Genomic DNA, 72,089 nt, shown 5'->3' on the forward strand with positions numbered 1-72,089 from the left:
GAGAGATAGAGAGATAAGAGAGAAATAGACAACAAAAATAAATTATAATAATTTCTCTCACAAAACGAGTGTAGTCAAGTCTCCTTGCACTTTTAAAGGATTTTCACTATAACCATATAAGATTACAATTTTCTCAAACACACAAGAGACTTCATTTGCTCAATCACAAAAGAAAGAGACTTTTACAATCTAAGATTAATCAAATAAAAGAGATTGTTGTTTACACTTAATATACAATTAGAGATATAAAAAGTTTAGATTCAGATGACTTTTGATTATAAGATATGAAAGTTTGTAACAACTTCTATAAGTGTCTGTACTCTATATAATATGACAAAGTATGGGCACTTGTAAAATGATAGAAATCTTTTTGTTTCTTCAACTCCTTTGGTCCTTATATAGGAGAATATCTGAGAGTCGTTGTTGAAGAGGTTCTAGCACATCAAATTAGTCCTTAAGAAGCTTGATCAGACATGTTGAGATGTTGCTTAAATTGAATAGTGTTGTTGAGTAGTCATTCAAAATTTCGTTGCTTCTAATAGAATGATTCATTACATTCTCATTGTTCTTGAATTCCTTTGTTTGTTTCTACACATGGTCAGAAGAAGACAAATTGTACTACTCTGAGTCTAATAGTGATATTCCTTATGACGACGACAAAAGTGGCTCAGAGTATTTAGCATTTGACGTTACATTTAGATGCTTCATCCTTTAGAGTCTTAAATACTTCAGATGCTTCATTCCTTCAGATCCTTCTAAAAACTCTCTTATGATTAGGATGTTGACTTTCTGACTGACCTTTCTTCATATCTTATTCCAAGTCTTATAAGCTTATCTTTTGCTTCAAATGCTTCTTTATGTGTTCAGAGTCTTTATGTTTCAAAACCATACTTGATTAAAGAATTGGAATTTAATTATGTGGTCTGCACACTTGAACATAGATCAACATATCTAATTGCTCTTTCATACCTTGTTATCATCCAAATTTTAGAGCTTGTGCAAAACTCATTTTGGTTCAACAAAAGTCACCATGACCAATTTTTTTTTACCCAAACTTAATGATTATTACACTATGTGTATCCATTCTTCACAAATTCCCCCTATAAATCTCAACACATCCTTTGCAAATTATCATTGCATCTCACATTTTTACCTTCTTCTACAATGTTTGATTGCTGGCCTTTCATACAAAGTTTCTTTTATTTTTATCTAGGGATAATATGAATGGTTAAAGGGCAATGTCCCACTTTGCAAATTGGCAAGCTCTGTCTTGGTGTAAGTTTGCTTTGTCTGGGTGTAAGGTTTCTTATCAAAGTCTCCATCTTTCACCTGATTTTGCTTTACCCTTCCTCCTTTGCCTTCCTAGGATGCGAGAGGAAACAAACTTTACCCTAGTCTTATTCCCCCTCCATCTACTTCCACCATAGATTTAGCTTTAAATATCTAATAATTTCTTGTAATAAGCATTTTGTTATTGTAATTTTGTGTAATAAACATTATGTTAATGAAATGTCTTGATCAATTAATAAAATGAGAATTAATAAAATATCTAATAATTTCTTTTATTAATAAACATTATATATATATATATATATATATATATATATATATATATATATATTGGCATTTTCAATCGTGTAATCTTAACACTGTTCTGAAATATTGGACAAAACATAGTTTCATATTATATACTCCAAAAATCTTTAAAAAGACGTTCGAAATTATATAATCCAAACAAAGAGTATAAGAAGTAGACAAGATGGAAAAAGTAAAAGCCTTATAAAACAACATGGATTCAAGCCTTGGTGGATGTGTTGACCACTATACAAATGTATGTTATGAGTTGTATGAAGATGAATATTGCATTCTTTCGTGAAGATGGAAATTACATATTCTTCTGTGTAGATGAACATTAAGTTCTTCCCTTCATTAATTTTATGCAAATATGTTTTAATAATAATAATTTATTTGTTTAGTAATAATTTGAAGCAAAATTACACAATTCTCTCTTTAATTTAATTTTAGATAACATTTTTGTCTTTTACATTATTGTTTGTCCCGACTTAATTCTTTATATTATAAAATGTCAACATAGTTATCATTTTTTTATCAAAAAAATTCATCAAAAACTACAAAAAAATAATCAAAAATTTATCAAACTTATAATCAAACTACAATCTTCATCATACAAACCAAGAAACCCAGATTTCATAAAAAAAATCTTACAGAAAATATAAGATATTGTCAATTAATAACATAAATAAAGGACTAGATCGGTACAAAAATAAAAGATAAAGGACTAAAGTGTAACTTGAAATTCAGTTAAGAGACGAATTGTGTAATCTTGCCTAATTTTTATAATAGTAGTTCAAAGTGTCATTGTCGGATGTGGCGGGAGATGGTTGTTAGAGTCGTGATCGACTCTGATTAGAATGGCAGTGTTGTAATGGCAATAAAGTGATGGTCAATGGTGATTAGAGATTGATAAAGTGTTGATGGTGGTGGTCAATGTGATGGTTCTCAAGGATTAGAGATAGTTGAAGTGGTGTTAGATAGTTGTCAAAGTGATGGTTGAATTAGTGGTTGACGGTGGTAAAAGTGGTTATTGATAGTGGTTATAGTAATGGATGGTGATCATATTTGTTTTGAGCAATGATATTTATACAACCAATATGTGACAACTTTTGTGACAACCCTCTTTTTCTCTCTTTTTATTGGTCAAAGACAATAGAGAGAGAAAAAGGAAGAGAGAGAATAAAAACATAATGTGAGTATGAGAGAAATGGTTGTATAAAAGTTGTCACAAAATGGTTGTACAAATATTATTTCTCATTTGTTTTAGAGATGATTAGTGTGATGATGGACAACCAACTGTGAAAAGCTGTTATTGTTAAACAAAAATAAGAATTATAAAACTTGTTTTATGATTTGAAATGAAATCAAACTAACTAAAAACACCAATTAACGTCAAATTGAACTCTCAAAACAAAAAATTAGAAACTTAGCGTAAGAATTAAAGCACCATTACAAATATCATTGTTTGTTTGGAGCTTGTTTAATGATAGACTTTCTAGTAAAAATAACTTGATTAGTAGAGAAGTACGTAATTTAGGAGTATCTTTGTATCTTACACGATGTCATTAGAATAAAACATCCAAACATCATTTTTTTTTACCAAATAATCTAATGACTAAAAATTAACCCTTTATATTGTAAATAAGAGGTAAGTCTAGAGTTTGAACTTGAATATCTTGCATGGTTACCCTATATATTACTTTGACCAAGAATATCACTCGCCCGGCCCCACTCTATTCTTTCTCTCTGCGCTATTTCGACCATCAACCAAACCAAAAATAGTGTCTTATTTCTTCTCTCGCTCTGCATTCTCTCTTCTTTAACTCTCTCCAACCAATCACAACACAAAACCCGAGATTACTGCAAACATTCTGTGAAACATTAATTGGCGCCAGAATTTCTCTTTCTCAATCTCTCCAATTCCCAAATCCTAGGGTTTTCATACACACCATTTTTTCAACTTCCAAATTCTCAAACTTCAAAACCCGTTATTCGACATCGATTTCCGTTACTTTCAATGGCGAATTCTCGCCCTTCTAAGCGCCACAAAATCAGCAGGTTCGTCAACGTTCTATCTCATCCATTCTGTTTTGTTTTCTTTTTAACTGTTTCACTGGTAACTTTTAGTTTTGTTCCTTGCCATTTCTGTGTTTCGGGGTTGGGATATGTTGTTTATTGTAATTTTATATCTAGCGGACACCAGATACGACACTGACACGTCGAGATTGGTAAGGATTTTAGAAAATGATATAATTGAATGTAATCCCTTGTTGGAAACTGATACGTGTCCGAACACACCTTCCAAGTGTCGATGTTTATGTTATAGAGGTATGAAGCACGGACATTCCTCGAATTAGGTGTGTCACTGTGTCCGACACCAAACGACACAGACACATATAATTACACTGAATTATGTGATTTTCTTAAATTATTAGCGGTGTCGGAGTGTCAGAGTCAGTGCCACCGTCACTGTCAGTGTCTGTATGGTGTCCGTCCGTGTCTGTCATGTTCGTGTCCGTATCCGTGCTTCATGGTTATAGAGGTAATTTTGTTCTCAAGTCATTGTATGTTAATGTAAGGATTGAATTTTAGCTTTCTTCCTTGTAAGTTATGTATTTGAGGTTGGTCTATGTCGTTTGTTGTAATTTTCCATGAAGCAAAGACACGAGACACAACACTAACACTGACACATATATAGTATCCCACATTTGAGAAATTCAAAAATTAGAGGAAAATGTGAATTTATTTGGGTATCCTTAAAAATCATGCTTCATATATTTTTATAAATGGTTTATATTTTTATTACTGTAGAAGTGAGTTTTCTTTTCTATCTTTGTTGTTGTGCTTTACTTTTCTGTACTTCATGCTCTACCCTATGGTGATTAACTAAATTAGAATTCATATTTCATGCTTAATATTTGAAATGAGGGATACGATCTAACCCCATATTTTTTTGTTTGAAAATGGTGAAAAGGTTGTGAATTGTGATTATGGAGTTGATGATTTGAGTTTTGTTTCAGGGGGGAGGATGATTATATGCCTGGAAACATTTTAGAGATTGAACTTCATAATTTCATGACATTTGATTACTTAAAATGTAAACCCGGGCCTCGATTGAATCTTGTAATTGGGCCAAATGGTTCTGGAAAGAGTTCTCTTGTATGTGCTATTGCTCTTGGCCTCTGTGGAGAGCCTCAGGTTGGTTTTTGTTTCCCACATTTGAACAGGTTTCGTTTTCTTTTTGCTAAGAAGCTTCTGAAGAATTTATTTTTGAACCATTTCATACGACTTTCTGCAGTTGCTTGGGCGAGCCACAAGTATTCAGGCATTTGTGAAGCGGGGAGAAGATTCTGGGCACATTAAGATTACCTTGAGGGGGGACCATAAAGAGGAGCAAATTACAATTATGCGTAAAATAAACACTAGCAACAAGTCGGAATGGGTTTTAAATGGTGGGTTTTTTGACACCAGATATACTCTTTTATTGAATGCTACTTTCAATTTGATAGCAATTGTTAAGTTTTTGGTTGATTTTAACTGTATTAGAAATGTTTAAAAGGTAAAATACAAAATGTAGTTTCTGCTTTTGATATTGATATTGCATTTTATCAGGTTGGTGTCACTTATTTTGGTGTAACTATAATAGTTCTAAAACAGGATGGTATATATCTGCATTACAACATAGACAGACATATTTCATTAGAACAATCATTCTGGGCTCTTATCATGAACGTTGGAAGTGTCTTTCTACCACAAACGAGTTCTTGTATGTTAGGGTTTATGGTTTATGAAGGTTTTGGTAAAAAATTAAGGATATGATATTTCTGAAACAGTTAGCAATTTTTTCTATCGCTTGGTGAATATAGCTATGATTGAGTGAAGCATGAACATCTTTAGGAGTTCTCTCTTGCCCTTAATTTATATTCTTCAAAAAATTTCCTTGTAATACATTAAATTTTGGATTTCCCCCTTATATGTCAATTTTATATACTGAACATTTATATGTATGTATGTATAATGACCAAGAGAAAAAAGTTGCATGTGCTAACTGCAAATAAAGTATAATATTACTACTGACAAATTTAAAACAGTATGATCAGTTATGTGATCTGCCAATGTATTAATTTCAGGAAATATTGTGCCCAAAAAGGATGTGGCTGAAACCATTCAGAGGTTTAACATCCAAGTAAATAATTTGACTCAAGTAAGTTTATGACCTGCAATCATTATACTTCATGGTATTTAGACTATAGTGTTACACACAGTTTTAATTTGCTTAGTTTAACTCTGGACTATTCTTTTATTTATTTATTTATTTATCGCGTTCTATTGAGGGGTAACCTTGGCCCAATTGGTAAAGTTGTTGTCGTGTGACTGAAAGGTCACGGGTTCAAGTCCTGGAAACAGCCTCTTGTGTAAAATCAAGGTAAGGCTGCGTACGATACACCAAATGGTGGGACCCCTTCTCGGACCCTGCGTATGCGGGAGCTTTAGTGCACCGGGTTGCCCTTTTATTTATCATGTTGTATTCTAGAACTTTCTGCTTCAGTAACTCAATGAACCACCTTCAGTTAGAAACAGTTATTAAGTCACATCAGTTTGAAAATCAGTAGAGCTCTATAAATGGCTCTAGCTTGGTTCAGTTAAATGAGGTTGAACATTCATTTTCATCAATGAAATTTCATTCAGTTTCTTTACTGTCAGAGTTCTTGAATTCACTACACCAACCTGTCAGACTTAAACAAGGTTGACCATTCATTTTCATAAATGACCTGTGGAATTTTTTCTCCTCCACTTTCTCCACTGCCACCTTCCACCATCATTACCCATATTGGCCCCACTTCCTTTTGTTCTCCACATATAAACTTCAGTGCCAAGCCTTCCATCCTAATCAGGTGTAAAATATCCATGTCCCTAAACAAATCTTTTTCTTTTAATAATTTTGTGTCGACATACCTAGACTGAATGGTATCTTTAATTTTTATGAATTTGCCACATCCTCATATCCACGTCACATTATGTTTTGGCCTTCACAGCTTCCTGTGATTTAGTTGTTTTATTTATTAGTTTTGAGGAATATTGATTGGTATAGGTATTATGTTTATTGTGATGTTCAAATCTATGATGGGCTAATACTTTGTTTTTCTTTCTATCCTTCTGAACTACTTCTTTGGGATCCTTGTCTTTTTGGTAGTTTTTACCGCAAGACAGGGTCTGTGAGTTTGCAAAGTTAACTCCTGTGCAACTTCTGGAAGAGACAGAAAAGGCTGTTGGTGATCCACAACTTCCAGAGCAACATCGTGCACTTATTGACAAAAGTCGTGCATTGAAGCATGTTGAGCTGGTAAGTTCACTCTTTACTAAGGAATGATAGAAATCTTCTAAATCTTAGCTGCTTGTAAACTTCATGATCAATTTGCTAATTCTGTCTCAGTCTCTGGAGAAAAATGAAGGAACTTTAAACCAGTTGAAGGAACGTAATGCTGAATTAGAGAAGGATGTTGAACGTGTTCGTCAAAGAGATGAACTTCTTGCCAAGGTTAACTATTGGGTTTTGTTGATCATAATCACATGCATTGTCTGAATGTTTTGTATATGCCGAGCAATGTAGACTCCTCTGTGGTGATGTCTATTTTTTTTCTTTCTGATATGCCTAGTTCATCCTTTATTTTTCTCATATAAGAGGTTTTCTGATTCTCCTGCATTGAAAGGTCACTGTCTTTAATGCACTTTTTAAAAGGAAAATATAAAAAATATGCTTGTATCTGTTTTGTAGGCCGAATCAATGAAAAAGAAATTGCCATGGTTGAGGTATGATATGAAGCAGGCTGAATATCGTGAAGCTAAGGAGCGTGAGAAGGCTGCAGCAAAGGAGCTTGAGAAGGCGGCAAAATTATTAAATGAACTTAAAGAACCTATTAAGTATGCTATCCTTTCTTACTTTGTTACATGTTTGTAATTGTTTGCATTTTGATCCTCTTAGAATTTGAATTGCTATATGAGAAGGTTGCTTATATTTTAGCAGGGGTAGAAGTTTGGGATGGGCACTTGACTTTTGATCAAATTCATAATAGGTTGTTCGATTAATAATTGTAGAGTTTTCAGCTGTTTTATATTTAAGTGAAGTCAAGGAACAAAAATATGTCTCACTCTATATCCAGGAAGAGGCTTAATATAAGCCTTAAAATGCAGGATTTGAATAAAATGAATTCATAATCCGATAAGGAATTTATAACCTGCAACACCACCACCATTGTATGGTAGCTTGTCAAATTTCTGCCACTGCCATCCGCGATGACCGCCATTTAACAACACATTGGTCATACCTTGAACGGAAAATCTTCCCTTGCCACTCTCATTAGTAACCACATAAATTGCGGAGATGCACCAACAATTATATTTCATGAGCATTTTTTACATGAACATATGCCACTGATTTAAAGGTGAACTGCATGTCCTAATACTACATGGGTCATCCATCACTCCACATTTTTTTTTTTGATTAATTAACATCTCTTTTGTTTATTGACCTCCTATTTCTTTGTTTTTAATCCTAATCCACTGGAGGTTAAATTCATACTTTTCATTCCTCGTATACTTTCTCAGATCATCTTTTATCTCCTTTCTATTGTTTATTTTGATGCCTTATCTGATAAAAACCGAGGGAAATGAAAGAATATTCAAAAGAATTCATAAAAAAAAAAAAACAGTATTAATCCAACATTAAGGTATTTCACAGGAGAAGTATCTAATTGGCTTTCTCAGTTAGTTTAATCAGTCACAGAATCACATACTGAATTCTATTACTTTCTATTTATTTTCAATAGAAAATATTGCTATTTCTGTTATTGTATTATTACCCCTTCAAATGTAGGGTGGTTGGTAAAGTGAATCCCTGTCTACCACCTTGAGTTTTCCTGCGAGTGTGAGAAATCTCGGAGGAGAAAGTGGCTTGGTGAGTACTTCAACAATTTGATCGGTGACTGGAATATGCTGGATAATTATACTTTTGTTACGATTTTATCTGAGGAAGAAAATTTCTAGCTCCATGTGCTTGGTTGTAGAATGCAAAACTCAATTATGAGAGGGAGATTGCACTAAGATTATCACAATATTGTACTGGAGTTTGAAATGGAATTAGTAGTTCTGTCAACAAAGGCTGAATCCACAATACTTCAGATGCAGAGTTGACCAATCTTCTGTATTGAACTGCAGTGCTAGATCTAGCAACTAGGATTTGTTAAACAGATCACCGTGAAACCATGTTGGAACCAAGTTAAACCTAAGAACCTGAAGTATACTTCCTATCCTGTGGATCAGCAATCTAATATGCATCAGAAAAGGCTGTGAGGGATACAGGACGGGAAGGGGAGGTAGGGTGTAGAAACCCAAATTGGTTTATGGACAAACTCAAATTCCAAATTGTATCATAATCTACTGTAGTTCTGTTTAGGTGGGAGGGTGGTCTGTTGAGAGTCCCAGATTAGATAGTGATATGATCTGAATAGTGTTTATAAGTGGTGGCTATCGCTCCCTTTGCATGTTGGTTTTGTAGGATTGAGTTAGGTTCAATCCAAATTCTAAGATTAAATCTTCAATTTTTTATTTTTTTTTATTTTTAAATCCATCATAAACCCCATATATTTTTTGTATAAAAATGATTATTGAAGGAATTGACGTAGAGGAAGACTGATGGTAGAATTGATTTGTTTAATTTTGAAAACACAGTGTCTTGATTGACTCAATAAAAACTTGAGCACCAAGTTCGTACATAGTCCATAATGCCTAACACTATTGGGGTTTGTGTGTGGTAATACGGATGGCTCTTTAATTGATCAACACAGACATTAGGCTGTGACAGGAACTTAAGATATTCAGTTTAACTTAACCACACAAAACCGACTTGTAGGATTAACACTGATCAAGCTTTACAAGCATTATCTTGGTCATATCTCTAATTAATGTGATATTTTCAACACATCACCAGATCACCTCAACCCTAGGACCAAACATCTGAAATGTGCACTATGTAGATAGATAACAGGGATGTCAACAATACTGCGCCAGTGCTTTTTTATTGCTGCAAAATAGATTGGTTGATTACTGTGATTTTTCCAAGACTATACTAAAATAGTGTTTATTTTATGTTTTGATACTATACTACACTACCAACGAAAAATCAGTTTTAGTGTTCTAGCGAGATTTTACAGTACAGTAGAATAGTAATATTTTTTATCATTTTAAATGGATTTATTTAATGCTGGTCTATTGAGTTATAATCAAATTAATCAAGTTATGGGCATGGTATTATTGTTATGAATATGATATTTAGCCGGGGATGGTGATGTCATAACAGAACCATATCTATATTATTACAAGAACATCAGCCTAAGCTTATTCCCTTGATGGAGTTGGCATCCTTGTTGTCCTTTACTGTATTATTGTTGCTATGTTATGAATATGTCTGTGTGGTAAACCCCTCCCTTTGGTATATATAAAAAAAAAGGCAGCTCGGTGCACTAAAGCTCCCGCAGAAGCAGGGTCTGGGAAGGGGTCCCACCCTTTTGGTATATATGATTTGATAAATTTATAATTTGTCATGCTTTAAACAGGAAACAAAAAGAGGAGAAAGCTGCATTAGATGCAAAGTGCAAAAAGGCTAACAACCGAATAAGTGACAATGCCAAGAAAAGAATGGATCTTATGGAGAAAGAGAATCGATTGGTAATTTTTCTCATCCATTACTTAACATACTTTATTTCTATAATTTTTTAGTGAGACCCGAAACCAGCGCCTTCATTATCAATCATGCATTTTCTTGACAGAAGTTGTATTTTGGCACTGAGTCCATCAAAGTAAATTAATAGCTATTCATGTTATTGTAGTTGTGCGTTTTTCTTGTAACTTTCTGATGTGATTTTAGTTCTTTGTATCAATTTATAGGAGGTGGAATTACAAGGGAAGTACAAAGAGATGGACGAGTTGAGGAAGCAGGAAGAAACTCGGCAACAGAAATTAAAAAAAGCTAGGGAGGAACTTGCAGCTGCTGAACTTGAACTTGAGAGTCTAAACCCTTGTGAACTTCCCAAGGATGAGATTGTAAGTGTTCAGTGGTTATATTATTTACACACACACACACGTGTGTGTGTGTGTGTGTGTCGGATGTATCAAATGAGAAGGCTTTTTATTCTGAGAGATGAGTGGGCATTTGAATTATACAATAATTGTTAATTTTGAGATTGAAACGATACGATAATTCTGAGGTCTATAATGACTACCTACCGGCAGCGATGAAGAAAGGTTTGGTTTTTTTTTTTTTGGTTACGAAGAAAGGTTTGGTTTGATAAAAAAGGTTTTTTTATTTTTAAATAAAAAATATTAGAGTTGATTCAACAACCAAGTCTTGTCCACGAACTGGAAGAGTAAAAATTGAAGAAAAAAAAAACTGCAGCAGTAACACACAAGAGAGAAGATGCAGGTTTTTTTGTGTGTGTTTTGATAATGATGAAATGAAAAGATTAATCCAAGGATCGCAATTTAACCCTCTCATCTCTCACAATAAAAAGCCCTCACTTGATACATCCCCTACATATAACACTCCCAAGCTAGTAAATCATTTGATATGTCAATGAGATACATCAAAATTAACGTCTTATAAACTTTTAAAAACGAGTTAATTTTGATGTATCTTATTGACATATCAAATAATTTCCGATTAATGTAAGATTTTGTAGATATGATCTTTGTTATAATATCTTTCAATCCAACGGTCAATTTTATAATACGATTATCCAGCAAAGACTTATCAGAGGCGTCATATTATTTTGACACCATGGTGTCAATTGATCCTGTCCCATATATACACACACACACACACACACACACACACACACACACACACACACACACACACACACACACACACACACACACATATATATATGGACATAACATACACACAATTAAGAGCACACTTTCTGTAAGTGCAATTAAGGGGCATGCTTGATTTGAGTTTTTTTTTTTAAATAAAAACATAAACTTGTTTGAGTAGTTTTATGAATGTTTATTCTCCAAATTTGTTCGTATTTTCTATTTTTAGAACAAGAAAACAAGAATAACTTACAATTTTAATTTTTATTATTGCTTTTCATCATCATATTCTGTCCACCACCATTGTTGTCGTCTCTACAGCTCCCCACAATGCCTTCCACCTCCGCCACCACTACAACTTGACAGCCTATATCGTCACCATCGCTGAATCGTGATAGTGTTAGAGATAGTCTATGTACTGGGCATGAGCCTAACTTCTATTAGCTTAGCGGTTGCTTCTGTCTTATGACAGCTGGCTTCTTTTGTTCCTAGTAGCTTCTGTTAGAAGCTTCTAGTTAGTTAAGAGTAAGTAGCTTGTGCCACAATCTTCTAGTTTGAATCTGTTACGCTCTGTATCTTATATAAATACAGTGGTAGTATCATTGCAATCATTCAACCAATTATTATGAATTCTGAATATTCAATTTTGTCTCAGTTTCGTTTACTTTCTTGTGCTCTGGATTTCAAACACGGTATCTAGAGCTTCTATTTCGATCTTGTGCCTGTTTCCATGGCCACTTCGAATCCATTTGTCAATTCTGATGGCAATTTTCCCTCTTCGCACTGCATGTTAAGTTTTATGATAAGAACTTCAAGCAGTGGAAGCAGCAAATCTATGGTCTCATGAGGACAGCTCCAATGCCAACTGCAGTTGTGTCAGTTCTATCTCAAATGGCACTTGGAAATTTGGCACGCTCAACATAGGTAGTTCCATCATGACCTTTTTAATTCTTTGAAAGCTTTCATAGCTTCGTCTCCCCAATGAAAGCTATTCTTTAATAACTGAGCGAGAGGCCTAGCAGTAATTTCATAATCTTTGACGAACTTTCGGTAATAACCTGTCAATCCCAAGAACTGTTTTAGCCTCTTGATGTCTTTTGGAATTGGCCACTCTTCCATTCATTTGGCCTTAAGTGGATCTCTTGAAATACCTTCTCCTGAACACTGTTCAGTAAGTTCCAGGTGCATTGACTGACTAGGAAAAATTGATCAGGTATAATAGAGACTAGATTCAATTATTGTAAAGCCAAGTATACTTAATTCCCATTATTCTCACTCGATATATCTGTGATATGTTTGTTACTAACTTTAGCCAATATTGTACTCAGCGGAAATTGTTTATATGATTTTTTTTTCTTACCAGCTTAGACTGAGAGAGGGAATTGTGGAGTTGGATTATTCTGCTAATCAAGCGAGACAGAATAAGTCACAAGCAGAAAGCGAAATAAAGCATAAAAAGTTCTCTTTGATGAAGTGTAAAGATAGGTAGAAGTTGGGCAAAACATGAGGTTTTCTTCAGATTGGTTACTTGTGTGAATATATTGTTTAATTCTCTATTGTAAAATTTGCAGGTTGATGGAAATGAATAATAAAAGTACCAAGTGTTTGCATGCATTGCGAAAATCTGGGGTTGAAAGAATTTTTGATGCTTATAAATGGGTCCAAGAGCATCGTGATGAATTCCACAAGGAGGTTTATGGCCCAGTTTTAGTTGAGGTATATATGTCAAAAGCATGGTTTTATAGCCTTTGGTCTTCTTACTTGGTCTGTTAAACTGTTGAGTGAATTTACAGGTGAATGTCTCAGATCAATCTCATGCTGGATATCTAGAGGGTCAAGTTGCTTGGTACACTTGGAAGGTAGTCCTGGATATTTTATTATGGTCTCTTTTGTTTTCGCCAAAGCAATTTTTGCTGAACTTTTCTCCATCTAATACCACGGAAATTCTGTCTACATTTTTGTAGATTTAGATATTTTGTAGTTTTTTTTAGCCCATGCTTCTCTTAAACTTGCTTTCTATTATTTTTTGTGGAGACCTTTGGGTCTGCTTGGTTCAATCAAGGGAAGAGGGACTTTAATGGTGGGGAGGGGAGGGGGAAGGGAGGTGAGAGATTTAATTAGACAATTTTTTTGCATGGTTGGGAGGTGTGAAGGGGAGATATTTTATTTGAGAGGAAGGTCTACTTTTTTGTTTATGCCCTTATTTTTTTATATTTCATTTTATGCAAGAATATTTTAGTCAATGCGTTTAAACATTATCAACCCCCCCTAATCCCCCTGTTGAGGGGAGCCAAAATTTAGTCATGTCATGAGGGAATTCACTCCCATCCTCACCATAAAATTGAACAAAACAAGCAATGTTTAAAATAATCCTTCAACTCCCTGTCAATTTCCCCCAGCCCGTCACTATGTTAATGTTTTATTTTTTCTCTCTTCCTTTGACTGTATCCTTTTTCCTATGCAAAAACTATGTATTTTCAGTCACATTGACAAAAATTGGTCGGTATAATGCTTTATTTTTATAACCCCACTTTATTTTGGTGTGGGGGTAGAATATTGTAATTATGCAGGTCTTATTGAAGAGGAGTCACTTCTCGCGCTTCACCATTTCCTGCATGGATATCAGTATCTCCTTATCCATACTGATTTATTCATTTTGTTCAAATGCAGTCTTTCATAACACAGGATCCCCGCGATCGGGACTTCTTGGTGAACAACCTACGGAACTACGATGTACCAGTTTTAAATTATACTGGTCATGATAGCCGAAGAGAGCCGCCTCCTGAAATATCTACCAATGTAAGTTTGGGGCAACAGTTTTGTTTAAGTTCCATCAGCATCAAACATTTCATCATTGTTGTATAATTCTTACCAGATGCGTGCTCTCGGTATCAACTCTCGTTTGGACCAAATTTTTGATGCTCCTGTTGCTGTCAAGGAGGTGTTGATTAGCCAATCTAATCTTGATCATTCAGTATGCCTCTCGTGCTTTGTCTGTAGATTTGTTATTTAAATGTATAGGTTCTTTGAAAAATGTTTCAAGCTAATATGTTTATGTGTTTGGATGAGGATTGATGTTATTTGTTATACAATCTTATTCCTTCCTTTTCTACATGTTTCAGTTTATTGGATCGAAAGAAACTGATCAGAAAGCTGATGGGGTCCCAAAATTGGGAATTACTAGTTTATGGACACCAGAAAATCACTATCATTGGTCTAAGTCTAGATATGGAAATCATGTCTCAGCAGTTGTTGAACAAGTGCAACGCCCTCAACTTCTAGTGAATAGTATGTCACTCTAAAAGCTTGGTCAACCAACATTTCGATCATGTGATTTAGTTTTAAATGCTGGTTCCTTATTCTCTCTCTCTCTCTCTCTCTCTCTCTCTCTACTTTTTGTTGTACTATTTAGATTTAAATGTGAGGGACATTGAGGATCTGAGCTCCGAGGAAAGGGAGCTTCATGAACAAATTGCTTCCTTGGAGGAAAGTCTTAAAAAGTTTCAAGACGAGGAAAGAAGCTTTGTGAATCAGGCTGCTAATCTTCGTAAGCAGTTGGTAGGTTACAGAAAATTTTGTATTTTAATTTCACTTGCTATATATCTGTCCTTGAGTTTTTTTTTTTCCCCAAGCGTTCATGTATTGTGTATAAAAGCTTTAATTTTAACCTAATCTGCGTTTGAAGAAATATGTTCCTACTAAAGTTTGAAATTTTGTTATTCTTTCTGATTTCCTTTAGGAGGACATTCGTTTAGAAGCACAAAATAAGCAAAAAGAGCGACAAGCAATTGTTAGGCGTATTGGTAAGTATAAGTGATATACTAAATTGAAAGATATGAAATAGTTAGATTACCATTTTGTTTTCATACTATAAAGCAAATACCTTGTTTTGACCTCTAGATCAAAAGAAAAGCAAACTGAAATCGATGGAGGAGCAAGATGATTTAGATACTGAGTTAGCAAAGCTTGTTGATCAGGCAACAAAGTGTAACATTCAACGATTCCATAATGCAATTAAAATTAAGGTGATTTATCTCTGTTCTTTTTACTTCTTCTTAATATCATGTTATTTGAAGCTCGAAGGGGCTGGCTAAGATGATCATAACAGAGCTTGTATATAGCTTGTTGTGGGTTCGAGTCCCCTTAGAGTGAGGGAAAAGTATAATTTCCTTGATATGTATTCACTGAACTCGGATGTGTTCCTTACATTGGATCAAGGCACCGTCTCTTCATCCTAAATTTTCATAATCATGTTTATTGCAGGTTTAAATTTTACATTATTTATTTGCATTTGGTTGGCATGATTATGGTTCAATATTTAAATGCACTCGCATTAATATGTTAATATATTTTTTTCAGGATTTTTTTTTTCTTTATTTGTTTTTGTTCCAAGAGGAATATGGTTTTTTATTGTTGATTTTTGGCCAATTGACAGGATCTTCTTGTTGAAGCCGCGGGTTACAGACGAAGTTTTGCTGAACAACGCATGACTTTCATTGAATTTGATGCAAAGGTAATCAAATAATAGTTATGCTGCTCATGCTGGCACATAATACATGCAACTGACTATTATTCGTCACCTTTATGCAGCTAGTTTTATAAACAATGTTTGAGCTTCTACGTTCTAATTTATAGGCTACCACTTTTCCGCCTAGGAATTAAAGTAAAGCAGTGAATTGCCATTCTACATTATGGATCGTTGGGTATTGTTTAATGAGTAAGGATCCGTTGACACCAGGTGTAATTCTAATGACTTACACCAAAGCTCAACTGTTAAAATAAATTAATCCATCGGATCCCATTTGTCAAATTCAATGAGGCACATACAACTCCTTCAATGATTTTGCCGTCAGCTAAACCTAATTGTTTCAACACAAAAATATAATTTATCAAAGTGCAGATCTGTTTGTATTCAATCCATTACTGCGGCCAGTACTTTGAATTTTAAATCATCTTTAAGAATAATATTCACCCACAATTGTCTAATTCGATCTTAATGATGTGATTTACTCTATGCATCGAAATCTAAATCAAAGTCGTGTCTAATATAAGATTTCAAATGGGCATGGACATTGAGATATGAAGAACTTCAAGCAAGAAAACATTCTATGATCACGGAAGAAGAAAGTAAACCATCAAATGAAACGAAAACATTTTATGAACATCCAAACAAGAAAATGTTTTCTGCAATTTTGGGAAGGGCCGAGAGAAGACGGCCGAGAGGGAATTATGTGTCTCGTTTTTGATTTCTTTTAATTTGACATATGTAAGCCGTTGGATTAAATTAATTTAACGGCTGAGATTTGGTGTAAGTCATTAGACTCACCTGATGTCAACGGATCCTAAGTCTTAATTAATAGTTCTAAAATGTGATAGGCTAAGCTTCTATACAAATTAATATCAAATTTTGGTATAAGTGTTTAGTTGTTCATGTGACTGGAAGTCATTAGCATGATTATCAAGTCGAGATTGAAACTGAATCAGATGACCTACTTTCCAAATCGTGAATCAAGTCTTATTATGAATCATATTACCAATAAAATATGACATTTTATGTAAAAACAAGTTACATAAACAAAATTATAAGCTAATAATATCATCTACAAACCTCAAAATTATTCAAGATTCAAGTAATGAATCAAATGACAAAAGAAAAGTGTCTGAATCATTAGAATTAATCGGTATTCGTCACAGTGAACCAGAATTCTAGATGAATACACACTAGAGTTTTCTCACTCCTTAGAATTTTTATTTCAAAGCAGTCTCCTATGTGTAAATTTTGCATCTAGCTTAACTGAGAAAATGATCTATCTATGTTTATAAGTTGTAACTAACTTTATCTGCTGCATCAAGCTGAAATTATTAGAGTACAGTAAAATGTTGTAGGAAGTTATGTAGTCAATCCTGGCTTTGGCTTATCTCATGTTGAATCTTGTGCCTGTGCTTGGTTTCTATGCTTATCTCTCTCTCTCTCTCTCTCTCTCTCTCTCTCTCTCTCATTTATATGTTTTGAATTTTCTTTAGATTGGAGAAGCGGAGGCCAGTCTGAAGCAGCATGAAAATTTTGCTCTGCAGGCATCATCACACTTTAATAACTGTGAGAAGCTATTTAAATGTTAATTTGTAGATTTTGTAAGATGCAACTTTGTTCCTAACTCTTGTTTTGCAGCTAAGAAAGAGGCTGAAGAATGTAGACAGAAGCTTACGGATTTATTAAATTATGCTAAGTCAATTGCCCGGCTTACACCCGACCTAGAGAAAGAATTTCTTGAGGTTTGTATTAGATATTCGTATACATTCCTTTTCTTGTTTTTAATATTATTGTTGCAATCACCAATCTCGTCTAGAAGGCTGCTTCTAGGTGAGATCATATTTTGTTGTTTGCTTTATGACTTTGAACTTGATATGTGGAAAGACTATATGAACACAAAAAGCATCTTTTTCTGCGTTCTTCATCTTCTATTATCAAAACACCTAAGAGGACCGTGGCAAAAATAAAATAAAAACATTATGATGGGGGAAATTATACATGTATTATAGCAAATACAATAACAATTTAACATCATTTTATCTTTTGCTATAAAAGTAGCTTATGTAAGCTTATGCATAAGCGCTTGTGCTTTAAATTTTAAGCTGCAAATAAGCTGTTTATCCAAACAGGCCCTAAATCACCACAAGCACTTAATTAAAACTTAGCTCACCATCCATAAGAACACCAAAACAGAACTGAGGGAGAAGAGCAACAAGTAGTCAAACACCAAACCAACAAATCCTACCCAACTAAAACCTAGCAAACCCGATGAAGGAAGAGCACCTTTGCTGCAGCACCACACAAGAGGAACAATGGAGAAGATGATAACCAGTGAAGGGGTGTCACACATAGAAACAATGGGCAAGTTTTTTTTGGTTGGGAAAAATGAAATGCTAAAAGTAGGATTGGAAGTGTTGAACACCTAATACTAATAGGCAAGGACGGAGCTAGGAATTACACTTAGGGGGGACCAAGTTTAGATGTAAAATTTAATAATGTAAAAAAATAAATGCATAACATTTACAAGAAATTATAAGATATATTTTATGTTGTGTCCTTCGTGGTTAGAGTTAAAATTATCATATTTGAGGTAAATTTTTCAGCAATGTCATCAATATAAACAATCATGTAGTTTATCATATTTCAACTTGTTGTTTTTCCCTGGTATCATAGTTTTCAATGCTGAAAAGCATGTTCTGTGGTTGTTTACATCAGAAGAGTCAACAAAAGTCACATCACTCTGTTAATCATGGCCTCTGTTGGTCCCCCTTCTAGCTCCGCCTCTGCATATAGGATGGAGAAAAAGTTGGTTATTATATTTTAACAATAGGATTGGAAGTGTTAGAACCTCATAGGATGGAGAAAAATGTTGGTCATTTGATTTTAACAATTGGATCGCTGGTTAACCTGCTTTTGGCATAGTGTGATCACACAATCGCACCAGATCACATTCCATATGGTTGGGACCGATAGGGCTCCCAAAATCATAGAATAGTGTGATCATTAAGATCGTGATTGTCTACCATGGTTTCTACAAATATAATATAAATGTAACTTGTAAGTCAATGGGAGCTCTAACAACATTTGGGTTTTTTCATTTAGATGCCTACTACAATTGAGGAGTTGGAAGCAGCTATCCAAGATACAACTTCTCAAGCCAATTCAATCCTTTTTGTCAATAATAACATATTGGAACAATATGAGGCTCGTCAGAGACAGGTGCTCTTCAATGTTGTAATTTTTGTTGGGTTATTTTCATGTGCCATCTATATTTACTGTGACTTTACAGATAGAAGATCTTGCGAAAAAACTTGATGCTGACAAGAAGGAATCTACAAGGTGTCTGGCTGAACTGGATAACATTAAGGTCAGATAACTGTTTCTTTACATAACCTGAATACTACAATGGATTGGTGAACCTATGCGGTTGATGGATTGACTACTGGAATTTTTTTTTTGATCCATCCTATGAAAAATGCTTGCCAGTTCTGTGATATAATCTTTAGAACTTGATGAAGATGGGAGGAGCCAGTATTCAAGTCCTGAGTTTTTAGCATGTAGCTAAAGTAGTTCGGTGCTATTTCAAACACCACCCTTTTTCGATGCATAGATAATATGTGATTTATAGTGCCTGATCTTCATGACCTCTTTTGTGTTTCTGGTTTTGGAAAAAAGCTCAAACCTTTGTTTTTTCTGCAGGGAAAATGGCTCCCTACATTGAGAAACCTCGTGGCCCAGATAAATGAAACTTTTAGTCAAAATTTTCAACAGATGGCTGTTGCTGGAGAAGTTTCACTAGGTTTGTCAGAATGTAATTGAAATTAATTTTATTTGGTTTCTTATGCTTCCATCCTCACCAATGTGTCTCCACTTCTCAGATGAGCATGATATGGACTTTGATCAATTTGGAATACATATAAAAGTCAAATTCAGGTGGGAGTTGTTCTGAAGCAGTTATTTTGTATATTCTGTTCTTAAGAATGGGATTTCACAGGGTGCCAAAATCCTAATAAAAGCAAAGGATACCTAAGGAATTTCCTTATATATATATATATATATATATATATATATATATATATATATATATATATATATATATATATATATATATATATATTCTCCCATACCGTATACTCCACCTTCACTTTTTATTTGTTTCTTACGGTATGTTTTTTGTTCTATCAGAGAAAGTGGACAGCTTGAAGTTCTCAGCGCCCATCATCAATCTGGAGGGGTACTACAGAGGATTATTTTCTTAGTGCATTGATCCTTGCCCCCGTCCCACATGCTAATTAACTTTTAAATTTGGTTTTCCAGGAACGATCAGTTTCAACTATTGTTTATCTTGTTTCACTTCAAGATCTTACAAACTGCCCATTTAGAGTTGTTGATGAGATCAATCAAGGTTCGTTAGTCTTTAGAGTAAATTCCTTTGGTTTAGCCGCAGACAGCACTTAAGAGATCTTCATTGACTCTTTTTTATCAGGAATGGATCCAATAAATGAAAGGAAGATGTTTCAGCAACTAGTGAGAGCAGCAAGCAAGCCAAATACACCACAGTGAGTGCTAATTAATATTACTTTTCAATTTGTTCGTTTAAAATTTAACAATAAAATCTGATGAATACATGTTACATACCTAATTCAGCGAGTCGAAAACTGTCTTTCATTTTTTTTAAGATTTTTGATAAACAAGGCTATTTATATAAACTGGCCGGTGTCACATTAGCTGGAAGAGAAACACTCAGTTAATGCATGCATAGTATTTATTTGAAATACTAGCAATATATGTGAGGCAAGTAAGCCCATAGCTTTGTTTGTCATTAGGAAATTAAGGTTGATCTTTGCAGGTTTACCAGTCACTAATGTGCCCTGTTCTGCCACATTTGATTGTTTCTAAAGTGTAAGTGACCATTAATCTTGTGCAGGTGTTTCTTACTTACCCCAAAGTTGTTACCAGATCTGCAATATAGTGAGGCATGCAGTATATTGAATGTAATGAATGGCCCTTGGATTGAGCAACCCTCAAAGGGTAATTTCTCATACCAAAAACTACATATATTCTCTTTTTTATTGTTGATATTGCTTACCATACATTTTCTTTCTGATAATCAGTGTGGACTGCTGGTGATCGATGGAGTATTATCACTGGACATGTTGGAGAGACAGTTTGTTAAAGTAAAACAAACACTATGGAGTTTATTCGCATTTTGTATAGTTTTGTGGAGAAAGAAAACAAAGTTTATAATTGAGTGAACTTGCTTTTGATTCATGGGAAATGCTAACAAGTGGTCCCCAGACACTCTTTAACCCTTTCGAAGATGTTGAATTGATCCATTGGTTGTAAATAATGCGGTAGAGGGTGTGGTAGACAAGCTTGACTGTCTAGGATCCGTATTCTTACTCTTTATACTATTGCTTATATTCAACGGTGAGATTTTGTTACCGCTTATTTAATTTCTTATTTACTCAATTATAGTAAAAAATTCAACAAACCAATACAAAAAAGATTAATGGAATGAAAAGAAGAAGAAAAAAATGCAATAGGTAATTTTGTGGTTCGGTTAAAAAATTATGAAATTTTGGGGTTACTACGAGTTTTTACTCGAGTTTTTAAAATGCCTTAATTATAAAAATGCCTTAATTATTATACTTGAGATTTTAGATTTTAAACTTTTTCTACTCTCGAGTTTTCATGCAAATATACACCAAACCATGTAAATTAAATGAGCTTATTGTTGAGGAGTCTAAAAAAATGCAAGTTTAACCGCCACCACTTTCTCATGTCTGGTGGTTAAACGCCACCACTTTCTCATGTCTGGTGGTTAAATAATGTCTTATTTTCATGCATTCGTATCACTTTTTGTAGATTTATTCTGTAAAAATTAGCAATGCTTAACAATTATGCTTTATAATTTTGCAAGAGTTTTGGAAAGTGTGTTCTTATCATATACAACTATATTTATTTATTTTATTTTTTTAATAGCCTCAACTGTAAGTTGTTGCTCTTATAAAACAATCTACTCCAAAATCAATTCCAACTGAAGCTTTATTTCGGAGCTTCAAAGACAAATTGAATCGCTTTTGAATTTTATTATTGTCTGACACAACAATTTCTTTTTATCTATTTCCTTTAATTGCCCATGTAGTTTGGTCATGCAAATCTTTAATATATTAAAGTATATTTTTCTAATTACACATTTAAAAGAAATTTTGATCCAACTAAACAACGAGTTAAATATGAATCACTTTTACATTATTGTATCTAAATATAAATTAATATTTATACAATCAAAATCGTTTCTCATTGTCACATTATCAAACATACACTTCGTACCGTTTGACCCGTTTTTATTTTTTATTTTTTTCAGCTTCTCTACATTTTAAGGAGAAGTTAGGCCAAACACAATATCAATAAAGTACCTTCTAAAAAAAGTATTTTTGTTCGAATGCATAAAATTGAATGAAATGAGCTCTGACCAAAAGTTGTTGAATGCTATTTCAAAAAACTACTTCTCGGCAATTTATTTCACAAGCAACTCACTTCAACTCACGCTGACGACCTTTTCTTTTATTTTTTAATATTATATTTCAATTTGCTTTTTTCTTCCATTTTATTTTATTTTATTTTTTTTCAACCGGTCTATTTAATTTTTTTTAAGGAGAGTCCATTTATTTTATTATCTTTTTTTAGGGCATTTTATTATCTTTTTATAACTTATATATTTAATTTCAATATCGTTTAATCATCACAACGTCACAAATATTTTTATTTCCTTTCTTCAACCTCGCAAATATACACACACACATTAGCGTTTGGGGGTAATATTTTGTGTCTGTCTACTAGTTTTTTTGTTAAGCTAATGCGTAAAATTTATTTTTAGTGTTGCATAATGCATATAATTATTTTTATAAAATTTTGATTTCAATTAAAAGTACAAGTATAGATGCCTAAAAAAATTATACTTGTATATATTTTGCACCTTTATATTGTAACAAACTATGCATATCTTTTTCTTATTTAATAAAATTAAACATATCTTTTTCAATGACAGAAACAATATAACAAATAGAATATCATATAATATAAATTCTTATCTTTTTGAATGACACTAAAAATATGGTATTCTTCTAACAAAATTTGTTATAGAGTATAATTGGAAAAAAAAACCAACTATTTTGATATTATTTATGTTATTATTTGAGTCTCCTTAAATTATTTCTCCTATTCAAATATTTAATAAGTCCTTTATATGATGATACGGATTTGTATTCATGTTACACAAAATAAACGTCATTGAATAAATATTGTATTTGTAAACAAAATATCTTATATATTTTAAACATTTTTTCCCTTCAAAAAATATTTTAAACATTTTTTCATTTATTATATTAATTCATAATAAATTCAAAATTTTGTGCTCGTGAGTTTAACTCAGTTGATAGGGACAATGCATAAATATATGCAAGGTCTGGGGTTCGAACCCCAAACATCACCAAAAAAATAATAAATTCAAAGTTTTGTACAATATTTTGTCAAACCACTTTTAACTTAAAAATAACTTTAAAACTAAAAAAAATAAAGAAACTAAACAACTTTAGCTTCTTTCTTAAAGAACTTTATTTTAACTTTATTTTAAAGTAGCTTTTAAACCGTAAAAAAGCCTGGTCAAATGATACCTTGGTATTGGAACTGAATATTCATACAGAATAGGACAACTGCACAACTTCTCTATGCAATTTTCAATCCATAAATATTGAATAGATTAGTTGAATTACTTTATTATTATGGTAAAAAGAGCACCGGATTGACCATTGAAATTATACATTTAAAGAATTACTTTACTATTATGGTAAAAAGAGCACCAGATTTACCCTTTTATTTCAATGCATATGCAGATGACACAATCATCCAATCATATATGATGTATATTAATATTGTATTGAGTACTTATATGATACTACTCTTGAAGCATGAGGAGAAAGTAGAAGAATAGATGTTAGAAACTAAACTTAGCACAAGTAACTTGCAATGCAAGCCATGAAATAAAAACAGATGCCAACTAAGCAAATAGTTAGAGACATCTCAGCAGTTAGTTAGAAGCTACTTTGTTATGATAGTTTTATAGCGGTTAGAGAAATAAGAAGAGATACATTCTCTATATATGTTGTAACAAAAAACACATTGTTCATTCAATGAAATACATTTTTCTTCTCATTTTTTTCCTTTTCTCTCATTCTTCAATTTTCTTCATAAATAAAATTACATCCAAATTCCAATAGCCAATCATATAACAATAGTATACTTATCATTGCTCTCTTTTGGTACTTGGACAAAATTAGAAAAGTAGGGGAATCAAGAACACATTCTACAACAGGGTACCCAAAGCTGACCTACAAACTTTTAACGTGGAAGTACTTTAAATATGGAAGTTTGTTTGGAGATTATATTTTGTATATCAGCGACACTTTATTTGAAGTAAATTATCACCTAGCAATAGAGGATAGGATTCACTCTCGCTTATCATGCATTAGGCATAGAATAGAACACCTCTTGTAATTGATTCAGTTGAGAATCAGTTACTGGTTACTTTTTCTTCAACTCATCTATATATAGTAAGTTCACACTTTAATACTTATTCATTCAATCATAATACAAAATTCAATATTTTGATATTCAATATTCTCTCTAAAAATAGTCTACGAACTTGATAGGTATAGAAATCTAATATGGTATGAGAAGTTCCATTGGTCCTTCGACCTTCGTGACTATTCCACTGGAAATTCTAGTTCAAATGACATTTACACCTACTCCGCTGACAATTTTGCCTACTCCGCTGATAGTTACGACTACTCTGGTAGCTGTTTCGCCTACTCCATTTACGGTTACAATGGCACAACCACCTCCTATAGGTCTCGTCTCATCTTATGTGATGCACAAACACTGCTTTTCTGTCATCTCTGAAAAACTTGATTCTCAGAACTATCTTCTCGTGACGCAACAAGGAGAGTTTGTAATCAAAGTGCATAAATTGCATCACTACTTGATCAATCTGGTACTCCATTTACTTGATCGATTCTGAGAATTATCTTCTCTTGACAATTCGAAGGTGAATCGTGTTTCCACTGTCATCACTCCAATCTACCATGACGAAAGAGATGCTTACACACATGATTGGTTGCAAGCACGCATAAACTCTATGGGACAAGGTTCACACATATTTTCAGCAGCGTGCTCATGCAAATTTGTGTCAGCTTCTCTCAGATTTATGAAGAAATTCAGTTTCTGCGTTCTTGCTTAAAATATATTTTGCTAACTACACATTAAGAAGAAAATTGTATCCAACTATCCAAAAACCACGAGTTAAATATGAATCACTTTTACATTAGTAAGCTTCACATATGTTTTCCTTTTACAAAAGCTTCTCTTGACATGTTTTCCATTTATGGAAGCTTCACATATGTTATCTTTGTCAAAACTAAGTTTGGGAAGATCTCCAACTCGATCAAGCTTAGATAATTTTGAAATGGTTTTCATACTTGTATGACTAACTTGTCTATGCCAGATCCATTTATCTTTATCTATGGATATGAAACATGATTTAGTTGGAAGTTCATCTAAGTATAACATGTACAAATTTTTTTTTGTCTTGATCCAATAAAGATGGTTTTTCCCAAGGATGTTTGTTTAATTTCACATACGCTAGGTTTAAAGATAACTTCAAAGCCACCATCACAAAGTTGATTGATGCTTAATAAGTTATGTTTTAAGCCTTCCACATATTAAACATCCTCAATCTTCGCAGAGTTATTATTACCATTAACACTCACACCTTTGATTTTGGCTTTATTATTGTTGTCAAAGGTTACTGATCGTCCATCTTTTTCTTCAAAAGATAAAAAGAAGTCTTTATCCTCTGTCACATGCCTTGAGCAACCACTGTCCAAGTACCAATGCTTTTTTTTGGTTGCCAAGAAGACAATATGACTTTTGATGATTTGATTTTCTACAGTCATAACATTTTATTTTGATGCTTTCTTTCTTTTTTCGTATGAAATCAGTTATCCTCATTATGACCATTATTTGTACAAAAAGTGCATTCCTCAACTCTAAAAAAAAGACACCATAATAAGTCCAAAAAATTGAAACTAGACACTAACTCCTGATTTCAAAGTAAAAGAGACCGGCCCACCAAAATCCAAACGACAAATTCAGAAGGCCCTTAATAGGTAAGCCATCAATCTACCCAAGTTGGAAATTTATTATAGCCGTAGAGTATCCGAAACTTTGAAGCATTCAATCACCAATATCATGGGAATTCAGGCAGTTGTTGGAACACTTAAATATATAAGATTACTATCAATGATTGGTTGAAACCGCACAACTATTTTCTCTTATGTTAAAGATTGGTTATGGAAGAAAATTAATTCCTGAAGTATCAAATGCCTTGCCAATGCGAGCCGCGAGGTCATGATCAAATCAGTTCTGCAAGCAATTCCATCATATGTTGTGAGAATTTTTATGCTACCTTCGAGAATTTTTATTCTACCATTGAGAAAATGTTGTGTTGAAACAAAATAGGCTTTGTACAATGCCTCTGAAGTTTTGATGATAACAAAGTATTGAAGAACAATTGGATATGCTAATATATGTTCAAGTGTGCAGGACCATAAATTAAAAGTTATCAAATTCTGAACATATATGAGAGCATCTGAAGCACAAGAGAAGCTAAAGACTTGGTAGAAGATATAAAGAAAGGTCCAAAGTGAAAATGCACTCAGAGTCTACTAAAGGTCAAACTCTGGATCATCAACATCTGAGTCCCCCAAACTCTAGAAGCATTATACTTGGAAGACCCAGAGTTCATATCAGCATTGTCTTCTTTTGAAGAAGGGCCGCTTTCAACATATCTGACCAAGTAGAGTTTGTCTTCTTTTGGATCACGTGCTAAGTCAAATTTAATGATAAAAGGAATGAAACAAATAATTTCAATTGAAGCAAAGGAATTTCAAATGTCTTTTCAACGACATTAACAAAATCAAGAAACAATACAATGCCCATGATTGAGCTTCTCAAAGACTCTAACTTATGTGCTGGCACCTCTCAAATATCTCTCAATTCCTTCTCTATATAAAGGAGATGAAAACTTGAAGAATTGAACAAGACTCTACACATTTTGAAAGTGCCCTTACTCTTCCAAAATCAAAGTGCATTTGAACTTAGAATTTATTACAAACTATATATCTTAGAAATTCTTAAGTCTTAGAGTATACTTTGTTTTGTAACTGTTTAAACCAAACAATCTTTTATTTGATTAATTTAGATTGTGAGAAGTCTCTTTCAGTTGTGATTGAACATTAGAAGTCTCTTGTTTGTGTGTTTGAGCATTTAGAAGTCTCATGCTTATGTGCTTGAGCATTTGTAATCTAAGTGATTACAATGAAAATCCCTTGGAAGTGCAAGGGGACTGAACTACTATCGGTTTGTGAGAGAAACCAATATAATTGATTTGTGTCTCTCTCTCTCTCACTATATATATGCATTATGAAAGTGATTGAGTTTAGTTTGATAATTAATTTGTTTCATTCTACACTTAAAAGTTGATTCTAGTTAATACATTTATATGTTCTCTTTTAATGGTTAATGGTTAACTGAAGGTCGTTGCCTTTAGCAACGGTTAATTGTGTTTACTAGGGTCAGTGGTGACAGTTTTTTTTTTGCTTTTTAATGGTTACAGGCAACGGTTTTAATGTGTTGCAATTGCCGTTATAAAATAAAAGCGTTGTTAAAGTATAAGGCAACGCCTTAGACTACAACGGTGGTAATAACCATTGTTGAAAGAGTAGACAACGCTTTTAACATTTTAAGCAACGCTTTCCAGCCGTTCTTAAAGACCGAAAATGTTGTAGTGGTATATATATGTATGGTGAGTCGTCAATAGTATAATTTGAATTTTGAATATATTAAAAAATTGTGAAAATGCTTTTTAATCTTACAATTCCCGTAGAATTCAAAATTCCAGATGAGGCTGATGCGTAGTTGATACCCGAGAATATTTGATGAGACCGCTCACTAAAGTATAGAGGTGGCATCCGTAAACCCAACCTTATAGCTACATAGAAAAAAAAAATTAAAAGTATATGTAACAAGTCGAGAAAAATCACCAAAATTTGCCAACGTGAATGTGTGGAGTAAAAAAGTACTTATGGTTTTTAATTTTTTTTGCATGTTTAGATCCAACAATTCCTAATGTGCTGATAACGTGAATGTGTGGAGTAATTTGAATAAATATCTATCACTACAACGAAAATGGATTTAACATCGGATAGAAACAACTTATGCTAAACCCTAATTTTGTTGTTGTGCATATTATATTATATTATGTATACCTTGCTATGTATTAATAAATTGTTTTTGCTCGTTAAATATTGTTTGTATTAAGAAATAAATATTGTGTGTAATTTAAACTCACCAATAAAGTCAGCAATTTTCTACCATTGCTAAACCTCCCTGTAGAACAGTTATTAAAATCTATGCCATAGGGAAATGTATTTGCCTTTGCTGATGTTTGTATAAGATTGTTGTTTCCAACATCTACTATTGAATCACCAAAAACAAACAAAGCTGGAACAAGTTTCTCTGTGAAATAAAAGCCAACCGAATGTGATACTTGTTTTATTATGAGTGATATTAACAAGAAAATTTTGAAGATCAACATTTTCTTGTACATTAAAATTGAATAAGATTATGAATGAGATATGCAAGAACCTTGAATATGTTGAATATTTTAAAATAATTTTTAACTTACAACCAAATGTCTTAAATAACTTTTTGCAGCTAGCAACTAAGTGTAAATGAAGTTTAAATAATTGTCTAACACGCAAACAACTCACACTAAAATTCCAAAAAGTGATCAGAAGTTGATGCAAGAAATATGGATCTAGAAATATTAGTTTTATATTTTGTTAAAACATGTGAGTAACAACGAAATTTTTGTGTCAATTTGGAAGCCATAACATATAATGCTACAAAGTGATCAAAACTCTCTGCATGAAATAAGAATGCTTATCTCAATTGGGAAGCAAAGATGGTCATTGCTAAAAAGGGGTCAGAATATTTGGTAAAATATACGGATCTTGAAAAGTTGGTTCAATATTTTGTTAAAATGTGAGTGTCAATCATCTTTGTTTTGGAAGCCATGATGAATAATGCTACTAAAGTGATTAGAATTTCTTTACGGTTTCTCTAGGTGAAATATGAATACTTGTCTCAATTGAGAAGCAATGATGGACAATACGCAATTAGTAGCCAAAGTTTAGACCCTAAATCTCCTTCTTAAATTCATTAAGCATAAAAAAGATTGAATCCTCACCTAAATATATTGACTATGGAATTGAAGAAATATTGATGGAGTAAGAGAGAAGATAGTGAGAAATATAGAAAGAGACAAAAAGGATGTGGAGAGATCTAGGAGAGCATTTGGAGCTAACTGAAAATTATGACCTAAACCAGGAAACATCTAACAATCTAAAGCCTTTATAAATCCAACTTTTCATCTCAAATGAACAAAAGCAAAGCAACACTTTTTCTTTTGCCCGGTCATCTCATTATTGGATGACCAAACAACCGGTCTTAACTCTTAACCATGCTATCTGGTCGGTGAGCTCAAAGACGTTGAAGAAATATTAACTGATAGGGTTAAAATTCTAAAAACTAACCTAATCCATTAATTTACTAACACATACCTATAAAAAGGATGACCAAAAAATCACAATGGTTGATATATACAAGGAAAAAGAAGGTCATGATATCTATAATATATATAAAAAAGAATACATGATTTTAAACCGACTTTTTCACTTCTAATATATTTTGAAGACAAAAATTTATATTATATTTGCTATATTGTTTTTCATTGAAAAAGATAATTATAGTTTGTTAAGTGCAAAATATCTATACATATATTATATTCAAAATCAAAATAATTTTAATCAAAATTTAAACTTCACAAAAACTATTATTCGTAATTTATACGTATTAGCGCAATAATAAGAGCGGACAAAAGACACATTGTTCATCTAAACGCTAGTATACATTATATAGTAAAATTTTCATTAGTTCAAAAAAGGTCAAGACTACTAGCTGTAAGTTTTTGTCTTTCCTGCTTTATGTTGACAGGTTTTTCAGCTGTTGCAGAGAGGGTGAGGCACAGGAACCCTTTGGTCCTTATTCCTTTTTGCCTTGCAGAAGAAGTTATTAGTAGAGGTCTGTTGGATTTGGTAGCTCAAGGGAAGATATCTTAGATGCAAGCTAGCAGGAACAACTTAACTCCCAATCCTTGTTTGTATGCCGATGACACCCTAATATTCTACAAAGGCACTAACGACAATGTCAAGAATGTCATGGAGCTTTTTGACCTTTATTGTAGCTATCCAGATCAAATTATCAATAATAGTAAGAGTACTTTCGACACTTGATCTCTCTCTTATTCTATATAATGTACCATAGCAGGCTTCACTTGATTCAAGCATGCTTCTCTTCCTTGTATAGACTTGGGGATTCCTTTGTTTAAAGGTAAGCCTAAAGTTCAACATTTTAATCACATTATTGATAAAATCAGTGTTAAATTATCTTTTTGGATAGGATACCTTCTAACTATCATATGGGAGAGTCCAACTTGTGAACTCAGTTGTATCTAATATGCTAGTGTATTCCTTTCACGTGTATGCTTGGCCTCTCTGATTAAGCAACTAAGGAGAATGTTTACTGATTTCATTTGGAGTGGGGATATCTCCAACAAAAAGATTTACATTGTGGCTTAGAGCCATATATGTAGACCCAGATATAAAGGTGGATTAGCTCTAAAAGATCATTTGGGGTCAATAAAGCTGTTCTTTTGCTTCTTTGTTGGAAGCTCATTACCTCCCTGATGAGCAGTGCATCCACCATAATTGCACTTACTTTGTGATGTCTTTTGCATTCTTTCTTTCGAGTAGCAGTCAGGCTTTTCCTGTCAGTCACTATTCCATCCATTTGTATTAACAGTAGATCTGATGCCATCTTCAATTATGTCCCACATTTCATCATCAACACTAATGATGTAGCTGTACATCTTGATTTTCTACCATGAAAATTGAGTAGCATCTCCATTGAAGAATGGAAGGTTTACTGAGAAACTGTGCTTATCATTTGTGGAGGTGTTGTAATCATAGTGAATAGTAGTATTATGGTTTTTGCCTGAACCAGTAGGACTAGAATCACTTTAAGAAGACATGTTTTTCTCTCTGGATCTTAACTGTGGCACAGTTAAGTGGATGAGCACAGTCCGTGCTCTGATACCAACTAAAGGTGAGAAAAACATAAGAAGGGGGGTTGAATTGGGTTGGCTTTTACAAAACTTTTCTAAGTGTTTTTGAACTGGTCATAGTCTGATGAGCTCAGAGTCGGTTTACAGCGGACATAACAAACACAAAGATATATATATATATATATATATATATATATATATATATATATATATATATATAGAGAGAGAGAGAGAGAGAGAGAGAGTAGACACAAAGACAATTTATACTGGTTCCTCCTACAAACCAGGAGTGGTCCAGTACTCTTGCACTTCCAAGAGATTTCACTATAACCACACTAGATTACAATTGCTCATGGACACTTCCAAATGCTCACGAACACAAGCAAGAGACGTCTAATGCTCAGTCACAACTAAAAGAGAGTTCCACTGCTCAAGCACACAAGCAAAAGATTTCTAATGGTTTACAAATAAATAAGATTTGTTCTTACATTTGATATACAATCAGAAGTGTAAACAATACAATTTAGAACAGACTCTAAGACTTAGAATTTCTAAGATACAAACTATGATAAGAAATTCTTAAGTGTTCTATGCGCTTTTTGATTTGACAGAGTAATGGAACAATTAATATAGCAGAGTTTTGTTATTGTTCTTCGAGTAATTATCTTCTTATATAGGCAAGGATTTGAGAGACGTTAGAGAAGAGTGCCACCACAATAAGAGTCATTGAGAAGCTTTCAAATCAAGGACGTTTGATCTTTTCCTGATATGGATAATGTTGTTTATTAGACATTTGAAATTCTTTTGCTAAAACTGGAACCTTCCGTTCATTCTCTTTGTCCTTGAAGTTCTTTGCTTGTTTCTACACGTGGTCAGAAGAAGACAAACAATACTATCAAACTTTGATAAAGATAGCTAGAACAGTGGACAAATCTGATGTGGTGTCTGGGTCCCTCAAGATCTTTTGCACTTCATAGTCTGGATGTCTTCAGAGTCTGATGGTCTTTAGAGTCTGATGAAGATCTTCAGCTTCTGAGTAGGATCCTTTGTTCCGATCCAAGGTGTTAACTTATGATTGACCTTTCTTCAGATCTTTTACTATAGTCTTTGAACTTCTTTTGTGCTTCTGATGCTCTTATACATGTTCATACCTTGTTAAATTTCAATCCATAGTCCTGCACACTTGAACATATATCAGCATATCCAATTGTTCTTTGATACTTTGTTATCATCAAAACCTTACAAGCATTGTACAAACCAATTTTGTTCCAACAAATTACTTTGGCATTCTTAAACCTTCAATGATTATCTTCATATAATACATTAGGGAGCATAACCATTGAAGAGAATTAGTGACGAAGACATTGGACCGACTATTTTGTTCAAAGGTTTTTAAATCAAAGTAATCACTAGAACTATATTCATATCGTGTAGTTACTCATATGAATCAGATCTAGTTGCTCTCTCTCTCTCTCTCTATATCTCCCTCCCTCCCTCCCTCCCCAACACCACTTTGTCATGTGAAAAACACCCTTATTGTTACAACTAATTAAACTAATCATAATCGCATTAGTTACTTCTAAACTAAACAATCCTTGTGTAAATGAACTCTTTTGTATAAATATTACTACTTAATGACATGCGCTAGTACACTTTCTAGTAATTTTGTCATCAATGACTCTTATGAAGGTCATGTCATTATGGCAAGATTGATTTGATTATAACAAAAAAAAATGCCTCGCAAGGTCATGTCATAGTGGAGACCTGGTTCTTTTAGGGAATAATGTTCACAAGAAAAGGGATTTCTAACGTGACCCTTTTAAAATCTATCCTTAACATAGTATAAACCTTTCTCAATTGTAAACTTAAAACACAACACACTTAGTAAAGATTATTATTCTTAAATAAATTTACTAACTGTATATGCATGTATAGTGAGATTTGTGTATACCTAAAGTAAAAATTATAGTTAACTTGATTGATAGATTTTTCAATATGCTTCTTTCTCCAGAATTTAACGTGGTTTACCCAATATGGACTAGACTAATCCTTATGACTGCAAGATTTTCAAATATGGTTCTTCTCAAGTGAAAATGATTTATTTTTCAATTAATTTAATAATAATTTCAAATTTTGTATACAAACAAATATATGCATCAAATAACATAAACACTTTACACTAAAAAAAGAAAAAAGAAATCAACTTTTAATTGACTATATTTGAATATACACTTTTGATGATCTAGATGTATTACAATGTTTTGCTTTGACAAGATTTGAATAAAACAATTTCATTACATTTATTTTTTCAATTTAAAATTTTAAATATATTTATTCTGATGATTTATATTTATTATTGTGTTTTGTTTTGACCAGATTAATGTCTTTTTTCTTATTTAAAGAAACGTTTTTCTATCATTTGCAAAGTTGAACATGTTAATAAATTCAAAATAGTATGTTTGTATTGGAACTTGTGCATTTTATAATAAAATATATAACTTTTTAATAAATAATTATTGATTTTCAATACAAAGTTGTTACTTTTAGTTGCTTTAACATATACAATATTGCACATATTAGACAAACCCTTAAAGAACTTTTGCCTGCCCTAGTTTTTTAGTGAGAGAAACACCACTTTCTCACTAAGTTTTCTTTCTCTTTCATTTATTGAGGAGAGGTGGTTTTGGTCATTTTTTGCCCTAGAATTAACCTTCTGCATCCTTTTTCCATTTCTTTTCAATTTAAATAAGAGATTTCCATATATAAAGTTTTTCTTTTATGTTCTTTTTTTCATGATTTCGTCGTCTGAGTGCGGCGTTTTGTTGTTCGTCGTCTTGTGCGGTGTTTTCTGATTTTGCGTCTTGTTGCGGTATTCCTTTTTTCCTATTGAAATATAACTTCAGTCAATCAATTACAGATTTAATCAATGATTAGGGTGTCAATGTTGCAGATCCAGAATCATGAGTATTCTTGTGATTTAGATTTTATCATATTATTTGTAAGCATTTGGTTGTTGTATGCTATTAACTTGTGTGGTGTGTTTACAGATTCATCCTTTACGTTTTTAGCGATATTCATGATGTTATTGTATCTGATGTATTTTATCAATTTGAGTGAATGAATATCGTTTTGCTTTTGTTAAAAAAACAAAAAAGACAAACCTTTAAAGAATTAAGGGCTAATAATGAATTAAATAGTTGGAATATTCAATATCGTTTTGCTATTCCAACTATTTAATTCATTATTAGTCCTTGCACTTTCATCACTTTTTGTTATTGCTGCCAACTGAGCTATGTTCACGGGGAATATTAGACAAATTATTGAAATTGATGAAATAAGCTAATTAAAATTATGTTATATTCTAAAATCTTCACAAATTAATAAAAATATATTTAAATTTAATTATATCATTGAGGAGTATATTTTTTCATATATATATTTACTTTGCAAGGGAAGATACTGTATATTTTTACATAAGATGGAAAGGAAAGATAAATTAAGGTTCTCTTAAAGGAGGAAATTGTAACTTACTCTAAAAATGATTCCTATTAATAAATAAATTCTTAAATATTTAATAATAACTAAAAAATACAACATGACCATCATTTTAAATTTACATGTTTAACGGCTAAACACTCTTACGGGGTATTTTTTAATTCCTTTTAGTAATGTTTTGTTTGCCTACTAACCATACGATTAACCGCTGTCATATTGCACAAATAATGGTGATTTAAACTTTAAAGGTGATTCACCATTATTAAGAATCCATATTGGTGATTTAAACTAAAAAAAATTATAATTATTGTTTATAATTTTGTTTGGGGAGTTTTTTTAGAATTATTCTCAATAAACATAATAAAATCATTGAAAAATAAAAAAAAAATAAAATAAATGGTTCATGGACCAATACTAAATTGCAGGGATTAATTTCAAAAAATGTTGAAGTGCAGGGGCAAACACCTAAACTTTGGAATAATTTAATTTTGAAAATTTTGTCTTTTAGTGTGCCACATGGCGTGGAATGATTGGTCCACGTGGCACACCGTTAGTTTTTGTTTTTGTTTTTAACTTGGACTTAACAGAAGGACCAAAGCCAAAATTTTACAAAGTGCAGGGACCAATGCCAAACAAAAGAAAAGTGCAGGGATCAATACCAAAATATAATGAAAATGCCGGGACCAATGACAAATTTAAGCCTTTATTTTAATGATTTAATGTATTGAAATGTTTTTTTTACCAGACTAATGTGTTTTTTACTCCCTCCGTTTCAAAATACATGTCCAATTTTTGCAATGTGCGCTATTCACTTGACTTATTTGACCATATTTTTTTTTTACTAAAGTATAAATACAAATATTAGCATGTAAGATATTGTTTGATTTGTCTCGACAAATATTTTCAAAATATTAAATTTTTATAATTTTTTACTTTGGATAATTAAAGATATCAACGGTCAAAATTGTGCATTGGCATATGTGAAGTGGTTGACTTGGACATGTATTTTGAAACGAAAGGAGTATTTTTTAAAGAAAAATTTGCCCTTACATTTAATGGATCAATTTAAAATTTTGAATATATTTATTGCGATAATTTAGATGTATTATTATGTTTTGTATTGACCAAATTAATGTCATATCCCTTATTTACGGAAAAAGTCGTCTTTACATTTAATGCATCAATTTAAAATAATTGACTTTATTTTTTTTTTTTATTTTTTTTTGTGGTGGTCGGGGTTCGAAGCCCAAACCTTGCATATATTATGTATTGTCCATATCAACTGAGCTAAACTCACAAGGAAAAATATAATATTTATTTGACGATTTAAATGTATTTTTGTATGATTTAAATGTATTGAAATGTTTTGTTTTGACTAGACTAATGTATTTTTTTTTTTGACAAATAATGTGTTTTTTCTTATTTAAAGAAAATGTTGCCTTTACATTTAATGCATAAACTTAAAATCTTGAATATATTTATTATGAAGATTTAGATGTATTAGTGTGATTTGTTTGACCATATTAATGTGTTTTTTCTTATTGGTTCATGTTAACCAATGCTCCGGGCATTAGTTAAGCAACTAAAGATGAAAAGAAAAGATAAAGTTAGCATTAATGTATTACTTAACTAGTGTCCCGAGACATTGGTTAACATGATTATTTCTTATTTAAAGAAATCCTTGTCTTTACATTTAATGTATTTCGATGTTTTATTTTGACCAAACTAATGTGTTTTTTCTTATTTAAAGAAAATGCTGCCTTTACATTTATTGCATCACCTTTTTTTGAAAAAATTTAATGCATCAACTTAAAATAGTTAATATGGTCAAGGTGCAATCTCACAATAGGCACATATAAGTAGATAAACACATCAAGAATACATTATGTTATATGCACAAGATGAATACTACAAGGAGTTATGTTGTCACAATAGTTCTTTTATTTGCTTTCTTCATTTGTGCATCAGGTTTGAAACTACTTAGTTAATTGCGTATATGATCTATCTTCATTGTGATGTTTAACTTCAAACATGTTAGTTTACACTTCAAATCTTTCATTTTTTTACATTCAATACTAATCTCATGTCTACATGTATTGGTTGAATATGTAGATACATGCTTGGCATTGGAAAGAAGAGAACTTTTTGGGATAAAATGTGATAATGATGCATATTGCCGGTCTGTCTCTGATTGTGATATTCATAAGGGAGAACAATCCCATTGTATTGATGGGAAGTGTTGGTGTTTTTTGCCACCATCTTCCGCTAATAAACATACATAGCTAGTTTAATGCCCTATATTGCAAGTATTAAATGTTGTTATGAAATTTTCATGTATGAAAAAAAATAACATGCATAAATTGCATATTTAGTGGTGTTGATGTTTATTCTGTAGCGATACTTCTTTTTATTTATAAGAACATTTATTGGATCTTGACGTTGTTCAAGGAACATCACATTGGTCTTTGAACAATTATATAAATTAGTTGGAAACCACATATATTAACGTGAAACCTTTACGGTATAGGGTTTAGTGGTGGAGCCACTCACAACACTGTGAGGGCTCCTTCCGGCACTATTTTTTTAATGCAATTCTACTGTATGTCCATACTAGTAACTTTACACATTTCCTTTCTTTCTATATAAATACGAACTCCACTCCTCTAGTTTAGGTAAATCTTAACGCTAATCATAGAACATGGGGTGTTTGCTTTTATTTGTTCCAACAACATTTTAGAGTACAATACTTGTTGGAACTTACAAAAACAAATACATATATCTAGCTTTATTAGTATCAATTAAAGATGATATATGTCTATACAAGTAACGTTTAGATAATTTTGGCTAGTTAAAAATTCTATTGGTCTGTTTACTAATAACACAACCCACGATAAAACATCTTACCTATTTAGTTGTTGCCCCTCACAATCATTTGTTGACAAGTATAAAAAAAATTAAATTGCATAATAGTGGATCATAATATTTTTTACAATTGCAATTTTATTTTATTTCAACTACCAATATAACATGATAATGTAAAAAATAATTGTTATTTCTCATTCTTCAAAAACATATATATATATATATATATATATATATATATATATATATATATATATATATGAGAGATATTCTATGTCTGTTGTTAACTCGAATTTTTGTCAGATTACTACGTTCGATGTCTCGCTGAGAGCTTTGCATATAGGGTTTTGCTAGGATACACCCACTAGTTTTTATTAAGGTGTGTTTTAGCAAAGATATAACTAAAAAGTTGTTAGAACACCTTAATGTGAATGTTGCTCAAACACTCCTTCTAAAAAATAGGTGGGTGTATGTTAGCAACTCCTATAGGCATTTGCTAGATTACACCCACTTATTTTTTAGAAGGTGTGTTTTAGCAAGTTATAACTAAAAAGTAGTTAAATGCACCCTAAGGTGTAGCTTGCTAAAACACTCCCACATAAAAACTAGTGGGTGTGTTCTAGCAAATCCCTTATATATATATATATATATATATATATATATATATATATATATATATATAATCTAAAGAGTAGTAAATAATATAGCTCAGTTGGTTGGACAATGCATTATTATATGTAGGGGCCGCGGTTCGAACCCCGGACACCCCACTTATTCACCTTATAAGGTGAATTCTAGCCACTAGGCTACCTGATTGAATTCTAGCCACTAGGCTACCTGACAAAAAAATTCTAGCCACTAGGCTACCTGACAAAAAAAAAAAATATTGTGATGTATACATATACTCTTAAGATTGGTAAAAAAAATACATATACTCTTAACAAATTATTATATTTTTGATGTTATATATATGCCGAACATTTCCCCCACACATTAAAATTCCTAGCTCCCCGTTGATTGGGTTTAGGAGTCCTCTCATTTAGAAAGTGTTCAACATTCAATTTTATATCCAGTGTGATACTTCTTACTAACACTTGGTATACCAACAATCTACCCATCAAATGTGAGTCCATCCATTCTTTATGGGTACTAGCGTCCAGACGGGCACTCCCGTTCCCGTCTGTCCGCTTTTTCTACCATGCTAATGTGTACAACTCATTAACATTATGTTTTTGTTAAATGTTGGTTTTTTTATATATATTTCTTGGAAAAAATTATCAGTATTAAAAGAAAGATCACACATGTAATTGATATAAAAAATCGAACTTGTTAAAAAATGTAAGATTATACATGTCCACTTTCAATACGTTGTCGCAATCCACTAATGAATTTTGATTAATACCGATATTTTCATCCCTCATTGAATCAAGTTTAGACCTTTGTCCCCGTCAAACAGATAAAAAGGCAAAAGCAAAAGATCCTCAACACTTGTTATGATTCATTTTGTCTGGATGGTTTCAACATCTTTTCTCTTTTGATTTAAATTTTACTGTTATTTTTTCCATTTGTCGACTTTAAATCGAGTCCAAAACCAAACCAACATACACTTCAAACTTGAAAAATTGTATAATCAGATGTCAACAAAATTTGAATAAAAATGCTTTGGAATTGAACAAATAAAAAGACAGAGAGAAAAAGAATGAAAACCTAATTGTAAATGCTCTCGTTCACCAAACATTATTGTTGTGACCATGAGCCAACGCAAAAGTCACAAAACGCGGCCAATCGTCCACTTCCATTGTGGCGTCGAGTGTTCTACCCCAACCACTGAATGTTATGTCCTTAGCATTAAAATGTCATTTACGGGCTCTCTATATCATCCTCTGTTCATCTTTGATAGTGAGATATACGTCAACCGCGAATAACGTACCCCTCCCTTCTCTGATTGACAACCATTTTATAAAACAAATAAAATATTTAAAGCATGCATGATATACATAAACAAACAATGAAAATAAAAATAATAAAATAAAGAGAAACATTTATGATATAATGGGTTGGTAAAATAGAATAAGTGAATAATATAATTGAAGTATACCTTCATGGCCTATGTGACTCCTCCAGCATATGACGGTCCTTGGAAAATATGAAGAGAATGAGGACCAAACTATGAGATACATCAGCATAACAAAAAAGGAAGAATTATTCCAAAAAAAAAAAAAAGAAGAAAGGAGGCCCCTATGGTGTTTCTCTCAGCGTTGTGGTCACCCCTTGCGCACCAATCTCTTGAAGATGTAGAGGAGATTAGAGTAAATTAATCTTGTGAACGTACAGAGAAGAGACATACCATTAAAAATGTCAAAATAATAAAGAAAACAAATGTGTTTAATAAACAATGTACAATGAAATTCCCTAACATATTCAATGCCTAATAATTATGTTTACCTATCATTATCTCCCCGATGTTCTTCTAAAAACTTTTCCTTCGAAGACCCATTCTCATAGCCCCCCTAGTGCAACACAGAAGTTAAAAGAGTAAATTTTTCATGAAAAAAATGCCAAACAAAAAAAGACTCATTACCTTAATCTCTTGTTGTAGATTTATGACAAATTTTGAGCAAACCCTTTGAGCAAGTGTCAATATGACATTTATATGTGATCAAGAACAGACAATTCCACTTGGAAGTAAACTATCATCCATAAAGAATTTTTTACAACTGAGTATCAGTTACCCTTTCTCTCAAATGAGTAAAAACAATTCTCAAATGTATCAACAAACAAAATATCAGTAACATGAAACAATGAAAATTTGGGATGTTGGTGTGAGGAAACATTGACAAAAAAGGACTTTTCCTTGCCATGGAGGGTGCGGTGCTTCACTTTCTTGTGCAGCAGGCCTAGAATCCACTTCTCCCAATCTCCCCTTTTTTACCCCGCAAGTTTTTTGTTATTCTTGTTTCAAATTCAGAATTGAATTGAGAGGAAACTGCTACACAGAAGTTATAACCTTGGCAATGAAATTTTACAGTAAACAATATTCTTGTTTGACGATTCAGAACATCCATGCCCTATTAAAAAAGATGCAATATTACCTTATTCCATATTCATATTGCAATTTGTAGGAGTATGGGATATTTTTTCCTTAATAACCGCCAGTGAGAATATTAGTGGGTACAATTCAGATTATTTTATTCTTTTTAATAAATATATCATAAAGTAAAGGGCATATTTTTTATAAGATAAAAGTATTAGCTATATTTACGTGAGTGTGATTAGTGGGCATGGGAGATTTTTTCCTTAATAACTGTCGGTGTGATTAAAGTGGGTAAAATGCAGTTTTGTTTTTTAATCTTTATATATATAAATGTTAGACAGTCTGCAAGTAGCCCTGAGTAACCCTAATCCCGCCTTTTTTTATTAGCTTAAAAAATCTTTATGAAAAAAACCTCTTCTGAGTATATATAAATGTTAGACAGTCTGCAAGTAGCCCTGAGTAACCCTAATCCCGCCTTTTTTTATTAGCTTAAAAAATCTTTATGAAAAAAACCTCTTCTGAGAATCGAACCCAAGATTATTAGCTTAAAAAATCTTTATGAAAAAAACCTCTTCTGAGAATCGAACCCAAGATTATTAGCTTAAAAAATCTTTATGAAAAAAACCTCTTCTGAGAATCGAACCCAAGACCAATAGCTTCTCCTCAACATTTTGACCACTAAGCCACTAACAATTTTTTTAATTTAATTTTGTTTCCATTAATTGATATCCAATATCCCACTATCACATTATCCGTAACTCACTAACCACTTATTAATATCTACCCACGCGGTTATTATTATCAACATCATAACTTACCACTAAACCACGTCCACTAACCTTAATGCATGACTGAACTTTTTGACAAATTGTCTACGTTATTAATCATTATTTTAATATAGCCACTTATAACATTTCTATAAGCAATATATATGTCTCATTTCAAATTAGGGAATATATATATATATATATATATATATATATATATATATATATATATATATATATATATATATATATATATATGTCTGGTTTCATTTTTTTTTGAAGGAATGTTTGATTTCATTTTTATTCTTTATTTTTTTTTATGGAGTATATACATCATACAGTCAATTAATGAATCGCTTTAGTTTTTTTAAAACACTATTGTATTCCATTAAATGTTTCTAATAATATAGTCAATTTGATAACTATACATGAAACTCTAAAAAACCATTCAAAAAAATATATACCCGTGCATCGCACGGGTTATAGTCTAGTTTTAATAAATGTCATTAAGTAAGGGCATTTTGGGATTTTTAAAAAAATGCTACACCAAAAAATAGTATTCCCATTATCTATAGGTATAGATGCTTCCCCTCAAATGGATGTCTTTTCATCCATATTTACCTGCACCGCTGCTGCTGACACTTAACAAAACAAGCCGCCTTAACACCTTGTCAGGAAGACTTTCAAGACAAGGATCCGGATCAACTATTGTTATGATATCAATGTTAGGTCATGCGGGGTTATGGGGAATCATCACATTGGGCCTTAAACTATGATACAAGCGAGTTGGACACCACACATTAACACGAAACCTTAAAGCATTAGAAGAGTTCAACTTAATCATATTTGGCTTTGACAATCATCCAAAACCAAATGTAGAACAAAATAAAAATGACAAAATAAATATCAGACGCAAATTTTTTGAGATCAAAATTCTTCTTCAATGTGAGTGAATAAAAAACACAAAACCTATTCCAATTAAACCTTTCTCTATCAACAATAATAATCGATATACAATATTCTTTTAATAAACACTAAAGATCAACAAAAATCATCAACTGTAGAAATAAAAAATAAACAACTCTTCCATAAGAATACATAAATGAAACAATCTAAATAAAGACTTAAAAAAATAGCTGAGTGATAAGAACAAAATAGTCAAACTATTATTTTTTTTATCCTTTCTCTAAGTTTCAGCCACGACACCTCTCTATTTTTCTTTCAAGCCTTTCTAATAAAAAACATACACATTCTTTCACATTTTGTTTGTTATTTGTTTTCTTTTTTAAATAATTGATGGGTCCAACTTAGGGAGTGACACCACACAATGAATTGTTGAAGAAAACCACAAAATCCTTCTTAAGTTGATGTTTTAGTGATAATAAACTTCATTGAATTAAAGAACTCAGAGTGATTCTGATATTCGTCGTTTTCCAACAAGATTTCTTCAAGTGTTCTTTAGAACATGATATTATAAATGCACATATAACCAAAGAAACATGAATCTCAACAACACCATGTGTCAAGGATTTCACTATGGTAAGAAGTACTTCAAAATAATATCAAAAGCATATCTCATCTCAGAAGTTAAGATTCAGATTTTTGAAGAAAATAATGAAAATTAAATGTACTTTAGGTTGCAGCTCAGGTAGATCATAATTGCAAATTAAGGGATACAAATGATTGAAGTTCTATAAATCATAAGCAGATCATCATGACATCGGAAGTAGAAATTTATAAAAACATCAAATGAATTGATGGAATAAACATGCCTAAGTGTACACCATATGATCAAAATAAAAGATCATAAGCTAGAAGTCAAATAACAAGGAATAACAACTAGTTTCTAGAGTTACTTGGTGATCAAGGCAAGCCACAAACGGAAAAAACCGGCTAGTTTTCTTACTTGCTCACCAAGACAAATATTTATAAGGTACACCATCGTTCAAATGAGAAAAAAAACTCTCCACTAAACATATCTCATTTCTGCATCAAAATCAGATCTAAAAAAGATCAGAAGCAGAAAATCAAGATTTCTTGAAAAAGATCAAAATCATAATTTCAACTTGAGATTTGTTTCTCAAACATTAGATAACAATCATAAATACAATCAAGCGTCCATTTAATAAGTATCACCCGACATCCACCCAATATTAAAGACAAAAAAATAATCCCAATCCAGGTTAATCTTACAATCTAATTCCATCCACACACATATCATTCAACACAACCATTTCCAGTTTATTTAAATTCATAGCGCCCTCTCTTAAAATTTCAAAGAATAATGATCAGGTTATATACCACAAAAATTCAATAAAACTACAAGAAAATCGGTGACTAGCCACGATTATCTAGCCATAGTAAGCATGGATAAAGTTTCCATTTACCACGATTAAAGTTTTCATTTGTTACTATTAAAACCTAAAGGTGAGAAAAATACAAGAAGAGGGTTTGAATTGTGTTTTCTTTTTTAAATTCTTTTTATGTATTTTCGCAAATCAGAGTCTGAATGTAATGTTAGGAGTCTGATGTAGAGTTTTGAATGCAACGGTTAGATATCAAAACACACACACACACACACACACACACACACACACACAAACACAGAGTGTTGGATATTTGTATGTTGGCTTCACTTTTGCCTAAAATAAATATTCAAATGTAATGTTGGAGACGGTGTTCCAACATTCTAGCAAGACTCGGTGGGCCCTGTACCTGTGCCTTGATTTACGCACGCGTTTTATATTTAAGGAATCCACGCCTTTATTTCTTGTTGGTCAAGCCGCGTGTTTTTATATTCAGAATCAGAACTTTTATTATTTCCTGAAGGAGTGCTATCTACTTTGGAAAGTATGGATGTGTACGAAGATGTTCCTAATGATGTGCCTACATATTAAGACTTTCCTTATTTGGTTCTGAATGATGTGAAACGGATCACCGTTTGTTCTGAAGCCTAACATGTTGTTCTGACCCGTATTGCTTCAGTATAAATAGAAGACTACAAGACCATTTTGATCATCAAAGCCGTCATTACAAGATTAGATCATTTTAGGGTTTTGAGTCAATTGTTTGTGAGCCTTTCGTGTATCACCTTGATGCATGTTTAGGACTGTGTTTTGAGTTGTATTTTGTTCACTACTCTGAAGCTTTTAAGCAAAGAGGTAGGTAGTATGTGTACTGCACCAAAGTTGTGAAGCACGGTGTTAGGTAGTTTGTTTGAAGGTAACTTCATTTTGATTGTGTCTGTAAACTGAGAATCACAGGGGTTGTGATTGTGTTGTAGGGAGTGAGATGAGATCTCAGATCTAGGAGTTCCTAGGTTGAAGTCAATATGGGTAGGTCCTAGGTCTTTAGTGTTAACAAGGTGTTTGCTAGAGAATAAGGACTACACTAGTGGATTTCCTTCCAGGCTTTGGTAGCCCCCAGAATAGGTGACGTTGCACCGAACTGAGTTAATAATCTCTCTGTGCCTTTTACTTGCTTGTCTGTTATTCTGTTTTATTATGCTTGTGTTAGTTAGCTTAATGTTCTAAACATTGTTTACAACATCTGTTTTCTGTGATTGGTGTTGAAACATCGCATAGAATATCTTAAGTCTAACGTGTCAGAATTTCAGAGAGAGAGAGAGAGAGAGAGAGAGCAATCACAATCTCAGAGTAGTCTAGTCCCTTTGCACTTCCAAGTGATTTTCACTATAATTACTAAAGATTACATATGCTCAAGCATACAAGCAAAATACTTTCAATACTTAAGCACAAAAACAACAAACTTCTAATGCTCAATCACAACGGAACGAGACTTCTCCAAAGAAATGAATCAATTTTTTTTTAATATTTTCTTGAAGAGATATGATGTATGTTAATTAATAAAGAATTAATTAGGTAATAATTTTTTTTTACTTTTTTATTGTGACGTTGCAAGAATTAGACTCGAGCTTGACATGTGTGATTTTTTTATTTCTAAAACATGTTTTGCATTTGTGGTCTTTTAAGATTAAGATTAGATATGTATTTTTTTTTAAGAGGAGATAAGACCATCTACAATGGTGGGTGCTTAACCTATTTAACACAACATTAAATAGGCATCCTCATTGTGGAGTAAACTATATGGGTGCCTGTGGAGAAGGGTGGTTATGGAAGCACCCTCTATCTCTTCATTTTTTTGTTGGTCCTATTTAATAAATCTTAATAAATTAAATAAATTTTGTTGAAATCTAATAATATAGAATTATTTGTGGGACTTATTTAATAATTTCTTTTGAGGTGCTGGGTTAGAGAAAATTGGTGATTATTAAGTAATACCGTAAAATTAATGATATAGACACATGGGACCCATTTAAGCACCTAATATGGGGTGCACTGTTGTGGATGGTCTAAGATATGTATTGAATAATCATGAAATCATCATGGCACAAAGCAAGAGATCATGCACATAAATGAACATAACGACAATTAATTACAATTTTACTCCACATTTCAGTTTTATATATCTATTTTAGGGGATTTTGGTTTTATATTGGAATGTAACGATACGTATTGATTTGTATTAAGGTATATTTTATTTATTTCCTTATGTACTAGGTTGGACCATATCATTGCTCTTTAATATTTCCTTATGTACTAGGTTGAACCATATCACTCTTTAATATAATTGGCCATCTCTCAATATATAAATAGGGAGACTAATCAAACTTCTCAACACAATTCAAATTCATCTCCTTATACTCTCTATATACTCTATAACTCTATAGTTTGTACAAGATGAACACTATAAGGAATTTTGCTATCACAATGATATTTTTATTGGCTTTTTTCATGTTCACATCAGGTTTGAAATCAATTGAGTTGATTGAATAAATTTTCTATTTCAAACATGTTAATTTACGCTCGAAATCGTTCACTCTTTGCTTTCGTTGTTTATCTCATGTTCTAATGCATTGGTTGAATATATAGATATGTGCTTGGCATTAGAAGGAAAAAGACTTCGCTGGAAGTACCATTGTAAAACTGATAAAGACTGTAAATGCAAAAAGGGAGATCGTCCAGAATGTATTGCTGGGCGGTGTTGGTGTTTTTGGCCATCATCTTCTGCTAATAAACATACCTAATTAGTTTAATACCTCAAATGACAAATTTACGATTGAGTTTGAATGTTTTGATGCAATGATGATGCATGAACAAAACCAATAGCATAAATTGTAAATTGCGCAGTGTTGGTGTACTTTCCTTCGTTGTACTTATTTTATTTTTTTTGTTTACAAAGCTAATATCAAAAAACAGAAAGAAAAAAAAAAGCAGGGAAAAAAAACACAGGAACTCAAGCTCTTAGGAAGAAAGTTCCCATAGCATCATTACGAAGCAAGCCGATGAGATCATGAGGAGGGGATAGATGTTCCAAGAAAACCAACATTTGACGAAGCTCCTAGCTTTGCCAATAATTTCCTTCTCTGAGAGTGTGAAGGATAGTGAAGTTATGGGAAGCTATTAAATCCTTGAAATAAAGTCGTTGTATTTCTTTCACTACCAACTCTTTTTGATACAATCCTTTAAAATAAAATAAAAAAACTTTAATGTCCTTTTTCCTTGCCTTTTGAATTGTGACAGATTAGCCTTTTAAGGTTTATTTTTTTCTTCTTTTCCCTAACTAAACATATTACTATGTGCCCGAAAAAATATAAAATTATAATATATCCTTACTACCACTTGCATAAAGAGGTTAAATATTATCAAAATTAATCTTATTATTTTGTACCCAAAAAAAGAGGTTAAACACGTTTAAAGACCAAGGGCAATATAGTATTTTCACATAAGGAGTATATAAGTGAATTGGGGCCAAGATTATTCATTTCTGTTGGAACTTTCTCTCTCTAAACATTTGAGAGCTAAGAATTCTCTCTTCCTTCTCTCTAGAACCGCCCCTCTCCTTCTCCCATCAACAATCCATCATGAATCTTTACTCCTTGATGATTATGTGCATGTTATGGTTTCTACATAACTAGAGGAGCAATGTCAAGATTTGGATCAAGCTTGTTTTCCACAACCTTTCCTCATGCTCTAACATCAAGAAGCTAGGGTTTGATCTTTGGGAAGCTTGAAGGAATTGTAAGAATCATGTTAAGGTGAGTTCTTTAGATAGAATATTCCATCCTTGGGTTTGTGTGTGTGATAGTGTAAGGTAAAATTATGTTTATTTCATGAATGTAGAACCTAATACCCATGCCAATTCTTGTTGTGTTCATGTTAATATTTCCATGCAAGATGATTTTATTGTATATGTAAGTTGCTGGACATGTAGTGTGCATTGCAAGATCAAAATTTGAAGAATTTGGGGTGAAAATGCAAAATCTGCACTACAGACCCGAAGAAACTCGCTATTAGAGAAATATTTCCTCTAATAACGAATTCATACCAGAGAGGACTCGCCAATGGCGAGTTGGGGCTGACCTCCCAGCTTTCCATTTGGCTTGTTGGCTCGTACCGGGGCCCATAGTGTCGATCGAGGCTTTTTCTCGCAATGTTTTCCAACCTAAAAACCCCTAAACATCATCTAAACAATGCACATTACATCGAACGATTCTTGAAAATGAAAATCATGGACAATATTAATCTATACAACGGGAAATAGCCTATGATAGTTTAAGCATGATTATGTTCGGGTAGCAATAACCCTAAGAAGGGGAAACCATAGAGCCTCGATGTAGATCATTAAGAGGAGTACCGGTGTTAGCCTCACATAGGAATTTCACTTGTTAAGTCATGAGATTAATTTTCGGGGTTACTCCACTCGGGATTAATCCGTAAAACGAACCAAGATAATGTTGTTTGTTACACGCAAACCTCTAACATAATGAATGGCTATGAATATGATATGATACATTATTATGATATGGTATGAGACACGTGTAAGCTTATGTACAGGACAAGTTTAGGAAGATATAATGTCGACGATCTTAGTGCCTCCCCGATCGTCCAGTTCAAGACCATGTCATGAATGGTTTATGTTTATGTCTTGATGCGTTTATCATATCATGACGTAACGGTCTTAGGTTTCCTTGACCGCCATGACATGTAAAATATGACAAGACTTTTAAGTAAGATACGAAGAGCCTTATGACGATACTAGTATGCACAATCGTCCAGGTAAGCATGTTTCACACGTATAATCAACTGTTTGGTTGTATTGTAGACACGTGGTGACCCTAGGTTTTCCCTGAGGTTACTTATAGCCTAGGATTAGGTAGAACTCACTGAGACATTATGTTTCATCCCAATCCTTTTTGTTTCAGATCAACAGATTGGTTTAGCAGGGTTTAGCAAGCATGTGGCCGGATGGATAAACAACAAAGGCTCGTTCGTACCAGTTGCAAGATTCTCTTAAGGATTCAAGTGTTCATGAATATGTATTGGATGAGTAGTATTGTATTATTAATTGTATGAACGCGTATTATTGTATATAATATTCATTCGAAGTCTTTATGTTGTAAATTTTAATGTATCTAGTACTAAAGCTAATACACATGCTAAACTTTCTAGATACATTTAGTATGGGCGTTACATTTTGTATCAGAGCAGGTCGATTCAGATCGTGCCATGGGTTATTAAGTTTCAACTAATGTAGTGGGACCATTGGGTTCCAGGTAAATGTTCTAATTGTTGTTGTTGGATGAGCCTGATCAACTCAATTTAGCACACGACGGTTAGAACAGATGCCTGAGAGCTGAATAGGACCCAGGAGGAACGAAGTAAGTGTTGGAGATGAAATAGAAAGTAGGAACTCGGAGCAAGTAATGGTAAGAATCTAATTGTGCCAAAAGGTGGTCGATGAACTAAGCAGTCGAAGTTAGTCTCCTCCGGGGACAACGAGTGTTATTAGGGGTAAGGTAGAGTACCCTGACAACATTGGATAAGTTGTTAAGTGGCTTTTAGTATGTAGGAAGGTGAAGGATTCAGGAATATCTAAGGAGTGGTCCGAGGTCTCTTTAAGAGCCGTTGCTGGAACGGGATTATGGCATAGGATGGAACTATGTTCTGGAACGTAAGTTCGGGTTACAGGATAAGGAGAAATTCAGAATGGAGAAGTCGGCATATGTTGATGAAATCAGTAAGCTCTCAGGAACGGCGACAGAAGTATGAAGTCATAAACTTGAACGCTCAGTGTGGACAAGGTTCTGATGTTTGGAACCTTAGGTGAGTTGGTAGAGGAACGAGTAAAGTTGTTGGAAGCGGATGAAGTTAAGTTCTTATGATGAGATAATTTATGTTGAGTGTTACGATGATTATGAAATTAGTTTCCATTGTGCCATGAATTTTATTGATTTGTTGTTAGTGCTTGCCATGCAATGAACCTATAATGTTTTCCATGTGTTTTAGATGTATTGTGGTCATCAAGAACTTGAATTTGAGGTTTTTAGGTCAAAAATATGAATTTTAAAAAGTAGGACCTGAAGAAACTCACAAATAGCAAAATATTTCGCTAATAGCCAAAAACCTCCAGAGGCAACTCGCCATTGGCGAGTTTGAGGCGAGTTCCACAGCTTCTTGGAAGTTCTTGGCTAGTTCTAGAGGTCCTGTAGTGTCTTACAGAGTTTTTATTTGCAATCTTTTCTAACTATGAGACCGCTCAAATATCAAGTATCTAATATGCATTACATCTTAATGTTTTCAAAGAAAAAGGCATGAGCAAACATTAACGAAATCAATCTAGTACAGGGTAACATCAGAAATTAATGTGTCAAGTTAAGTAGAAGTTGGGACCAAGAGTTTGAAGTTCTAGTATATGGAAGAACATCACGGATATGAGGACATGAGATAAGAAGTTAAGTGATGAAGCGTTATGTGCGTCCATGATTGTTAAACCTCTGCAAATTATCTTGAAACTAAGAAGCGGTCTAATAGTTATGACGTGTTCTAAGGATCGAGATTACTCAATGGAAAATTTAAGTATGGTACCTCTATGTCAGGAGGTAAGCTCAACCAATAAATATGTAATATCTGTCCAAGGGAATGTAGTATGAATACATTTTAAGTCTACCACGTGATTCAACCTTACAAAGTAGTGGGAAGTACAAGATTGTTCAATTTGGTCAGAACATGTGAATTCATAAGAACGATCCCGGAAGTTGAGAACCATGTGGTAGAGAGAGTGCGAATTCCATTAGTCTTAACATATTATGTCTATGGCTAAAGTCAGCTGATAAATCAGAGTGGCGCAACGGAGATTGATCGGTAAAGATTGAGTAAGAAGTTTGAAGCATCAAGTTGAAAATAGTGAAACTCGAATAGTTCATGGAAAGCGTGGTAAGATTATAATGGATGTGTCCTTACCTAAGTAAGTCAAGAGAGCTTGGAGTCATCTCCAGTGTGGTAATCGGGTCGCTTAGTTGGTGATGTCAAGTACGCGCAAAAGCTGTCAGTCGGTTAAGAAGAGTTATGTACTAAGACAAGAGAAATACATATAAGATTCAGAAGGTTTATCCTTGCGACTCTGGGTAACAATCGAGTCATCGAGTGAAATAACCGGTATCCGAATAAGGGATGCTATTCATGAGAAGGTAACAATACTCGAGCCTTATCCAGATATGAAGTCCTAAAGATTCAAGTTCAACACTCTTGGATTAAGGGAAAGAATTGTCGTTATGTGGGTCAAGGATCCTACATGATTATTAAGTTTTGCACGTTGTAATTCATACCCTCTTGTGCCATGCTTGTTAAGTGATAATGATGCTTGCTACAATTTTGTTGTACAATGATTTTTATGAGTCCTAGAGTAAGATATGTATTATGGGACTTGGAATTGAGGTTTATGTTAAAACGTGACTTTAGCATTTATGAAACTGAAGAAACACGCCATAAGCAAGTAAACTCGCTTAATACATGCAAACTTCAGAGCCAACTCGCCATTAGCGAGCTTGGGGCGAGTTGCACAACTATTTCAAAACGTATTGAATTGTCCTGTGGTTCTGCAGTGCCGTCATGGGCTCAGTTTCACAATGTGTCTTTAAAATTATGTATCTCTTCATTCCAAGGACCCATATGCTAATATTCAAAATTTTCATGAAAGAAAGATATCGGACAAGTATTGTTATTAATTAACAGAGCATGACATTCTAAAGTATGAACATGTATAAGATATGTTTTTCGGGTAGTGCATTGAACCTGGCGAGATGATTATTGGGAATTACCCATTTTAAAGTGAATTACTCGAAAGTTAGATCCAATTGGAGGAGTTAAGGTTGACAAGGTCAACAACAGTGTTTGTCGAAAGAACCGTACGAGAAGTTTGAAATTTTGTTGATGTTATTCAAGTGCAAGTAGTCTAATTCGGGAATTATGAGAATATATGAACTAAGGGACTTGCTATTAATATCAGGAATACTAGCGTGTTGATTTTGTTTTCCCCATGTTGAATTTTTATAAGTTACCCATGAATTCTTTCGTATGGAATTTGAGACGAGATTGGAAGTTTCCTAAGGCTCTGAGAAAAGACAGGAATTTCACAGAGTTGTCAGATAAGCGGTGCAAGTAGGAGGCGAAAGTCTTAAAGTTCAGTAAGGAAGATCGTGTATTCTTGTAAGCTGCGCCTAAGTTAAGAATTTCAGAGATTATTCATGATTATGGGAATGTGTTCAAGTTATGGGGACCTACTAGGACACCCCGAAGTATCGATTCAACGATCTATCAGTAGACATATATAATTATGGCAAAAATGTATTGAGGGTGTGCATGAACAACAAGATGCTTCAGACGCAATTAAGCACTGCAGGAGAAACCTAGGTTCCATTAGGACCCCAGAAGAAAGGCAAATCCTGAGTGTTCCAGTTATTGATAAGTTAATTATACGATTAGTTACTACTAAGCGGGTAGGCTACGGACCCGAGGTAACTAGTCCAGCATGAAGTAAGGATAAGTTTCTATTATGGTATTTAAAGATAGTTATAGATTTTGAGGAAACTTTCAAGATTAAGAGGATCATATTCGATGATATGTGGATTAAGTCAGGGTGTGTTACAGGTTTTCGGTGAGAGAAGTATACTTCGGACCCTTTAGATTGTGTATGATCGGACATCACTAGAACCAAAGATGGCAGGTATTAATCGCAATGGTTGGTAAGTGTAATATCCCGCTTGTCAGCGAAGAGAATTTATCAGTTGAACGTATCAGATGACCAATGTTCATGGAATTCACTTATGACAGAGAATACCTTAGGGTGCAGTGTCTGTTTTTATACGCGAATCCAATTATCAGTGTCGAGTTAAACATGTTTAAAGACCAAGTGCCATATAGTATTTTCACATAAGGAGTATATAAGTGAATTGGAGCCAAGATTATTCATTTGTGTTGGAACTTTCTCTCTCTAAACATTTAAGAGCTAAGAATTCTCTCTTCCTTCTCTCTAGAACCGTCCCTCTCCTTCTCCCTTCAACAATCCATCATGAATCTTCACTCCTTGATAATTATGTGCATGTTGTGGTTTCTTCACAACTAGAGGAGCAATGTAGAGATTTGGATCAAGCTTGTTTTCCACAACCTTTCCTCATGCTCTAACATCAAAGCTAGGGTTTGATATTTGGGAAGCTTGAAGCTTGATGGAATTGTAAGAATCATGTTAAGGTGAGTTCTTTAGATAGAATACTCCACCCTTGAGTTTGTTTGTGTGATAGTGTAAGGTAAAATTATGTTTAGTTCATGAATGTAGAACCTAATACCCATGCCAATTCTTGTTGTGTTCATGTTAATATTTCCATGCAAGATGATTTTATTGTTTATGTAAGTTGCTGGACATGTAGTGTGCATTGCAGGATCAAAATTTGACGAATTTGGGGTGAAAATGCAAAATTTGCACTACATACACGAAGAAACTCGCTATTAGCGAAATATTTTGCTAATAGCGAATTCCTTCCAGAGAGGACTCGCCAATGGCGAGTTGGGGCTGACCTCCCAGCTTTCCATTTGGCTTGTTGGCTCGTACCAGGGCCTATAGTGCCGATCGAGGCTTTTTCTCGCAATGTTTTCCAACCTAAAAACCCTTAAACATCATCTAAACAATGCACATTACATCAAACGATTCTTGAAAATGAAAATCATGGACAATATTAATCTATACAACGAGAAATGGCCTATGAAAGTTTAAGCATGATTTTGCTCGGGTAGCGATAACCCTAAGAATGTGAAACCATAGAGCCTCGATGTAGATCATCGAGAACAAGTTGGCTATCATGTAGTGTATGTACATTAGATACAAGTTACGTATGCACAAGATCAAGTATTATTGAATTACCGCTATGCGAGTAGATCACGGACTCGTGGTAGTCAATCATGTAAGTTAGGTATAAACCTTCTATGTACGATCAAGCTAAGTAAAATGAACATGTCGTGTCTTTCCGTTATCCACGCCAAGGGGGATACGAGAGGTTCACGCCAAGGGGGACGGGATACGCTCCACAAGGTAGGCCCGTACGACATTAAGAGGAGTACCAGTGTTAGCCTCAGATAGGAATTTCACCGGTTAAGTCATGGGATTAATTTTCGGGGTTACTCCACTCGGGATTAATTCGTAAAACGAACCAAGATAATGTTGTTTGTTACACGCAAACCTCTAACATAATGAATGGCTATGAATATGATATGATACGATTATGATATGTTATGAGACACGTGTAAGCTTATGTGCCATGACAAGTTTAGGAAGATATACTGTCGACGATCTTAGTGCCTCCCCGATCGTCCCGTTCAAGACCATGTCATGAATGGTTTATGTTTAGGTCTTGATTCGTTTATCGTATCATGACGTAGCGGTCATAGGTTCCCTTGACCGCCATGACATTAAAAATATGACAAGACTTGTAAGTAAGATACGAAGATCCTTATGACGATACTAGTATGCACAATCGTCTAGGTAAGCATGTTTCACACACGTATGATCAACCGTTTGGTTGTATTGTAGACATCTGGTGACCCTAGGTTTTCCCCGAGGTTACCTATAGCCTAGGATTAGGTATAACTCATTGAGACATTATGTCTCATCCCAATCCTTTTTGTTTCAGATCAACATGTTGGTTTAGCAGGATTAGCAAGCATGTGGCCGGATGGATAAACAACAAAGGCTCCTTCATACCGGTTGCAAGATTCTCTTAAGGATTCAAGTGTTCATGAATATGTATTGGATGAGTAGTATTGTATTATTAATTATACGAACACGTATTGTTGTATATAATATTCATTCGAAGTTTTTATGTTGTAAATTTTAATGTATCCAGTACTAAAGATAATGCACATGCTAAACTTTCTAGATACATTTAGTATGGGCGTTACAGCCCCTGTAATAGTGTTTTACCCCCTGTAATTTTCCATGGACCGAATCTAAAAAAAAAATTATAGGAGGCACACCCAAAAATTGTCTTATATTACAGGATTAAAACACTATTGACCCTTATGAAAAACAAAATTAACAAGTTTGTTTTCAAGTTTTGTTGCTCAACGGTTTTCAGTCCGGCTAGTTTGATTTTTATTAGCTTGATAAAAAGAAATAAATTTAAATTTTCAAAACTAACTCAAGAGGTTTTTTTTGATTTAAAAGTAACTCAAGAGGTGGCGACATAAAAAATGACTTCTTAAGACCATTTACAATGGTTTCAACATTCAACACACACTTTTTCTTTTCCCAACAAACCGCATCATTTTCTCTTTCTTCCACCTACTATTTCAACACTCATTCAAATTTTACGCTCTCCAATTATTTTTTTTAAAAAAAAAATTCAACACTCTACCCCACCACTTTTTATTTTATATTTTTATTTTTATGATTACATAAAATTACAATTATCGATTATAATTAAATTAAAATAATAAACACTTAACAATTTATCTTTTAGATTTTTGTAAAACCAAAATTTATTTAAATAATTTATTTTTATTTTCTTATCTTATATTATTAATATAAAGGTTCATCTTTCAATTAAATAAATTCTAGAAATAGTAATAGTCATTATCAAAACAAACAAACATTACCAAAACTTTATTATTGGGATTCATTTCACTAAAAAGAAGATTAAAACTTCAAAAGAAAAGCTAATAGAAAGATAATAATATTAAGATAGTGAAAATATTTTTTTTCTGTGTCCAAATCAAATTAACCAAGTCTCTATTTATAGACCAAAAAAAAATCATGAATTTTAATGAATAAAAAAATAAAAAAATCATTTGCAATGAAATAATTGAGTTCAAATAATTAACATGGGATAAATCCAATCAGCCAACCTGTAACACCCTGTTTCCAAACGATAATTACTAAATAATAAGAATATATTTAATAGTAAGGATGTTACAAAACTCGGCATTATATCACAGAATAACAATAAAATGTTTTCTTTGAAAATAAATCCACTGGAGAATAAGAAAATTATTCATTGATCACGTTAATAAATTCATACTTGTCATTCAATAATCATAAATAGGAAAATAACAAAGTTTCCAAGATTCAACTCAAACTGCTATTAAAAATTAAATCGTCATCCTCAACCCTAGTGTTACAATATCAGAGCTCGTAGAGAGTATATGCTTATTCAACTACTAAATTACAGAACTAAACGGAGGGGATCCCCTCATCTCCACCTTCTAAAATGTCCATAGCTACTCCTTGTCAACTTGAGTATCTGTATTCAAGGTACAACCACCATACATAAAACAACACAACAAAATAAGGAGTGAGAAATCCTGTCATAACATAATAATAGGGAAAAAACACACATATTAAATAAATATCAAAATAATATAATCTCCACTATATCTTCACTCTCAACAGTTATTATGCATAATCTCTTCTTTTCACAAATCACTAAAGCACATCATTTTCACACTTACAACCACCAAACACAAAACATCATCATATATATGCATATGGACTCTCCTATCGATGAATGTGGTACTACACCAACTCTTCATTTTGCCAGAGTTATGTTACTAGACTTTCACTGCATAATTTGCCAGAGGTATGTTACTGGACTTTCACTACATAACAATGCAAGACATCATGCTCTATACTCTACATGGACGCATAAAATTAAAATCAACAAGTATTACAAGTATACACTCATCACATAATTCACATACTAATGCAAGATTTCCCCTAAAATGCACGACTCTAATGCAAGCACACAAAACATCAATCACCACTCTCATCATCATCATAGATAAATACCATCACTCTCATCATCGTCATAAGTTAACCATCGACACTCTCATCATCGCAACAACATAGACATCGTCATTCCCATCATAGTAGTTTCTTTAAATATATATAATATTAATCGTCATCACTCTCTGTCACAGTTATAGGACTCCTCATCAATACTCTCTATCATCCGCTTATATAACCACCTTATCATTAATTTCGACTTCAGCAACTTTCCTCACTAAGACTACATTATAATTCAATGTTTCATTCTCTCGATACTAGTCATTATTATTAACGTCAACTATTATAACTATTACCTATTATCCTCTTTCCTATTCACCTTGCTCTGTTCTAATCGATCCCTGTTTTATTCATCGTTATCAACACTCCTATTATCTTTCATTACTTAATATACAACTCCTCATCTTTGCTTACATTTCGTCTTAACGACCCTCTCATCGTTTACAATCATCTAAATTAGACCTCTATATTCTTTATTCATTTTTACACCTTATACATTACTATCTAACATCCATCTTAAGTTCTTTAACTACCTTGGCTCTTTTACTCTTTCACTTAACGATATTCCTAAACTCATTATTAGCATAAGGAGATTATGTATAACCTTATCAGTTACTCAGAAAATCACCTACTTCATATTGAAGGAAAATCGAAAGATATCATACACAGCGGAAGAAGAAGAAGAAGAAGAATTTCGATTTTCTTTCCTTGGATCATTACGAATTTGACATGAATCAGTGATACGATTGTTACCTCGATAGTTTCTGTTCTGAATCACGATCACAGCTAAGCAAAGCAGCAAAGCCTCTAGTAAGTCCACACGAACAGTGCTCCTCCAAAACTTGGTGCTAGCCAATGAATTGGAAGTGCAGAGAAGAAAGGGGTTGCTTCAAAACGTGTAACCTAAAACTTCAGCACCAGAGTTCTATTTATAGAACTTCTAGTGTGCTCTGCAAGTCATAAGTCACTATTGGGCTTCAGTAAGCCCAACAACGAGTTTAGTAATTTTGCTAACTAATTAGCGTTATTTACTAAACGCACCCCTTATATAAGTCATACTTATATATTTCTCTTTTGACTGTTCTTTGTGTGTGACCCTATAGGTTCTAGTCACGTTGGCAATAATATTAAATCTAATATTTAATATTATAAACAATGAGCGGTATCTAGCAACACATCATTGCTACCCAAGTGACAAGAATGTCAAGTGATCTGACGAAACCTTTCCATGATAATACTCATGTGTACACTTACTCCTTTGTCTCGATATCTTTATTGATCCCAAGGCATAGATATTGTCACCCTTGTATAGATCAATATTTATATTCCTTGATTCCGAAATATACTGAATAACGAATAAGTCCAATATCTTATATTGACTTAGTTCGGCATGGCCATGCAGTTTTACAGTCATATTTCATCAAGAGGCCTAAAGATATATCTCCTGTTTATGAGGAGGGACAAATCCCATCTAGGACACTCATGTCCCTCAGCATGATTCATCAAGTACCCATCAACCAACGTTATGGTTATCCTTTTACAGACAACGTTAGAATGGCAACAAAGCACTTGAGTCCACATCTAGGGATCATAGTGGTTTCAGGTCTAAGAGCGATATACATTATTATCATTGTGAGAATATCTTATGACATTTTCATAACATACTATGTAGTATTCTCACGGTGGGTCAATCCAGTATAAATATTACCCCTAATATTTATACCTATGTATAGACTTAATATCTCAATATCAATGACCCATGAGATGCGGTCATCAGTCTACATACATAATAGTCTTTATGCTTTATTATTATCCCAATTCATATTAAAGCTTGACTATGGATATGTTTAAGAATAGCGTTCTTTACGTAATGTAATCTCATGATTAAGTCACACTTAATATTCCATTACATGAACTATCTATTCTAGGGACTTTATTATTTTGAAACATAACAAAATCAATAAAGAAATGCCTTATTATTATATATATTCACAATATATATTTATATCAATATCATGATACAAAGCCAAACCCAATCAATATTGATTGGATATTAGGGCTTACTCCAACACATATCCCCTTTTATGATTGTCTTATACCCTTTTTACTAAATCGCGTGTTTTTAGACTCACCACGTACCCACACTATTTGCTCTACTGTAGTCTCGTCTTGTAAACCTTAGTTAACTGGATATCTTTTCTCGTTGTTATTTTCACCACTGACCTTACCCAATGTTTTAACTCCTACTCACAACATAACCCACTTCATCATTTATTCGTCCCCTGAAACAAGATACGTCATCGGTATTACTCGTCATTCACAAACATCATTTATTACATCATTCATCATCACCATTAAACAATTATCATCTCGACACAGATCTTCATCATACGACAATAACCTCTCATCATTAAACAATATATTACACGAGCATATGTACACATCACATTCCTTTGTTATTCATTACTGAATTTGGAATCTACTCTCGTCATTCGTTCTCTCCATTACTACCTCTTTCATTCTAATAGTATACGTTATTCTCCATTCTAATTTAAGTGTTTACCTCTCTACTAATGTTCCTCACAGCGTCATCCAGATTACCTTTCACTTCCTATTTCCATGTCATCTTGACATTATTAATTTCTCATATTCTATTATCTTCGGTTCATATTTAAGTTTGTTATTATCTTGAGGTAATCACTTCTACTTATAGTCGAACACACTCCCTCATCTATATATGTAATTTAGAGATCATTACATTTACTTTACACACTAATGGATTTCTTAAAATCACTACTACTTTTATAGATGTTGAAGAGTCCACTAAAAGGATTGTACTTAAATTCCATTAATAACGCATCATGACCCAAGTGTGGTGTTTAGATCATAACTCAAGTTCTAGAGGGACTAATGGATTGCATCCAATGGTAAATGAAGTCTAACACCTTTATCTACATCTTTCATGAATAAATATAAATCCAATTCAATACAGAGAAGGGTGGAAGGATTGGTTTCCCTGAACCTAGGCAGATCGCATGACCGTGCTGACCCCTGTGTAGTATCTTGATCATAACTCACGTTGTGGATGGCTTATAGAGATGAGACCAAAGCCATTAGAAAATTAACGTCCATACCTACAACTTTAATGAAGATACTTAAGCTCAATTCAGAATAGAAAAGGGTCAAAAAGGCAAAAGAACGCAACACTCACAGTTCTGACAGCACGAAAACAAAGGCACAACAAAACAGTCGCCAGTGAGGGGCTGCCTTGCTGCGCTCAGGCACTGGCAAGCTGCGCCCAGGCGTGGGCAGGCAGTAGCCAGTGACCTGCGCTGCAGCTCTGTACAGTTCCGATTTTGCCGTTTCGTTCGTAAAAACTCAACCGTTAACCCGATTTCAATTCCGTTTTTGCCTACCCGTTCTACTCAATTGTGTTTTATCTTGGTTTTCGGGTGTCAAACATTGATTAGTTTGAACCTTTTGAACCTTTGATATCTCATTTTTTCTTGGGAAGGGAAAAATAAGCAAAACCCTTGAGAATCGAGGTCCGGGAGTTGTTTTCGCTACGGGAAGGTGTTAGGCACCCATAACGACTATAGTATCCTATAGGAACCGTTTTTACTTTCTACGCGCGCGCTTTATTTTTAAATGCTATTTGAAAATGTTATTTACACCTAAGATTTGCTAAGTGAAGAATTGGAGGGAGAAGAATGTGTTTGAATTTTTGTTTTATTTGAATTGATGGAATTTTGATTCCTTGCCTACGTACCCTTTTAAGGGATCAAATCCACCGTAGTTCTCTTCCAAAAAGGTTTTTGTTTTTGTTGGTTGACTTTAAGTTTGAAAATTGGAATTTTGAAGAATGGAGATTGAGAGGCCTTAAAGGCATGAGACTTTAAGAAAAAGTGAGGTTTGATTAGTGATTTTGGAAAAAAGGAAGTCAAGTATGATTAATTTTCATTGAGATTTGATTAAGAAATTAAAAGAGAAAATCAATGGGATTTTGATCCCAAGGTTTATTTAGAAAATGGTTTGAGTGACATTATTCAAGTTTTTTGGAAAATGATTTTTCTAAGTGTAAATCCTAGGCATTCATCTAAACATTCAATCCTAAACATACATCTAAACATGCATATCCTAGCCATACATCTAAAATATCTATGTGATGTGTGTGCATGTGTCGGTGCTTGTGTCGGTGTACATCATTAGAGTCCATTGTCCTTTACATCATTGGCCTAGATACATGCTATGGTCTTGCAAGAATTAAAATTGCATGAAGTAAAAATACAAAATTCCTAAGTTTTACATTCTAACTCTTGGTAAAATTTAAAGTGCAAGAAGTGGAACTAAGGTTGGATGATGAAGTATGCTTATGGAGTGTATGAGATGAAAATGTTAGTAGCATAAGATATAGAGCAAGTAAAAGCTATTATATCAAAAGTAAAAGAATGGACATAAGAACAAGCAAACATAATGTGAAGTAGGCCTAAGAATTCATCACCAATACAAGGCTTGAACAAGACCTATAATCCTCATGTTTTAACAAGTTCCCAAAGAGTGTCAAATCAGCTTTCACAAGGAGAATTAAAGGAGTGTAACATGTCAAGCGTTTAGGACAAAAGTTAGGCTTACTTCACATTATTTCTCCACACACAAGACTTGTAAGACAAGTAATAAAGCACAAAAATATTCACATGTAGTAACATATACATTTAGACAGTAGGAAAAAAAAAAGAAGATATCACAAAGTCACACATCATGGATCACAAACACATATCAAGCATTGGAATTGAAATCAAACAATTTTCACAAGTCATAACAACTTCAAAATTAACACAAGAAACTAACACATTATTTTTATCAAGTTTTCAGTACAAGAAATTGCATAAAGACATTACAAAATTAACAAGAAACATACACAAATTTTTGTAGAATTTTTTCAAGTAATTTTAATACGAATAGGAGTGTGAAAAGCATAGACAGTGAGACAAATAGCAAAAAAAATCCAGAAAAAACAAGCCAAAGGCCCAAGGCCCAAACACCAGCAGGAAACGGATCAGAGGGAAGACTCAGGGACCGTCAGATTGATCCACATGGATCAGGATGAGATTTGACGGTTGAGATGGAGGGAGAATGAACCGGATCTGAACCGGACCGGTCTAGGTGTCTATAAAAGCTCCAAGACACCGGTCCAATTCATTTCCTCCAACTCTTTCTCTCTCTACCTCCACTCCTTCTCTCCCTAAAGGCTCCTGAGCTCTGCAACTTGCAGGCCGGAGAAGACGACCGGAGTTCTCTCCGACGCGGTGGCTGGCGTTAGCGCCGCCACGCCGGAGTTGAAACTTCGTTGTTTCTTGAAATTTTTTACATCATTAGATCGTCTTCTTCGTCCTAAGTTCGAAAATGATGTTCGTTTTCCTTAAAACCTAATAGATCGGTGTAGATCTACATCTAAACTTTTGTGATTGCGACGTTTTCTTGAATCTGTTCGAATTCAAACCGTTATCCTTCGATCTACACCGTTCTATTGTTCTAATCGTGATATGCAACTGAATACTGGAAACGAAGGAGGAATACGAATTTACATGCGCTTAATTGGAGATTTGACGGAGATTCTTCGGAAAACTTCGTAATCTTCCTCGTTTCTTCTGGTAAGTGTTGCGATGTTGCTGGAAAATGAACCGGTGAATTTCTCCTTCTTCTTCTCTGGCCTAATCCTTTTCCTTCGATTCCTCTTCTTCTTTTTCTCACTGTGATCGTATGATCTGTGCTTGAATTGCAGTGATTGGTATTCGATGATGATGATTCAGTTGAATCTCTGAGAATCCACACTCAAGTTCGTCGCAATTGAACATTTCTCATTGATTCTGGAAGTTAGGGTTTATACGTGATTTTGTGAATTTCTTATTTTCTTGTGAAATTGGACCAATCTTGATGATTGTGATGGTTCTGTGGTGTTGAATTTGGCGTGAATTGAATAGATTTGAACGGTTTTGTGATGGATTGTGTTTCTGGAAATTCAGTTAGGGTTTGTGTTCTTCATACTGTTCTTGAGAATTCTGGAATTTTCTGTGCTTTGATCCTTGAGATCAGAGAGAGAAATTTTAGAAGTGTTTTTGTGATGTGGCCTTAAATGATTTGTGATAATGACACTGTGCAGTAAATGCACTATTTATAGCCTGCCATGTGTGATCCTGAACCAATGAGGACATGCCACCTGGATTTGGACTAAAAGCTTCGGCTTTGCTGGGTTTGTGATTTGAGGACCTTTTTGCAATTTTTGAAAGTTTGGGACCAATCTGCAATTTTAGAAAAAGGACTGGAAAACAAACTTTAAAATGATAAGGGACTGGACTGCAATTGACCTAAAAAGGACTAAAACAAAAGTTTGACCTAAAATTAAAAAAGACCTAAAATAAAATGACACAAAGGGGCTAAAATGCAATTTTAGAATTTTTTAGGACTAAAATGAAATTAAAATAAAATTGAATTAAAATTGGTAAAATGGAAAATAACGTAAAGTGAAACGATTAAAAATGACAAAACGGACTAAAAGGAACCAATTACTTAAATGAGGTACTTCAAAGTAAACTCTCTCTGCCAAAATTTCGTGTGAAAAGACCAAAATGCCCCTAGGGACTAAATTGACCTAAAATGACGCAAATGCAAATTTGAAATGGGTTTTAAACATAGAACTAAACAAGACTTTATTCGAATCAATTGAAAAGACTTAGAGACAATTTTTCAAAGATTAAAAGGAACCTCAACATATGAAATGACTAAAATGCCCCTAGGGGCTAAACTGACTCACAATGACTGCAAATGCAATTTTTAAAATGGATTTTGACAAGAATTGAATCAAAGACCTCATTAAACCAACTTAAATGACTCAAAGACAAATTTTAGGGACTAAAATGAAGTTGGACACATGAAATGACTAAAATACCCTTTTTCATGAATTTGCAAACAGTATTGAAATAAGATGCAGAGAAAGATGCAATTGATCAGAGACAAATTCAAATGACTTAAAGTGAAAGAAAAGAAGAATTGAGTTAGTATTTTTAGGTCCAAAATTAGGGTATAACAGCTGCCCCTATTTAAGTTTCTTTGTCCGGAGAGTCAAGAGACGAAGTCTTTGATTTGACGGGACGAAGATACTTAAATATTAACATTTGCACTGTTTTTGGACATAAAAATACGCTCTCACATTTTCAAAAACATGAATGCCATGCAACATTTTTTATTGTGAATGCAAGACAAACAACTGGAGTCTATGGAGCATGTCATATCACTGGGGATTTAGGTAGACATTGACAGAATAGACAAACCAGGGGACAAAAGAGAGGTACAAGCTGTTCTTTGGATCGAACTTGCCGTTTGACCGAGAGATTCAAACAAGAGATGGGTACAAGCTGTTCTTTGGATCGAACCTGCTACTTGACCAAGAGACATAGACAAAAGGCTGACACAAGCAGTTCTTTGGATCGAACTCGCTGCTTGACTGGAAATAGAAATACAAGACAGGTACAAGCTGTTCTTTGGATCGAACTTGGCACCTGACCGGAGATATAGACATATAGGAAGATACAAGCTGTTCTTTGGATCGAACCTGTCGCTTGATTGAGGATGCAAACAGATAGACAGGTACAAACTGTTCTTCGGATCGAACTTGCTATTTGACCTGGAGACATAGACAATAGGCTGATACAAGCTGTTCTTTGGATCGAAATTGCTGCTTGATTAGTATCACAATCATGTAGGTAGGTGCAAACTGTTCTTTGGATCGAACTTGTCGTTTGACCGGAAGCATAGACAAGGGTACAACCTGTTCTTTGGATCGAACTCGCCGTTTGACCGGGCATATAGGCATATAAGTAGGTACAAGCTATTCTTTGGATCGAACTAGCCACTTGACCGATAACAAGATACAAATTGGAAGTTTGATTTGGAAAGATACAAATTGAGTGTAAGTTGATATTGACTTGATTTGAAGATAGACATGACCATTTTTGTTGGCCCAAAAGAAAATTGAGAGTGAATTGACGGAGTCATTGAATTGAATTGAAAGTTGACATTGAAAGTTGAAATTGAAGGTTGAAAACAATCAAAGGCATAGACATAGACATTGAATTGAGAGTTGAAATTGATTTGAGTTGAATTGGAAATTGGGATTGAATTGAAATTAAGATTGGATTGAAATTGGAGATTGAGTTGAAATTGAAAATGAGTTTGAGAGTTGAGATTGCATCGAATTTGACAGTTGAAATTGAATTGAATTGAAATTGGGATTGGATTGAAATTGGAGATTGAGTTGAAATGAGATTGAGGTTGGATTGAATTGAAATTGAGGTTTGAGAGTTTGAGATTGCATCGAATTTGAGATTTGAAATGAATTGAAATTGAATTTGAGATTGAATTGAAATTGGGAATTGAATTGAAGTGAAAATTGAAATTGGACTGAACTGAGAATTTGAAATTGAATTGAATTGGGATTTGAGATTGAATTGAAGTGAAATTGAGATTGACTTGAAATTGAGGTTTGAAAATTGAAATTGAATTGAATTGGCAGTTGAAATTGGAAATGCAACATGTATGTATGGTATAACGAGATTATTAAATGTATGGGCACATAAAATGCATGATTATGCATGTATGAATGCTTGAAAATGCATGATTGGGGTTTGTAGTTTAGACAAAGGAGTTTTGCAGAGATAGACAAGACATTGGAAGAATGGGCACGTAGTGGTTCGTGCTGAAACATGTACGCATGGAAATCCTCTTTGGAGAGACCGTCATCAAGGGACGTATCCAAACCATGGCTGAGGGCAATATATCATACATCACATATTCAAAGCTTGCAGAAGAGGGAACCTCGAAAAAATTTTGATACAAGTCGCCGTTGCCAGGCGTGTCAGTGCTGGGAAAACATCGGATGTTCGCATCTGTGGTCAATGTTTTTATATCATTTCCATTTTGCATTTTTCAAACCCATTTTTGCCTGAACCGCCCTTTCGGGTTTTCGATTCACCGGGGAGTAGATTCTTTCATTGCCCCATTTTTGCCTGAATTTCCTTCATAGGTTGTCAATCAGCGGGGTGCTCATTTTTGCCTAAGCCGCCCTTTCGGGTTTTCAACTTAGCGAGCTCTTTTCATTTTTAGCTCATTTCATTCTGTTTTTCATTCTTGCCATTGACCACAGATCATCCTGGGGAATAACCTGCTTGTAACATGTATTGAAATAGACATTGATAGACATTTATTCATGCATGTTTCATTGAAATGTACCCTATTGCTCAGGTTTGCTTTCAAAATAGACAGAAAAAGGTTTTTTAATTTTCAAAGATGTTTGTTTCAGATATTGACATTATCAAATAGAAAGAAAACATTTTGTATATAGCATTGAAAGTAGCAAGAAGACATAGAATTTCAAACAAAAGCACAGGCTCAAATTGATGTAGAAGAGTGAGAATTTGCCAAAGGCATAACTCCACGGATTTACAAAGCTTGGAAGATGGCAATTTTATTGGTTGGTGATACATTGAACACGATGACCGCTACATTTCATAGAAATTTTGAATTCACAAGTACAGAAGCTTCTGATGAAAATAATCATTGACAGTTGCAGATGCCCCAAGGGGTGATGGTGATTTGCCAGATATAGTTACTTGTCTTTATTGTCAACCTCATTTTTGCATGAACCGCCCTTTCGGGTTTTCGGCTCATCGAGGAGCTCGTTCTTGCCTGAGTTGCGTACAATCTCAGCGAGCTTTTTCATATTCATTTTTTTTGTCCCTAATTTTTGCCTGGATCGCCCTTTCGGGTTTTCGATCCACCGGGAAGCGCATTTTTGCCTAGGCCGCCCTTTCGGGTTTTCGACCTACCACGTTGTTCTTTTCTTTTTAGACAAAGTATTTCTTGACTATATCGGCATTGACAGGATTTGGAAGCTCGACACCATCCATGTGTGTAAGAATCAAAGCACCACCAGAAAAGGCCTTCTTGACAACATAAGTACCTTCATAGTTAGGTGTCCACTTGCCCCTTGGGTCGGGTTGCTGGCTTATCCTCCTTTTCAATACAAGTTCGCCTTCCTTGAATTCTCGAGGTCGGACTTTCTTGTCAAAAGCATTCTTCATTCGTACTTGATACAGCTGTCCATGAGCCATAGCATCCATGCGTTTCTCTTCAATCAAATTCAACTGGTCATACCGACTTTGACACCATTCAGCTTCAGTTAATTTTGCTTCCATGATCACTCGAAGAGATGGAATCTCCACCTCTAGAGGGAGAACTGCTTCCATGCCATATACAAGAGAGAAAGGAGTTGCCCCGGTTGAACTGCGCATTGTAGTACGGTAACCATACAAGGCGAAAGGTAACATCTCATGCCAGTCTTTGTAAGTAGTGACCATCTTCTGAACAATTTTCTTAATGTTCTTGTTAGCGGCCTCAACTGCACCATTCATCTGAGGTCTGTAAGGAGAAGAGTTGTGATGTTCAATCTTGAATTCTTCACATAAAGCTTGCATCATGTTATTGTTCAGATTGGAGCCATTGTCGGTGATAATCTTGCTGGGAACACCATATCGACAGATGATGTTATTCTTGATAAACTTGACAACCACCTGTTTGGTCACGTTTGCATAGGAATCAGCTTCGACCCACTTGGTGAAGTAGTCAATTGCCACGAGAATGAAACGATGTCAATTGGAAGCCTTCGGCTCGATTCTTCCGATCATGTCAATGCCCCACATAGAGAAAGGCCATGGGGAAGAGATAACATTGAGAGAGTGTGGAGGCACATGAATTTTGTCTGCATAGATTTGACATTTGTGGCATCTTTTGGCATGTCTGTAGCAGTCACGCTCCATAGTTATCCAGTAGTAGCCAACCCTTAACAGTTTTCTTGACATGGTGTGACCTGAAGCATGGGTCCCAAAAGTACCATCATGTACATCATGCATCAGCTTCTCGGCTTCTTGCTCATCAACACATCTTAACAAGACCATGTCATAGTTCCTTTTGTATAGGATTTCTCAGTCCAGAAGGAATCTACTAGCCCACCTTCTCAAAGTCTTTTTATCCCTATTGGAAGCACCAGGTGGATACCCACGATTTTGCAAGAATTGTTTGATGTTGTAATACCAAGGTTTCTTGTCATTCAGATCTTCATCAACTTGATCCGGCACATTTTCAATAGTAAACACATGAGCGGACCTATCAAGACGCTGCACCTTGATTACGGGCACGTCATTCCAGTGATTCACACGAAACATGGAAGACAAAGTAGCAAGAGCATCAGCCATCTGGTTTTCATCCCGAGGGATGTGGTGCAGCTCAACCTTTGTAAAGTACGTCAACAGACGTCTTGCATAGTCACGGTAAGGGATTAGCTTCTCATGATGAGTCTCCCATTCACCCTTTATCTGATTGATGACAAGTGCAGAATCCCCATAGATTTCTAGGTGCTTAATCCTCAGATCAATGGCTTCTTCGATGCCCAAGATGCATGCTTCATATTCAGCTATATTGTTCGTGCATTCGAAAGTTATTCGAGCAGTGAAAGGAATGTGGTGCCCTTGCGGAGTTACAATAATGTCCCCAATTCCTTTACCATAAGCATTGACAGCACCATCGAAGACTAATCCCCATTTGCTATTGGGATCCGGCCCCTCATGGATTAGTGGTTCTTCACAGTCTTTCGCTTTCAGATACATGATCTCTTCATCAGGGAAGTCACACTTGATTGGCTGATAATCCTCAAGAGGTTGATAAGCAAGATGCTCAGCAAGGATGCTTTTTTTGATTGCTTTCTGAGCTTTGTATACAATGTCATATTCAGATAACAACATCTGCCAACGTACAATCTTTCCAGTGACAGCAGGCTTTTCAAAGATGTACTTGATTGGATCCATGCGGGATATCAACCAAGTTGTATGATTCACCATATAATGACGCAGGCGTTTGGCAGCCCAAGCTAAAGCACAACAAGTCTTTTCAAGCATTGTATACCGAGTCTCACAGTCGGTGAACTTCTTGCTCAGATAATAGATAACATGTTCTTTCTTTCCATTCTCGTCTTGTTGACCGAGGACACAGCCCACGGATTCATCTAACACGGATAGATACATAATCAAAGGCCTTCCTTCCGTAGGCGGGACAAGGATAGGAGGTTCCAACAGGTATTTTTTAATGCTATCAAAAGCTTCCTGGCATTCATTATTCCATACAACAGGCTGATTCTTTCTGAGTAATTTGAAAATTGGGCCACAAGTAGTGGTCATGTGAGATATAAATCTTGAAATGTAATTCAGACGTCCGAGGAAACCTCTGACTTGCTTTTCAGTTTGAGGGGCCGACATCTCTCTGATGGCTCGGACTTTGTCAGGATCAACCTCAATGCCTCTTTGACTGACAATGAAGCCTAACAACTTTCCAGATCTTACCCCGAATGTGCACTTATTGGGGCTTAACCGCAGTTTGTACTTTCTCAATCTTTCAAACATCTTTTTCAAATATACCACATGCTGCTCCTCATCACTTGATTTCACAATCATGTCATCAACATATACTTCAATTTCTTTGTGAATCATATCATGAAACAGAGTGGTCATACCCCTTTGATAGGTAGCACCAGCATTTATCAAGCCGAAAGGCATCACTTTGTAACAGAACGTTCCCCATGGAGTAATGAAGGACGTCTTTTCTCTATCTTCAGGAGACATCCGTATTTGGTTGTAACCGGAGAAACCATCCATAAAGGAGAACACTTTAGACTGAGCAGTACTGTCAACGAGCACATCAATGTGAGGCAATGGGAAGTTATCTTTCGGACTGGCTTTATTTAAATCTCTGTAATCAACATACATTCGAACTTTCCCATCTTTCTTTGGTACTGGTACAATGTTGGCAATCCACTCAGGATACTCAGCTGTCATGAGGAAACCCGCATCAATTTGCTTTTGTACCTCAGCCTTGATCTTAAGAGCCATGTCTGGACGAGATCTTCTCAATTTCTGCTTAACAGGAGGACATTCTGGTCTTGTTGGTATCCGGTGTTCCACAATCTTGGGATCTAGACCCGGCATATCTTCATAGGACCATGCAAAGACATCTGGATAGTCGTGGAGAAGCTGAGTGATCTTCCTTTTCACTTCTGGCCCAAGTGCGGCACCGATTTTGATCTCCCGCTTGCTTTCCTCAGTACCCAGGTTGATAAGCTCAATCTCTTCCTGGTGAGGCTGAATGGCTCTTCTTTCTTGCTCAAGCAGTCGAGTGATCTCATACGGTATCTCTTCATCACATCCTCATCCTCAGCTTCATATACCGGGAATTCAAAATTTGGAGGAACCATAGGGTCACTGTGTTCAACGGGTTTATTATGGTTCAATCTGCATAATATGATTGGGATGATTTTAGAAAAAAAGTTTTTCATGCAGATTTTTGAAATTAATAAGAAAAATACAGATGTTTTGGTTTTTTCTGGCATTACCATTATTTCCAAGGAAAAAGGCGCTAAAAAAGTAAAAAACAAAGAGTCGCGGAAAAGACGACAATTTTTATTGATAACGGCAATGCCGAAACAAACACGCCCTTAGAAAGATATCACTTTCGTCTAGGGCAGAGCGAAAGGATTGTTATTTTGAAAACAAAGAAAAACATGAGCAACAAGACACATTACATGGAAGCATGCATGACTAAAGGAACATCAACGGCTTCCCAATTTCTCACAGTGCCTCCTGGTGTGACAAACACAGGTGCACAACCACTTTCAGCAGCATCTCCAGCAATAGCGTTGATGAACCCAACACTGTGGAAAGTTCCTGTTGAAACGCCTGAGGTCGGGGTGAAGCCAAGACCTTCTATGCGCTTATTCTCCAAAATCTGTATCACTTTGCCCCAGCCGACAGCTTGTCTTTCTCGAACGGCCTTCTGAGCATCTTTCAATGAGGCCATAGCAGCACTAGCTCTTCGAGGCTCCGCACCTTCAACAGCCAATCCTTGAACTGGCGTCCCTTCAACGGACCCTGCTTCAACACAAGAGAAAGATGACACTTGGCTAACCAGATATGCTTCTTCACCATGCACAGTGACAAGCTTACCATTCCTCACAAACTTGAGCTTTTGATGCAAAGTGGAGGTTACTGCCCCGGCGGCGTGAATCCACGGTTTTCCGAGGAGACAACTGTAAGATGCGTTGATATCCATGACTTCAAAAGTGACTTGGAATGTCTCGGGACCAATGGTGATTGGCAGATCCACTTCACCAAGAACATCTTTACGAGATCCGTCGAAAGCCCTAACCAAATAGCTGCTTCCTCTTAGGGAAATTCCATGATGGGTTAACTGTCTCAGAGTAGATTCAGGCATTACATTCAAGGAGGATCCAGTGTCCACCAGCACATTGGATATCATGTCAGACTTGCAGTGTACTGAGATATGCAAAGCCAAGTTGTGGCGTCTTCCGGATTCGGGGAGCTCGTCATCACTAAACCACAAGTTGCTACAGGCAGTAATGTTACCCACTATTCCATCGAACTGATCCACGGAGACTTCATGATCAACATAGGCTTGTTCCAGCACCTTCATTAACACTTTCCTGTGAGCTTCTGAACTCAGAAGTAAAGACAAGATGGATATTTTTGACGGAGTCTGCAATAATTGGTCTACAATCTTATAATCACTCTTTTGGATGAGCCTCAAGATCTCATCCAGGTTGGACTCTTCAATAGACTGACCTGATGGGCTGGCATTCTTGTCAATAGGAGGAGCAACTGGTGGAGTTACTGCGGCAGCAGGGGTAACAACTTTCTTCTGGAACAAAGGTGGACGGACCCTTCCACTTCTCAGAGTTGTAATTGCTTCGGCAATGTTACCAACCGTAGCTGGGGATACCAAAGGCACCTCTACCCCATCTTCAATCATAGTGGCACCATATTTGTAAGGGATGGCTTTAGTAGAGGCATAAGATACCGGGCCAGGCAACCTGATCACTAAGGGCTCGATTTTCTTTGTCTGAGATACTCTTTCAGCAGGAGAATCATGAAATACTGGCACAATCACACAAACATCACTGGCAATCAAGTGTTTATCATCCATTAGGCTTTGTATATCATCTTGCACCACACAACAGCCCATAGGATTTTGGAGACATTCGGAACAAGAAGCGTGATCATGATTAAACAAGGAAGCTTTGCAGAGCTTGACGTGTAGCGGGACCAAAAGAGTGAAAACATTACGGACATCTAAAGTGGGGGTCATTCTTGGCATTCCATCTTCATCAAAGTCACAGATTCTTTCAAAAGCTTCAATCATGTTAAGGCCCCATGATCCGGAAGTGGGTTGTCAAGGACGTGCGGGACACTGTTTTTAAAAGTCAACCATCCTCTGTCTATCAGATCCTTCACAACATATTTCAGGGCATAGCATCCTTCAACATCATGACCTTGAGCGCCC

General features: G+C 34.2%; 1 protein-coding gene and 1 long non-coding RNA gene across 2 annotated transcripts; both read left to right on the plus strand.

The window, feature by feature from the left end:
• Positions 1–3,484: 3,484 nt before the first annotated feature.
• SMC5 (structural maintenance of chromosomes 5) lies at positions 3,485–21,427 on the plus strand. The gene is made up of 30 exons (XM_085751464.1): positions 3,485–3,633; positions 4,596–4,773; positions 4,874–5,027; positions 5,706–5,779; positions 6,770–6,919; positions 7,010–7,114; positions 7,352–7,497; positions 10,188–10,299; positions 10,519–10,674; positions 12,809–12,930; positions 13,017–13,161; positions 13,239–13,304; positions 14,116–14,244; positions 14,321–14,419; positions 14,568–14,733; positions 14,858–15,003; positions 15,185–15,248; positions 15,346–15,470; positions 15,881–15,958; positions 17,470–17,542; positions 17,615–17,718; positions 19,079–19,195; positions 19,266–19,343; positions 19,676–19,775; positions 19,855–19,909; positions 20,162–20,210; positions 20,294–20,381; positions 20,463–20,535; positions 20,904–21,007; positions 21,091–21,427. Exons 1-30 carry the CDS (start codon positions 3,593–3,595, stop codon positions 21,150–21,152), a joined length of 3,159 nt encoding a protein of 1,052 aa, XP_085607590.1. The 5' UTR covers positions 3,485–3,592; the 3' UTR covers positions 21,153–21,427.
• Positions 10,745–11,020, plus strand: LOC146936908 (uncharacterized). Its single transcript, XR_015030784.1, has 2 exons — positions 10,745–10,875; positions 10,909–11,020. It is a non-coding gene; the product is annotated as an uncharacterized LOC146936908 (long non-coding RNA).
• Positions 21,428–72,089: the final 50,662 nt, after the last annotated feature.

Source organism: Medicago sativa, chromosome 3, assembly GCF_051527215.1.
Source record: "Medicago sativa cultivar Bolivia chromosome 3, Bolivia_mono, whole genome shotgun sequence".
Lineage (NCBI taxonomy): Eukaryota > Viridiplantae > Streptophyta > Magnoliopsida > Fabales > Fabaceae > Medicago > Medicago sativa.

Excerpts from the sequence above, each read along its gene's own strand:
- SMC5 (XM_085751464.1), top strand. The coding sequence starts at position 3,593 with ATGGCGAATTCTCGCCCTTCTAAGCGCCACAAAATCAGCAG. Across the intron at positions 15,959-17,469 it reads TCATTGAATTTGATGCAAAG|ATTGGAGAAGCGGAGGCCAG; the intron begins GTAATCAAATAA and ends AATTTTCTTTAG. Across the intron at positions 19,910-20,161 it reads CATATAAAAGTCAAATTCAG|AGAAAGTGGACAGCTTGAAG; the intron begins GTGGGAGTTGTT and ends TTGTTCTATCAG.